Here is a 70,629-nt window from a genome sequence, read left to right on the forward strand (position 1 = left end):
CGGGCATATTCACATTACCAAGGGCGTGTGTGTGTTCAGCGGAGCTGGCCTATGGCTGGCCCTTGGCTTGAGGGCTGTCAGGCTCAGAGGTTTGGAGCCTTGTTCATGGAGCCCAGGCCCACTGTTTGTGGACAAGGACAGCAGACCCCAGAGCTCTGGCCGGCCTTGCTCACTGGTGGAAGCTCCTTTACCTTCACCTCCCTGCTCCATCAGGAGGTCCGGGGGTCCTGCTCTTTCAAACAATATTCCAGTTGTGTTCTACCTTGATCCACACAAAGTCCTCTTGGTTTCATTTTGCATTTCTGTGAGAGGGCATGCTTTACCCCTATCTATGGTATAGGAGAATATTTTGGCCTCATATCAGAAATATATGAAGTCCTCACGTGATTGGCACTTGGGTCCAAGGTTGTAAGTGGTTTATTAAAGATCTCTGGTTTTTAGAAATTGTGTTAATTGCCATTAGCATATTTGTGGCCCATCTTTCCTCTGGTTCCAGCTCTCACAGGAATTGAAATCATGGCCCTATGGTGTATTTCACTGAGTTGATACTCAGCAGTCACAGCCTGTGTACGGGTCTTTGATAGGGTTCGTGAATTTTGTGCTTGCCTCCCATTTTCATATGATGAGCACAAATTAGTAGATTTGTGCCTCATGTGTCAGTATTCAAGACCCGCCAGAATCCAGGCGTCTCTGTTGTGTGACCGTGTTCTAGAGAAACCTCTTTTCATTTGGTCTAGTCATTAGTTGGCTGAAATCAGTGGGGAGTAAACATATATTTGAATGTTATACACAAAAAAGTTGATGCATATTTCAAACATTCTAGATTTCCATAAGGTTCAAAATGTTTGTTATGTTTCATGGGATGCCCTGAAGTGAAGGAATATGATTCATTTGTTGGCGCCCCTCTTGAGACTGGGACTTAAGCGAAATCTCAGCACTGGAAGATCATGGGAAGCTCCCAAGGAGGAATGGAGGATGGTAGAGGAGGAGGAGGAGGAGGGAGGACCATGCTGCCTGCACAGTGCCCATTGTGACATTCACACAATGTGGATCATGTCTCTTAACCCTCACCTCAGCCACCCCCTTTTACCTCAGGGCACTGGGCAGCTACTCTCGTGTGTAATCACTGGGGTTTTCTGAACCTGACCTCAGGGTTGAGTGAGTCCTCACCCATGTCATCCATTATCTTTTTTTTTTGGACAGAGTCTCACTCTGTTGCCCGGGCTAGAGTGCCGTGGCCTCAGCCTAGCTCACAGCCTAGCTCAAGCCATCCTCCTGCCTCAGCCTCCCGAGTAGCTAGGACTACAGGCATGTGACACCATGCCTGGCTAATTTTTTCTATATATTTTTAGTTGTCCAATTAATTTCTTTCTATTTTTAGTAGAGACGGGGTCTTGCTCTTGCTCAGGCTGGTTTTGAGCTCGTGACTTTGAGCGATCCTCCTGCCTGGGCCTCCCAGAGTGCTAGGATTACAGGTGTAAGCCACCGCCCCAGGCCACCACCCCATTATCCTTTTAACTCTTGTGTTTTGGCTCCCACAGACCCATAGGCAAAGGACCCATGTCCTTTACCATTCCTTAAAAGGACAAATCAGAGACATAGTGACACTTGCCACTGCCACTTGTTATCTCCTCTTTGTGATGCTTCCCAAATATTATTTTTTCAGAACAAAATTACCCACCACAGAAACTGCTGTGGTTTATTTCCTCCCTGTGCTCTCTTAGGAGGTTACGTTGTCAGTCCAGGAACATCATCAGCAGACCAAAGCAGCAAATCTATTCCCCAAACCGTCACAGTTGTCATGAAGAGCTTCTCGTCTGGTCTCCACCTGCCCCACACCAGCCTCCATAGACCCTGCACGACCTTCCCATTCCTCTTCCAGCCTCCTGGCAGCACCCCACCCGCACAATTCTGCTCCTCTTTGAATGATGATACCTACCGCCTCTGTGGTGGTCTGTGCTTTGCGCAGATCTGTCCTATGGCCTATGGCCCTGGGCATAGCAACCAGAAAAATCTAAAATGTCATCCAAATCAGGCAGAGCCTCAAATTATCTCTATATTTTTAAAAATACAGAAGGTTCATTTTAAAATAAATACCGAAGGGAATTCTCTGGACACAAGGAAAACTGTCCCAAATGTAGAAATAGTATGGTAGGAAGAAGGAAAGAACACTCGAAAGAGTACATTTGTGGATAAATCTAGACGATATGCTGAGTGTAAAAAAACCAGTATTGCATTGGAGATTGTACAATATGTACAGGATTCGTACACATGAAAATAATAGCGCAAAGTTAGGAGAGAAGAACATGTAGCTAGAATGATGTCAAAAGACTGAATGCGCTAATTAAAATACAAATTCATCTGACTTTAAAAAACAAAAGAGAAAAACACGAAAAGGAAACACATCTTAAATGTAAGAATATAGAGACTTTGGAAAAATAAGAATGGTTTAAAGTGTATGCCAACACTAACCAAATGCCAGTGTGGGGGTACTACTATCATATACGACAAACTCTAAGATAAGAAGCATTGCCTGAAATAAAGATTGATATTTCACTAAAGATATAACACATCTAAGTATGTATGCCCCATCTCAAAATATATAAAGCGAAAATGGCAAGAACAAAAAGGAGAAGTAATTAAATTCGCAATCGTGGTGACAGAGTATAAAGCACAACTCCCAGAAACTGATGAAACTAAACCAACAAAAAAGAAATCAGTAAAGACGTGGAGGTTCTGAACAACACAGGATCAAATTGTACTTCTGACTTACATAGTCACTGAAAACACTAGGTGATTTATTTTCAAGTGCACATGCAACATGTTCAGAATTGATCAATTCTGTTGCAGAAAGCAATTCTCAACAAAATTCACAGGCATGGGTGTCATCCAGACTGTGTTCTAGAACGACAGTGAAATTGAGCCAAAAGTCAAAATATTAATTAGACAAGACAAAATATTAATTAGAAGCTTCCAGATCTACAAAGAAGCCTCCCAGTTCCTTGCAAATCCTTCTCGTCCCCAGACCTGGCTCTCTACCTGCAGTGACCCGGAGATCGAGGGGTTACAGTTGGAGGATGTGCTGCTAAGAGAGCGAACCCTTTGGAGGGATGCGTCTTCAAGAATGACAGCTCCAGGATGAAACCTTACACGTATCTTTTAGGCCCCACCACAGGCAATGCCAAGGCTTGGCCAGGGCAGCCTCATGGGGAAGCTGCCCTGCCCACTCGGCCAGTGTGGGGCTGTCTCTGCAGGGAGCTGCTGCCAGGGACTCAAGCACTCCTCCCTTGGGGGTGCAGGTGCCCACTGGGACCCTGCTCGGCTGGGACCTCCTCATGCATGAGGGCCACCGGGAAGCCCCTATACTCACTCTGACTTGATTCTCAGTCCTCTCCTACCCTGCATGCTTTTCCCTTGCCCTCCCCAGGGCAGGGGTCCTCTCTGGGTCATCTTTTCCCGTTTATTCATTCTCTTTTCTCCCCACACCCACTCCAATTCTCTGCCCCTTTTCTTCTTAGACCGCCATTCTTAGGTCTTTTAGAATATCTTCTACAGTTGGTGTTTTCGAACAATGGGTAGGATTGTTTTGTGTGTGTAATATTTATGGAATTGTGTTACTTATCTACTTAGAAGATTTACATTTTTTTCAGGCAACACTGTCTTTGAAAAGATCCATTCCTGTTTCTACGTGTCCCTCCAGGCTAGCTTCCAACTCTTGCACAGTGCTTTGGGGCCCCTCACCCATTTTACCCTCCCTTCCTTCCAGTCCCAAATTACTTCTGACGCCCTGCCATCAAATTTGCTGCAATTATCTTCTTCCTTCAAAGTCCCTCGTGGATGTCCTTGAGAAATTCTTTGGAGTGTACCCAGAAATGCACTTGCTGTACCTCAGGGTTTGCAAACTCTTGATTTGCCCTCCAGGATGGAGGCACCAAGTCTTCTTTTCTTCCAGTTGTGCAGGAGGTATAGCTCCTACATCCACATTCCTGTGGCAGTCTCACCATTATCTATCTTTCTAATTTTTTTTTTTTGATAGAGTCTCTCTCTGTTGCCCTGGCTAGAGTGTAGTGGCATCATCGTAGCTCACTGTAACCTCCAACTCCTGCCTCAAGTGATCCTCCTGCCTCAGCCTCCTGAGTACCTGGGACTACAGGTGCACATCACCGTGCCCAGATAATTTTTCTATATTTTGTAGAGACGGAGTCTCATGCTTGCTCAGCTGGTCTCGAACTTGTGAGCTCAAGCGATCCTCCCACCTCGGCTGCCCAGAGTGCTAGGATTATAGGTATGAGCCACCATGCCTGGCCTAACTTTCTAATTTTTAATAGGCTAATAGGGGAAAAGGAGTACCCATTTCACTGGTGATACTCATTTGCACTTCTTTGGTTAGTTATGGGTTTGAACATCTTTTGATGGGTTGCTCAAGCTCAAGACCAGCCTGAGCAAGAGTGAGACCCTGTCTCTATAAAAATAGAAAAATTAGTCAGGCCCGTAGTTCCAGCTCTCAGATTTCCCTTCTGAAAATTACAGCCTCCTAATATTAGCTTATTTATTTTTCAAGATTGCTCTCTCTCTCTCTCTGTTTTTCTGATATCTTTAAGCTTCTTGAGTTTTCTTTTTTCTTTTTTTTTTTTTTTTTTGAGACAGAGTCTCGCTTTGTTGCCCAGGCTAGAGTGAGTGCCGTGGCGTCAGCCTAGCTCACAGCAACCTCAATCTCCTGGGCTCAAGCAATCCTCCTGCCTCAGCCTCCCGAGTAGCTGGGACTACAGGCATGCACCACCATGCCCGGCTAATTTTTTCTATATATTTTTAGTTGGCCAATTAATTTCTTTCTATTTATAGTAGAGACTGGGTCTCGCTCTTGCTCAGGCTGGTTTCGAACTCCTGACCTTGAGCAATCCACCCGCCTTAGCCTCCCAGAGTGCTAGGATTCCAGGTGTGAGCCACCGCGCCTGGCCTTCTTGAGTTTTCTAAGAGACCGCTATTCGAAGTACGTTCTGTGGACTGGTGCCCATGTGTTCGTTACTAGCCCACTGTAAGATAAGTATGGAAATTGTGAGTAGGGACTGACAGGCTTTCATAGCAATTTGATATTATTGCAATACCCTGTCATGCGATTTTGTATTTTAAAAAGTATCAGTATGCAGTGGTTTGAAATTAAAAACAAAACCAAACAATATAACTGGTCCTTTTATAACGGAGATTTTGAGAAACACAGGATGTTCTCTGTTGGTTATCAGGTTCATCTCCACACTGATTTTCTGCCTAGATGTTAATTTTTGTTAGTGCTAGACATGACCAGTGTCTTCATCTATGCTATCATCTGTCTATTGACTTTTGTTAATAGTGTCCTTTGTTGATCAGAAATCCTTAATTTGGTAGTGTTTAATGTTGGGTATGGCATTTTATGCTAAAGACTTTTAGAGTATTCTTCAAGTCTTTTCATTTCTGCTTGTTTTTTGGCTTCTCGATCTACCAATTTTAGGCTTCAGAACTATCAGATAAAAAGTTGATCACTTATCTTTTGTCCCGCAGTTTTCTCATTAGGCATATAAATATTTTGATGACTGTATTTTTTGTCTTATTTTTTCCTTTTTCTGTTTTTGTTTCTATATTAGTTTTCTATATTATGTAACAAATAACCACAGACTTAGCAGCTTAAAACAATACCCACTCGTGATCTCAGTATCTCAGTTTTTGTGTGTCAGACTTCTCTGGGTCCTCTGCTCAGCATCTTGCTGCTGTAATCCTGGTGTCAGCCAAGACCACGGACTAAGACAGGCTTGGGGGGTCCGCCTCCAAGATCACATGAGAGTTTGTTTTCGGACACTCAATTCTATTCCACTGATCTCCGTATCTATCTTTATGTCAGTACCATACTGTTTGGAATACTGTAGCTTTATAGTAAATTTTGAGATTGGGAAGCATGAGTCCTCCAACTTTATTCTTTTTCAAGATAGTTTTGCATGGTCTGAGTTCCTTGCTTTTCCATGGGGAATAGGTCCATGAAGCTCCTCAATCTGCCATTCTAGAAGTGAATCTTCTCTATATACCCTCCTTTAAAGGACTCATTTGATTAGGTAAGGTCCACCCAGGAACATCTCTCTTTATATATTATCTTAAAGTTAACAGGTTAGGGACCTTAATTATGTCTATGTACCACCCGCCACCTTTGCCATATAACCTAACCTAATCACAGGACTGATATTCCATCATATTCCTATGTCCGACCCACAATCAAGGGGGTGGATTGCACAGGATCTATATCTCAGAGGGTATATCTTGGGGCCTTCTTAGAATTCTACCTACCATATCGAAGAATCGATTCAAAATGGGTTAAAGGCTTATGCATAGGACCTGAAACCATGAAATCCCTAGAAGAAAATGTAGGAGAAAAACTCCTTGACTTTGGTCTCAGCAATACATTTTTGGATATGACACCAACAGCACAGGAAACAAAAGCAAAAATTATCAAGTGGGATTCCCTCAAACAAAAGTTTCTGCATGGTAAAGTAAACAGTTGACAAAATGAAAGGGTAAACTACAGAACAGGAAAATATATTTGTAGCACATATATCCAATAAGGGACTAATGTTCCTAATATTAGGAACTCATACAACTCAATAGGAAAAAAAATCTGATTAAAAAATTAACATAGGACACGAATAAACATTTTTCTAAAAAAGACATACAAATGGCCAACAGGTATTATATATGAAAAGATGCTCAACACCACCAATCATCAGGGAAATGCAAATGAAAACCACAATAAGATACCACCTCATACCTGTTAGGATGGCTATTAATTTGTTGTCAAAAGACAACAAATCTTGGCAAGGATGTGGAGAAAATCCTTGTGTACTGTTGGTGGGAATGTAAATTGGTACAGTCATTATGGAAAACAGAATGGAGGTTCCTCAAAGGATTAAAAGTAGAACTATCATATGACCCAGCAATCCCACTTCTGGGTATATATCCAGAGGAAATTAAATCAGAATGTCAAAGAGATATCTGTACTCCTGTGTTCACTGTAGCACTAATCACAATAGCCAAGATATGGAATCAACCTAAGGCTTCATTGACAGATGAATGGACATAGAAAATGTGAGACACACACACGCCTACACACATACGTCATGTATGAGTAGAGAGATATTGAGTAGAGAGATATTGGAAATCCCAAATATATTAGGCCAAAATATCCCAAAATTATCCCAAAATATATTAGGAACTCACACATACAGCCCATGTGTGTGTGTGTGTTTGCTTATGAAGAACAAAGGATTATTTGAGTATTAGGGGCATAAGACTTGGATCTTTTACCTAATTAACAACCACTACCACATATTTCTCCAAAATCTAAATCCTAGAATTACTGTTTCAATTTGGTGAATGTGTGTGTGTATCAGTCAGCTATTGGCACAGATGTGCTGTGTAACAACCTGCCCCAACCTGGTGGAGAACCACAACAGGTCTTCACCACAAAGTGCATGGGTCTGCAGGCTGACTGCAGGTTGGCTGGCCTGGGGCTTGGATGTGTGGCTTTATTTCAGGGTGACAGAGCTGGCTTCACCACAGGGGAAGGTGGGACCCAGATCATGTGTTCCCAGACCCGTAAGTCTATATGAGAGCATGCTTAACCCTGACCAGTAACGTAAATAAGACAAATCAAATCAATCAAACGTAATTATTCTCCTATCCTACTAAGAAAGAATAACTAGGCAGAAGGTAAAGATGCAGAGAAGCAAAGATTGTCACAGTTCAATATCTCTCTACTCTAATTGTGGTCTGAGAACCAGCAGCATTTGTATCACCTGGGAGCTGGTTAGAGATGCAGACTCTCAGGCCTTGCACCCTCCCCTGCACTCCCCCCCCAATCAGCACCTGCATGTAAAAAAGATTCCCAGGTGGTTCACATGAACATTAGCATTCAGGAAGCATGGATGCAGTACACTGGTTTTCAAACTTGGCTGCCAATTGGAAGCCTTGGGGGAACTTTTTCTTTTTTGAGACAGAGTCTCACTCTGTTACTCCAGCTAGAGTGCTGTGTCATCAGCCTAGCTCACAGAAACCTCAAATTCCTGGGCTCAAGCGATTCTCCTGTCTCAGCCTTCCAAGTAGCTGGGATTACAGGCGCACACCACCGCACCTGGCTAATTTTTCTATTTTTAGTAGAGACAGGATCTCACTCTTGCTCAGGCTAGTTTCAAACTCCTGAGCTCAAGCGATCCTCCTGTCCAGGCCTCCCAGAGTGCTAGGATTACAGGCGTGAGCTGGTGGGCCCAGCTCCCTTGGGGGAACTTTAAAAATTGTTGCTTTTAAAGATTCTTTTCCAGAGATTCTGATTTTATCAATGAGGTGTGGGCTGGTGTCTTAAAACTCCCCAAGTGCTTTTAGTATGCAAGACAATTTGAAAATTATGAATACATAATTAAGGATGAGCAATTTGGCAATAAATAATAAATTTAAATGGGTATACAGCTTTGCATCGATTCCCCGTCTAGACTTTTGTTATGCAAAAAAATTTGTGCACTGTCACAAAGATATTGGAAAAGTATTGCTCACCACAGTACTGCCTGTAACAGCTGAAAATAAGAAATAACCAAATAATCCGTCAATGAGGAGAAAGTTCAAATACAACGAGAAGTATTCACGCTCTGCAGTGTTTTACAACCTGCCTGGCAGATTTATGCCCACATGTACATTGCCCTCCCTCGCGATCAAGGGTCCATCAATCTTCACAGTCTGGGATGAATGCCCACCTCTCTGCCCCTCTAGGAACTTGCTGGACACTGATTTGGGATTTTTACAGAAAAGCAGAATCTCTGAGAACTCAGTGGGATCGAGGTCCCCTCCTCCCTCTAAGGCCCAGGCCCAGGCCCAGGCCTGGCATCAGGGTGGGCCATGTGACCCTTGCACTGTCAGGGCAGGGAGGGGGTGCTGCAGGCCACACACGTGGAGCCCAGAGGCCGGGCATTCAGGAGGCCGGGGCTGTGGCACGGTGGGCAGGAGACCCCGGAGGCCCTCCGCTCGAGGGCATGGCAAGAGGCTGCCTGCTGTCTGTGGCCATCTGAGAACTGCATGAACCAAAAGGCCAGAGGAGGGCAGGTGAGAGGTGTCCTCACCGAGGCAGGGCACAGATGCTAGATTACATCACAAAGTGTGACCTCCCTGCATTGTGTGGACTCAGATGTTCAAGCTAGGCCCGGGATCAGGACCCACAGAGCCCCCTGAGCAGGGCACAGGCGTGAGCGCAGAGCGCGGAAGACCAAGAGAACCAGAGCCGGGTGGGGTGGGGGGCAGCGCCCATCTCCGCAAGGGGGAAGGGGAGCCGCGGCTGGGCCTGAGAAGCAGGTAACAACAGTGGGTGGTGACAGGCACGGGGTAGGTGCGGACACATCCAGGTCCGAGTGCAGGGCAGTTCTCCCCAGAAACACAGACCGCATTCAGGGTAAGAAGCAGGATGCTGGTGGCCGAGGCTCCTTTACTGGATCCGTGGGTGGGGTTCCTTGGAGAAGGAAAGGGCTAAAGGGCGACCCTAATGGCTCTGTCTTGAATCCAGCTGGTCTGATACTGAGAGAAGGAAGCAGCGTGTGGCGGTAAGACCCTTGGATCCACAGTGGCGGCAGCAGCGGCCACCCCACCCCACCCAACGCCACCCACAGCTCCAGCCCCGGGAGGACCAGGAGGGGACTCACCTGTGCTCCTGACTGAGGGACCATGAGCAGACCCTGGTGGCTCTCCCTGTTCCTCCTCACCCTTCCCATGGGCCTGGTGGCCAGCACAGACCCAGGGAAGAATGAGTTGACGATGGAGTTGAGGACATTTAAAACCATCAACACCACAAGCTCCAACGTGAAGCAGTGTCTGTGGTTTGCCATGCAAGAATACAACAAGGAGAGCGAGGACAAGTATATCTTCATGGTGACCAGAGTGCTGCGTGCCCAGCTGCGGGTAAAGGTGTTTTCTTCACATAGGAGGGTATTTGTGTAAAGGGCACAGAGTGAAGCCAGACTGAGAGAGTGGGCACGTGAGAAAAGTACTGATATACAAAAAATCCTAAATACGTGAGTGATTAAAAGTGTACCCACTCGCACACCACCATAACGACAGTGCACGTGTAGAGCACTTTCCATACATGCCTAGGCTGTTCTTCTAACTACTTTGCATGTATGTCCCATAACCTCAAAACTGCAAATCAAATGTTCATGTATTCACTAAGGTGAGGAGACATATCTGGCGTTGTGAATATTTTCCAATTTTGCTGTCACAGGCAATATTTTAATCCGTCCAAGTAGCGTGCGTGGAATGTGGGGTTGGACAGAGGCACAACATTTTAAAAATATTTTAGTCCCACGTTTATTTAGCAGAAGTGGAGACGTACCGATTTTCTGTTTATAAAAACGTGGCCTTCTTCACGGGGCCCTGAGTGGCCCAACTCTAGGAGGCATCTCTTTCTCGGATTCCGAGGGGCAAGGTGCTCTCTGGAGTTTGCAACGTGGTGGTCAGGGGCCTGCCTGCTCTGCTCAGTAAAAGGTGCCTGTTGTTGGGACTCAGCTGACCGTGAACACCAGCTTCAGTCGGTCTGGTGGTGGTGTGGCTTGAAATTACACCGTGAAAGGTGCAGGTTTGGGTCACAAAGGTACTCAGCCAATGGGTCATTGTTGGAGGGGTCATGGGAAAACATGAATTGAAATAAAAGCGAACCGTGAAGGAGCCCGGGAACAAGAGTGCGGGGGTTAGGGATGCCTGCTGCAGGGCTGGGACGCCATGGCTTGACCCCAGGGTCGGCTGCTTGCTAGCTACATAATAACTTAGTCTCTCTGCGCCCCAGTTTCCTTACTTGACAAAGAATAGGGGTGATAGCCTTACCCCAGGAGGCTGGGGTGCTGTTGACTGCAAAGGCCCGAGGCTGGCCCTCCGCAGGGCCTGCCAGGACGCTCACTGTACTCCCAGGAAGCTCTGATGAGGGTCAGGGTCACCTCCACGGTATTTTCAAGGTTCCCTAAGTACAAACCTAACTCCCAAACCCTGCTGGCACCTCTCGATGTTGTTGTCAAACCAGCGTCTCCCCTTCAAGACAGGCCAGAGTCTCCTCTGCTAACTCTTTGGAGCTCAGCTAAAATCTAACACAGCCTTATTGACGCGTGGAGAAAGCAAAGAGAGAACCTGGACCTGACTAGCAGACGTCCCCTCCTCTCCTACTGTAATCCGTTAAAGCCAGATGAAAGCAGATTTAAAGGGATGGCATGACTAGCCTTAATTGCATTCCATCACCAATGAATTCAGTAAATGCTGATTTCTTACTATAAACCGACAGCTGTTCTACTCATGAAAGACTCAACAGAGGACGAGGCAGATGAACTCGGGCCTGCAGGGACTGTGTCCTGAGCCGGCGGCAGGGGCCTTGGGTGGGGAAACCCCAAAGGGTGGGAGATTTTACAGGAGTCTGAGGGGTGTGTATGTGAAAGGGATTGGGCAGGGGGCCCAGTATGGCTGAGGGGCTGCCGCCTCATCAGGCCCAGGTGAACCTTAGCATCTCTAGCCCAGAGAAATGATGCTTCCGGGGACCCCTTTCTTCCCTGCATATCCTTCATAGAGCATACAGCATACCCCAATCGTTGGGATGGAAAATGGAATTAGGTCTTGCCTTCAAGGGGGCCCTAAACCAGAGAGGAGCCTGTTCCCCAAGTGTCTAGCTCCAGGTGGCTTCCGGAGTTGTCACTTGTGCAAAGGAATCCAGGCAGTGGGTATCCCAGGCTTTCCCCTAAAGATACACCTGGGAGGGGGGAAGGGAGAAAAGGAAAGAGCATGAGAGAGTGATTTTTGTGTTTGTCAATGCTTTTCTTTAAAAAAAAATAAGACCTTTTTGAATAAAATTGCACAATTACTACTTGACAGGTCACATATTGTCTGGAATACATTATTGATGTTGAAATTGTCCGCAGCAATTGCAAAAAGATCTCAAGCAATAATGAAAACTGTGCCATTCAAAGAAACTCTAAACTGGAAAAGGTAGGTGCCAAACCGACGGCCAGCGATGGCCTTGGCAGCTCTGAGCCCCAGACGGAACACGTTGGGATGCCTGGACCCTCGCTTTGAGGGTCCAATAACTTTATTGGATTGCCGGTGGTCGGCCCCAGATTGGTCACTTCTGTGGCCTTCAGAGCAGAGGACGAAGGGACACAGGACGTGGAGGAACCCTCGGGGTCTTTGCCCCATCCTCGACCTAGGGACAGGATGTTGTTGAGGCCACTCTTATCTCAAGGGCTCCATTGCCCCTGGCCTTCTGATGCAGGAACATTTGCCAACACCTTTTCACTGGAAATCTGTGCCCTTGGGCAGACCAGCCACCCTCTGTTGCTGGTTCACAGCTGCTCATCCCTGTACAGGCATAAAAGGACATTCATTCATTCATTCATTCACTCATCCACTCGAATAAACATACTGAGCACCAGGTACTGCATACGTTGTACCAGGCCTATTCTGGGTGCTGTCAGTTAAGCAATGACTAGGCCAGACAGTGTCCCTGGATGTCTTGGAGTTACCATTGATTCTTGCTGGGCTTATCCAGGGTTTCCACAAATGTCAGGGAAAACCCAAAGACTCCAACCGAAGGGCTGACTTGGCCCAGGGACTTTTGGCGTCAAGCTTATATTTCTTGGTCTCAGAGTTGGGAAAGAGCCCTGGACTGCTCATCCCACTGTGCTTAGTCCGAGACTGGTAGGGGCCCCAGGCATTCTGAAGGTTTGCCCAACAGGTGTCTCTTTGCCCCTTTCCTTACACTTGTGGTTCTCCAGTGTGAACAGGCACCAGAATCACCCGGGGGAGTTGATAACCCCAGGTGGATGGGTCTTACCTGCAGAGTTTCTGATTCAGTAGGTCAGGAAATGGAGTCCAAGAGTTTGCATTATTAACATGCTCCCAAGTAAAGCTGCACCTGCTGCTGGCATTGGTTCTCCCATGTTGAGAACTACAGCTTTCTATATAGCCACGGCACGGGAAATGCAAATGCAATTAATGACCTGCAGTCCCCTTATGGGTGGCGAAAACTACCTCCTATATGCTCGGATTAGACGAGCCCTACCATTTTCAGGTAATAGCAGGTAACCCATCAGGACAAACCTTTAAGCTGTGAGCTTGTCCTAATGCTATCTGATCTTTTATGTTTTTTATCTTTTATTGGTATTAGGAGTATGGCTATTTTAAATTTATATTGTATCCTGTTTTGAGGTTATCCTGTTTTGGGGGGAATTATAGGAAAGTTGTTATTTTTGCTTGTTTGAGGAAAATATTAAAGAAAATTAGACTTGTCCACAGGGAGCCCACTTGTGTCTAAGATTTCCATGACTCCTCTTGGTTTTTAAGGCATACTTTAAAAAAAATACATTTATCAGTAGTGAAAACTTTCTTTCTTTTCAAGCCTTTAGGATAATGCTGAAGAGTAATAGTACTGGATAGTTTTTCTTTTTTTTTTTTTTTGAGACAGAGTCTCGCTTTGTTGCTCAGGCTAGAGTGAGTGCCGTGGCGTCAGCCTAGCTCACAGTAACCTCAATCTCCTGGGCTCGAGCGATCCTTCTGCCTCAGCCTCCCAAGTAGCTGGGACTACAGGCATGCGCCACCATGCCCGGCTAATTTTTTATATATATATCAGTTGGCCAATTAATTTCTTTGTATTTATAGTAGAGACGGGGTCTCGCTCTTGCTCAGGCTGGTTTTGAACTCCTGACCTTGAGCAATCCGCCCGCCTCAGCCTCCCAAGAGCTAGGATTACAGGCGTGAGCCACCGCGCCCGGCTAGGATAGTTTTTCTTGTTCCTAGCTTTAATGGAAATGTCCCTACTATTTATATTTTATTATTAAATATTACATCAAGTGCTGATTTCTGAAATATCTTCAATTCTCTCTTTACTAAGAGTTATTTTTTAGATTAAGAATGTTTTCTTCAGCTGGGCATGGTGGCTCACACCTGTAATCCTAGCACTCTGGAAGACTGAGGTGGGAGGATCACTCAAGGTCAGGAGTTCGAAACTAGCCTGAGCAAGAGCGAGACCCCATCTCTACTAACAAATAGAAAGCAATTAATTGGCCAACTAAAATATATATAGAAAAACTTAACCAGGCATGGTGGTACATGCCTATAGTCTCAGCTATTTGGGATGCTGAGGCAGAAAGATTGCTTGAGCCCAGGAGTATGAGGTTGCTGTGAGCGAGGCTGATGCCACAGCACTCTAGCCTGGGCAACAGAGTCAGACTCTGTCTAAAAAAAAGTGTTTTCTTCTATCAAATATTCTTTTAATATCTACCAAGTATATTGAATATTTTTCTTCTTTAACCTATTAGTATAATTAATTAAAATAATAGATTCCCCAATATTGAGCCATTTTCACATTCTCACATCTGGAATAGGGTGTGCTTGTATTTGTGTGTTTGTGTGTGTGTGTGTGTGTTTGGCAGTTTTATAACTTTACTTGATTGCCAGTGGTTAGCTTTTATCCACATTGACTGCTTGTAGGTTTTTGAAAGTAGGGACAGGTGCATAGGTAACAAGGGTATTGAGTTAGTTTGGGGAACCCTCGTCCTCGGCATGTTTCCTAGGCAACTATACATGGATATGGCATGGGACCCTCCTTGTGTTTTGGCCTGAACAGCTTTGTTGAGGTACACATCTTTGTTTCCATTTCTTTCATGGCAAATTTCTGGATTTCTTTGAGTACCCAAGGGACACGCTTCTTGAAGGCCACTCCCTGCATGTACTTGTGAATGTGATGGTGTACTCTCTGGTACGCAGATGTGCGCTCTGTTGTTATCCTTATTATTCTTCTCAGGAGCCAGTCTGTGGGCCCAGGCCAGAAAGGAAGAGCATGAGGGTTCTGTTTGCACTTGTTATTTAGAACACAGTGGGGTTTGATAGGCCACTTTTTTGCTTTTATATGTATTACCTACTCTCAAACTCTTCCGATGCCCAGATTCACTTGGAGCATGTGGCAAATACACACACACACACACAGATGCATACACACACGTATGTATACACACATGCACACGTACACAAGTTCCATGGCCTTATCCCAAATCTACTGAATCAAAATTTCCCAGTTCAAACACCCACATGTTTTATATAACCGGGGAAATCTGGGAAGCACACCATTAGGGATAATAATTGTTTAATATAAAACTGTCTTTAATTTGCTAGTTTTTTGTTTAGGATGTCGACTGTCTATTTACTAGGTAAGTTTGGGTTATAATTCATTTCTCAGTTATATCTTGGTTTCAGGATTTTTCCAGTGGGGTAAATGAGAATGAGGTCTTTCCATTTTCTTCTGTGTTCTAGATCAGTGTAAAGACCACAGGAGATTTTGATTCCCGAAGTGTGATAAAATTTGCTTACAAACCCATCTTGATTCAGTCTTTTTCATTGCACGTGTCCAGTAGTTATCAGGAACTAAACTTCCTTGTCTCTGACTCCATCTACCTCTTAACTCCTGGAAGTGCCCAATGTCCCCAGTCCACTTAAGATGCCCTTTGCTCTTTGCTGTTTTTCTTGTGCTATTTTCTCTTTACCTATCCGTCCATCCAGTCACCCATTCATTTATCTATTACCCACATATAGAATATCTTATTTGTCATTTCTATGATATTTTGAAAGGGAGGGAAGGGCTCTTTGGAACAAAAGCTATGGAAGGACCTAGAACCTTCTAAGTTGCTCTTATCCTGACTTCCTTGTTACTAGAACAAAGGGTTTATTTAATCATTAAAATAACATGCATTAGTTTCTATCTAATATAGAATTGCTTCATTTACATTGTAGGAAGTGTTGAGGAGAATTGAACATAAAGTCAAGTTTACATCTAATCTCACACCAAAATATGATGACTGTTGACATTTGTTATCTACCCGTGACTGCTGGTGGCTGTGAATGACGCAGCCTCCAGCTCTGCAGCCTCCCGGGGTCATCCCCTGAAGTGGCGAGTCCTCCCCCTGTACAATCCTAAGCTGACACTTAGCAAGAAGACAATTTTTTTTTTCTTTTGGCACACTGCTGATTTTTGTTGTTGTCATCTTTTCCAGAAAGTAAGTTGCACCTTTTTTATGGAAGCGCTCCCCTGGAATGGCGAATTCAATTTGATAGAGAAAGAGTGTAAAGACGCCTGACGGTGTTCACACATCCCTCCAACCTCTGTGTCTGCCTCTCTGTGTGGAAAAACAGCAACAGCCGGAGAAGGGCTGCTCCCAACGTGCTTTCTGCGTGCGTGTCTCTCTGCTTGCCGTCTTGTGTTTTAGTTTCATGGTACTCGGGGACGGAAGACGGGCATGTCCAATTCCTCTCTCCTGGCATTAAGGGTGGCCACTCAGCTTTGGCCAGCTTGATGGTCCACACCCAGGGACAAGTTCATCACCGGGTACACAGAATAGAGGGAGGTCTGATTCCATTCCTCAGGGCAAATTAGAAGAGGAGTCCCTTTTCATGGGGTAACGGTCCCTCACAGAGGCCTGGACCCAGTGGGTTCCTTCTGGATGCCTCCTTTGGCCTGAGGCTCCTTCCTATCGGAGAGTCCTGGGTAGACGTGTCACCAGGGCTGGGTGCCCTTATGGCAGACCAGCAGCCCTTCTCTGAGGATTGGGAGGATTTATGTCTCTTCCCATGTGAATGTAAACAATAGTCACAAAGAGACAGGGGTGAGGGCAATAAATCCTGAAGGGCAAGCTGCACTGTTCACACATGTGCACGTGCGTGTCTGCGAGCCTGAGTGTGTGTGTGTGAGAGGGAGGGAGAGCCCCAGGCATTCTGCAGCTCTGCCCCTTTCCTAACACTGGTGGTGTGAAAGGGGTACAAAGGGGGCCTTGGGGGAAAGGAGGAGGCAACAGGGGCAATAGCAGGAGATAAAATTCCCTCAAAGAAAGGGATCATTAAAGATAGGTGTGTCTAACAGGGAATTGTTAACAGGGAATTAGGTTTTATAAACAGATAAAATACAGAGTCTTGGATTTTATAAGCTTATAAAATCCATAGGATGCTCATAAAAGACACATCTACCATAAACAAACTGCTATGTTGAAAATTCATTGGTGGATGAAGCTATACCAAACCCCTGCCCATTAGAGAAAGTGGGAGAGAAAATATTAATTAATATCGGGCTTAATGGAACTTAGGCAAAGAGTGTTGGGGGGTTGAAATAGAATTCTTTCTCTAGAAAACATATTCTAAGACACCAACAAAATATAAATAAAATGTCACTGAATGATACATAATCAAGATATTTTGGGAATGAGAAAAATCACAAATAGAGTAGAAGATGGAGAAAATCTCTTTTGGAAGTAGAAAAAAAATTAAGGCTATAGACGAGGTAGATAAAATAATGAAGCCGTTTTGTTTCCCAAGTACATACAAATGCAGGTTTGGTTCTAACACATGACACTAGAGGAAATCCACCAGGGAAGACAAAGTCTAAGGGCTGAGCGTGGCCACTCCCGGGTGAGGGGCAGCCAGGCGAGAAGGACTGGCAAGGGCCTGAGACAACACAGCTCAGTGCTGTCCTCAAAGGGAGCAGGTGTCCGCCTGTGCCAGACACCCGGCCAGTCAAGGGGGCGCGAGTCCAGAACTGGCCACTGGGTTCAACCCAAGCACAGCATTGCCGGCCTCGGTGAGGGCAGTTTTGGTGCTGTTTGGAACACTGACTACTAGAGAGGATTCCTGAGAGCCCCAGAAGAGAGGAACTGGAAACCATGAGCAAGCACACTTCTTTAGAAATATTTTGCTGTAAAGATGAGAAAGCAATGAAGCTTCTTATCTGGCGAATGCAAGCCCCCTTTAATTATCAGGCCCAGAGAGGCATTGGAATGTGACAGCATGTGACAGCAGTTACATCTCGTCCTCCCCTTGAGCTAAATAATTACCTCTTGAAGCCACTTGCTAAGTGAGGTCTAGACTAACAGACACCAAGTAGCCATAAAACGCCACACACTGGACATCGTAACTTATACCCTGTGGTTCAACAATGTATGGTCTAATCAATGTTATTTCTGTAAACAGGAGTGAGAACTCCTGTCAAACAACTTTGTGACAGCCCATTCCTTGTTCCCTTTTCAAAAACCCTGCTTGTAACAAAGGTCAAAGGCAACCCGGAAGTGCGTCCCAGGATGCTGTCTTCAACCTTGGCCCAGATAAACTCTCTGTACTAATTTTGCTTCAGTTTCTTTCTTTAGGTTGACAAAGGGAACCAGAGAAATTCTGGAGAACTTGGAAAGTAAAGGGCTAATGTAATTTTATTTATAAATACAAATTTCTGCCTAGAAAATGCAAGAAAGTCAACTGAAATAATTTACTGTCATAGCTAATGCACATATAAAAAATATATGGTAAAATACCATTTATAATACAATGGCAGCAACAAAGAGAATATAGCTAATATCAAGATTTAAAATGACCTCAAGGAGAGAAAAGAGAACTTTCACTGATGGAACAAAAGATCTGGCAAAATGGAGAGTCAGAGGATACTCCTGGTAGGAAAATTTAACATTAAATATGTCATAAGTACTAATCTCCCCAACGCTGAAGGGGCTCAGGGCTCACGGTGCTCCTCACAGCTGGTGTAGGAAGGGTGGGAGGAGCCTGCAGTCAAGAAGCTTCCAGAGCTGTAGGTTTCCTTGGCCCTCAGACCATGAGGGGCCATTCTGAGAATTGGCTGTTGACTCACCTGTTTTTGGTTGGCTTTCCTTAAATTCTGAATTTAAAGTTCTTTTGCAATTGCTATGGACAATCTCCATGTCTAAGATGGCCCGTAACCTGCCTCAAAGAAATAGCACAGATTCCAAAGGCAAGAAGCATTTTTGACTGTAGCTTCCAGAACAGACAAAAGACACCAGCCAAGGGCTGCTCAGGGCGGGGACTTCCCCTTGCCACTAACAGGAAACCTGCAAGCTCAGGGTTTTCTAGCTGGAAGCCCCTGGGTTGAGGCTGGGGTCTCTGCAAGGTGGTGCAAATTCAGCCCCTGTCTTGGGGCTGGGCACTCTGGGGACACGTGCAGCCGTGGAAAACCAGCTGGAACTCCTGTCCAGATTTTGGCCACCAGGAAGGGCGGGGGATGTGGAGTCTTTTTTCCTAATGGTGCTAAACACATATGTGCATAGATGTTTTGGAAAGGAGTTTAGAGTACCTTGAAATTTAAAAATATAGGCCAACAAAACCCTCTTCACCTCATCCTTGTAAACATCTACCTCAAAAACCCAACCAGGTCTGCAAGAACAGGAAATAGTGTGGGCACGCACGGTCTAATTTGCTCCTGATTCTGGCCCTTTCCCTAAGCAACATCCTCACTGAGGTGGGTCCCAAGGGGAATAAAATGTTTTCCCATCGGCTTGCTGCACGGCTGTGGTCCCGGAGAAGCTGCATCAGCCGCACGTGGGGGCTTGTAGAAGTGCTGCACCTCACACCCGTCCCAGACTCACTGATTCAGAATCTGCGTTTTCACAAGAACCCAGGTGGTTCGTGTGTGCATTAAAGCATGGGAAGCACTGCCCTAGATTCTCAAAAACTTGTGGGTATCAATTTATAACCCCCACCCCGACTCTATAAATGTACTTGCAGGACAATTGACATTTTTAGGATATAGAATACACTAAATTATTTAAATGCCACAAATTCTTTTTTTTTTTTTGTATCCCTTTCCTAATTTTACTCCTAAATAGCATTTGAGTGGCTTTTAGTTGTTGCTGTAAATGGAAATTTTTCCCAGTTGATGATAGTTTGTACTAGAGAATGTTGTGATTTTATTGTATTGTGATATACTGACACTTTTCTTCCTGGTGTAACGAAAGTGAAATATCGGTGGATTCCTTTGATGGTAACTTGAGGGGCTTAGAGGTTATGGGGAAGTAACATGGATACCCCAGGAACCAAAGAGGGACCGTGTGAGGACACTGTGCAGACGTCGTGAGCGTGGGTGTGTGTGGGGAGTGTCCGCAGCTGCGGGTGGGCAGAGCAATGGTGCCCGAAGCCGTCCACATCCTAATCCCTATGTGAGTGGCTGTGTTATGCAATCTGGCAAGGGAACATTCGGGTTGCAGATGGAACTAAGGTTGCTAATTGGCTGACCTTGAAAGAGGGAGATTATCTGGGTTATCCAGATGGGCCCCCAACTTCCTTAAAAGGTAGAAGAGAGAGGCAGGGGAGCGAGTCCAAGTGATTCAGTGAGAGAAGAACTCAGCTCCCTGCTGGCTGTAAAGCTGGAAGGAGACCACAAGTCAAGAAATGTGAGCAGCTTCTAGGAGCTGGCACAGGCTAGGAAGTGGGTTCTTTCCTTGAGCTGCCAGAAGGGATACAGCCCAGCCAACACGCTGATTTCAGCCCAAGCGAGACCCATTTCTAACTTCTGACTTTCAGAGCTGCGCCATACTAAACTCGTGTTGTAAGCTGCCACGTTGGTGGCATTTGTTCAGCAGCCACAGTAAGCTAATACCCTGGGCGTGGCGACCACCTTCCTTCAGCCCTTGGGGTTTAGGAATGGAAGATGCTCCCCTTTTTGCTGACCAGAGGTCCTTTAACCGCCCTGGTTGGTTTTCCTTGGCAAATAATCCTTCTGTTAACTCTTCTCAGATACCCTGTGGAATGTGTCCCTGATTTCCCGGCAGGACCCGGGATGCGACAGGCAGCCGAGGGTGGCACACTCACACAGCTTGCTATCTCCCAGCCCTGTGTCCTCTCTTGCACTTGGGGCCAATTGTATTACTTTTGTCACAAAACGAAAGGCAAATAGAAAACGCGCTTCCCCTTTCCGAATCAAAGGGTTGTAGAGTAGGTTTGAAGCCTCATCCATGCTATTTATTAGTGCATTTCCCTTTCTCACAAAATTAGTTGTTCTTTATCACAGACCAAAGAGAAGTAACAAAAATAAACTTTTTCCTAGTTCAGCAGCCTTGTGCTGGTGCCGGACCAACTCAGCACCATAGACTCCCACCAAATGGATGGGAACTTGCCCCTCAGGCCCTCCTGTGGCCTCTGCCCCCCGCCCCTGAGGATGGGCCAGTGCAGAGCCTCGGGGAGAGGAGAGGCAACTTCAGTGCCTGGACAGCCCCCTCTGTGGACCTGGTCACGCTGCCGGCGGTGGTGACAGCTGACGGTGCCTCTGCCCAGAGCTGTCTGGTCCTTTCCCCACGAGGCCTTCTGCCTTCTCTGCTCCTACACCATGGCCCAGTCATGCAGGGAGCATCCCCTCCCCGGGCTCAGCGGCCCCTGTGCAGGGACCTTCCTCACACACAGGCACACACTGCTGTCCCCACCCACCCTGAGTGGGCATGCTCCCCAGTGACCGGCAGCCCCCTGACTCCTTGGCTGTGTGGTCCGGGTTGCAGTCAGTCGTAGCTGTGGGGCCAGGCTCTGGTGGTAGTGGGGGAGGGGCTGGGGACTGCAGGGAGACCCCCTCCCTGCAATATTTCACCCATCTCTGCAGCCAGGCAGTGCACGGCTACTGGTCAGCAGTCCTAGCTAAGAGCTTGCTTTCTTCCCCGTGTTTGAGAACAGGGGAAATGAGTTTCAAAGCCTTGGCTGGGCCACGGCATCCTGACTGGCCAGTGGGAAGTCAGATCAGAAGTGGAGTCGGCTCTGCGGGAGCCCCGTGGACACCGGATGGCATTGGTGTCCCAGGCCATGGACCCCGAAAAAGGCAGAGGTCACAGCTCTGCCACTGCCTGGTTTTAAGGCCTTTGCCATGCAATGCAACCCTCAGTGGCTCACCCACAACAGGGAGGACAGCGCACGTGCCCACCTCGGAGGGGCTGTGGGGGACCTGGGGAGTGGGTGGGGTGGCAGTGCTTAGTGGCCTTCAAGCCCTCACAGCGGGGGGGTGGGGGGGTTCTGGCTCATCCTGTCTTGGCTGCGATGTATTTGGACACTTTTATGAGTCACTAATGCAGTCTGCCAGGGCTACAGGCACAGATGGGAGAGGCAGGGAGACAAGTGACCTTGCTTCTGCGACCTCCTCCCACTGGCCCACTGTACTCCGTGTCCCAGGAAACAGATGAAAAATGTTACTTCTATGGTCACTTTTGTCCCTGATCTTACAGAGTTTGATTGTTGCGACATCAAAGTAGGCCAGGGCCAAAGCAGAGACTGCAGGGCTCTTGCCTGGAGAGCGGAAGGTTCCAGATTGGAGGTGAGTGGGGGCTGGAGTTCCGGAGGCCCCCAGGTTTAGTCTCAGCACAGGAGGCGTGTACAGCACGCACCCTTCCCTCCACGTGGACAGGAATGAGAGTCTGGGGCCGCGCTGGGGAAGACAACAGGGAGGGTGAAGATGGTGCTTCCTTTCCTCCCCAGAGCCCTCATCCCTGTCCCCTCCCTCGGAGGCCCCTCCAGTGATGCTGCAGTGACAGGCCTGGGGGCCTCCCAGGCAGCAGCTCACCCCAAGGGGACCGGCTTGCTCTGCTTCTGGAACCCTTTCTGCGCCTCCCTGCCAGGAACCTCGGGCCCACGCCTGGGCCTTGCAGGGACCAGGGCACGCACCAAGGGTGCCGTGTGCCTTCCGAAGGTCCCTCCGCCTCCCCTGGCCAGTAGAAAAAGAGCAGGACATTGGGACTCTGCCTGCTGCAGATGATGAACTTGACCCTGTGGTGGAACTAGCTTTAACTTGCTGCATGGTATAGCAACTTCATCCATAAAACAAGGCCTGCTGCCAGACTGCAGGTCACAGGATCGATCACTCAAAAGTCCCGGAGTAGTGTGTATTTCAGAATAACTGGAAAAGTGGAATTTGAATTGGCCTCACATGAAAAATGGATAAATACTTGAGGCCATAGATACCCCAGTTATCTCGACTGTATGCTTGTATCGGAATTTCGCACCATGAATACGTACAACCACTATGTATCCATAAAAATTTTTTAAAATTCTAAAAATACAAAGAAATAAAAACAGATGTGTCTTGAACAGTGAGTGCAGCTAATGGCTCGTGGAACTGATTAGAATAAAGCAGATAAAAGACAAATACAATTCTTGGAAAATTTTATTGCCAAATGAGCTACCGGCTAGAACCGAGCGAGACTTTGAGCGCTTGCAAAATAAACTCAGACATCCACGGGCAGGAGCGTCCAGGCATCTATAGGCAGGAAGCAGGACAAGGCTCCTCTTCCCTCTTCAGATACAGCCAGTGGGGAACTGGAGAAGGAAGGGCCTCCGAGAGGGGCGTCCAAGGAAAACACCCCACTGAGGAGACTCAGCGTTTGTGCCTGGAAGACATGAAACTGTGATTCCAGAGAACAGATCCTGAGTTTTCTACTATAACAATGAATCTGATTCATTGATTATGATTAAAAATAACACTTTTTTTTTTTGAGACAGAGTCTCACTTTGTTGCCCAGGCTAGAGTGAGTGTCGTGGCGTCAGCCTGGCTCACAGCAACCTCAATCTCCGGGGCTCAGCGATCCTACTGCCTCAGCCTCCCGAGTAGCTGGGACTACAGGCATGCGCCACCATGCCCGGCTAATTTTTTATATATATATATTTTTAGTTGGTCAATTAATTTATTTCTGTTTTTGGTAGAGACGGAGTCTCGCTCAGGCTGGTTTCGAACTCCTGACCTTGAGCAATCCGCCCGCCTCGGCCTCCCAAAGTGCTAGGATTACAGGCGTGAGCCACCACGCCCGGCCTAAAAATAACACTTTTTAAAATAGGATTTTTGTCCATACTAGAGGCAAACAATTGTCAGAGACTATAATTAAATAAATGATGACTATAGTGGTAAGAAAAGTCCCAGGGCTAGGACCCCCACGCTTCCTTCTGACGGTGGAGTTGTGATGGAATAAGCGAAATGTCTGCAGGCTCTTTCCCGATTCAGCAACCCCTACTAGTCCCAGCTACTTGGGAGGCTGAGGCAGGAGGATCACTTGAGCCCAGGAGTTTGAGGTCTCACTGAGCTAGGCTGACGCCATTGCACTCTAGCCCGGGCAACACAGTGAGACTTGGTCTCAAAAAAAAAAAAAAAAAAAAAAAAAGAAACAAAACAAAACAAAAGAAATGATCTGTGTACAGACTAAAAGAAAACAGTGATCATAAAAATGTGAATGTATTCAATGTGCCCACCAGAAGACAGGTAATTTCATATTTGTTAAGTATCCAAGGTCCAGCAATATAATGTTTATAAAAGATAACTGTAAAACAAAGTGACCAAGAAAGACTATGTGTAAACAGACGAATGACAACGGATCTCCGGAACTAGAAAAGATACTTTAGACGTTTCAGGAAGTGCAATGAGGCCAGAAAATGAACAAAGTGGTATAAACTTTTAAGAATAAGTAGATAACCATTTTTTTTAAATATTAGTGCTTACCTGGAGAAGCCAAGAGACCCTGAGGAAAGGCTACTCAGTTGAGGGGACCCACGTGAGTGACTGCACAGGTAGCACCCCACTTTTCGTGCTCTGTGGACCCCCACCCCAACCGCTGTGTTTAAAACAAGCAGGCCTGGCCACACAGGAGGCCTCAGAATATATTTCTTGACGTACTAAGTAAAGCCACCATTTCATGTCATGATGTCATGTCATATTCATTTGGAAGATGTAATAATTCTGAGCCCGAATGCACCTCAAATTATACAGGTGCCTCCACCTAGAGAGAGCAAAAGTCATCAGAATGACAGGTGACAGGGACGCCTCCCCAGGGGTAGCGGGCATCTTTGCAGGCACCTCTCACAGGGAGTAAGAGCGCTCACAGGCCCAAATCAGGAAGGGCTGGAAAGGGGCGCTCAGGTAACACCTCCTCCCAGTGCACCTGTGGCGCCCACACCCAGCCCCAGGGGGAGGGTCGAGGTTCAAGGACTGCTTTCTCAGGAGACTCCAGCCCATATTTGGGAATTGACTGTGCATTAGAGAATTCACCTGGGCCGGGCAGCAGGAGGAAGGTGGTGGAGGAGGAAAGAATGGCAAAGCCTCAGAGGCACAGGAAGGGGGGCGGAGGGGGGAGCCACCAGTGCGTGCGTCTGTCCTTCCTTCCTTCCTCTGTCCTCCCCAGGCGAGCTCAGTTGCCTTGTCTCACCTCTTGCCTGGCCTCAAAACCACCCTTCTGTTCCTACTTTTTTTCCCCCCATTTGGCTTGTGTTTTTCTCCATGTTTCTCTTTTTCTTCTCCCTTCCCTCATTTCCCTTCCTGCATCTTTCTCACCTCTCTCCACTGGCCTTCATGTAGAAATGAGGTGCAGTCACGGGCCACATAGAGATGTTTGGTCAACGACAGACCACATGTACAACGGCGGTCCCATAAGCTTATAGCACTGTATTTTTACTGTACTTTTCTATGTTTAGATATGCTTAGATACACAAATACTCACCACTGTGTTACAGTGGCCTACAGTATTCAGCACAGTAGCATGCTGCACAGGTTTGTAGCCCAGGAGCAAATGCTACACCAGCCCAGGCGTGTAGCAGGCCACACCATCTAGGTTTGTGTAAGTGCACTCCGTGATGTTCCCATGCCGACGGAATCTCCTAATGACACATTTCTTAGAGTGTGTCCCTGCTGTTAAGCGATGCATGTCTGTATGTGTCAATTGTTAAGTTTATGCACAGAATCTTTACTTCCTGATTTCAAGAGTCTAATGAACTACGTACATGGCTTATGTATTGTCTCCGTTTCTGTCTCCCCCATCTCGCTGTCTCTCTCTCACGAACACACACAAATGAATAATTCTTTCACAGGCCTGGGGGAGATGCAGCGCGTTACATTTGCACCTTTGTTGACTATGTGATTTTTCTGGAATTTGTCCTAAGCAAGAAATTGGAGGTATGCCCAGAATGATCATTATACTGTTGACAACAATAGCAAATGATGCGAATGTCATGTGTTCAGAAGAGGGGCCAGGCTGAATCAGTGATGGGACATTATTCAGGTATCACAGGTGGAAAAGATCTTCTTTATATGATGGGGTTTGGGAGGGGGGACAACAGACCAATGAGCAAATATATAAGACCATTCCTGAGTGCTAATGACATATAAAATGGGGCAGTGGTCTGGGGGTTATTTGGCAGGTGGAAGTGGGGTGAGGACACTAAGACAGGTGTATCTTGCAGGTATCTGACACTCCACTTGCCCTAAATTCAACCCTTCACATTTCCTGCCCAAACCTGTCCACTCCCCATTCAGGTACATGCTGCCACCACCTGCTGCTTAAGCCACTTATCATATGAGGGTCGCCTCTGACTCCTTCTTCTCCAGTCTCTGTTAGCTCAACCAGCTCCACAGCTCCAGACCTGCCTGGTTTTCCGTTCTGCCTGTTGCTACCGCAGCTGAAGCTGCCCTCTACTCACAGCTGCATGGTAGGCATGTAGCAAAATTGGAAACCTCATCCACTTAAACATAGATTAATCGGTGACCCAGTAATTCCACTTCTAGGTGTATACCCAAGAGAAATAAAAATGTATGTCCACACAAAAGTTTGAACAGGAATGATTGTAGCAGTGTTATTCACAATAACCAAAAAGTAGAAACAACCCAAACACTCATTGATTGATGAATGGATAAATAAAATATGGCATATATACATGATGGACTATTATTTGGTAACAAGAAGAAATGAAGCAGCGATAGAGGGTATGACATGGAGCAACCTTTTAAACATGCTGAGTGAAAGAAACCAGGCAGAGAAGATCCTACATAGTCTGATTTGCACTTGCACGAAATGGCCAGAATAGGTCCTTCTATACAGAGAGAAAGTAGACTCTTGGCTACGTAGGGCAGGAACGGGGTGGGGACATTGGGAGGTGATGGCTGAGGAGTATGGGGTATTTTTCTTGGGCAATGAAAGTATCCTAAAGTTGATTGTGGCTTGGATATGGACCTCTGTGGCTGTCCTGAAAGCCATGGAAGTGTATGTTCAAGTGAGTGGATCATACGGCGTGTGAATTACTTTTCAGCAAATCTATTACAAACCCCCGTCCCATCAGCAGTGAGCCAGTCATGGCCTTAGATGATGCCGGTCCCAGCTGCTCTGCTGGGCCCTTTCTGAAGTCCTGATGATTTCCAGGGTCATGAGCAAAATAAAATGCTTCTTATAAGTCATAGTACTGGGACAGTCAGTACCTGGGGTGGCTGATGGCCCCTCGGTAGACGGAGGGCGTCTGGTGAGGGGCATGCCAATGGCAGGGAAGGGGGCCTTGTCGCCTTGCCAGGAGGACTGCGTGGGGGGGCAGCTCTCTCCTGTCCCTATTCCACTGGGGGGCCTACAGACAGGCCCCCGCCCCCAGCCCTGAGGGAGTCGGTGACTGTTCTGGTCCCTTTAGACTTGTGCATCCACATCCGTCACGGCATTCAACCAACACCGCCTCCTGCCTCTTGCTTTTGCCAGGAGGAGGCGCGGGGTCACACACACCTGTGTTCCTGTCCAGACCTGCGGAATTCACAGCGGGGGACGTGGGCGTCTCTCTGCTCTGTGTGTTGGGCAGCTTCCTCTGGACTCGGGCTCCGTTCCGGACCCGAGACGTCAGGTGGGTCAATGGGCAGTGGGAGCGAAGCCTCACCACAAGCCCATTGTTTCCAAACATTTGATGTGTGGCCAAGAGGGAGAACAGCTCCTTTTGGGCGTATTGCCTGCTCGAATTCTTGGCTCATTTTGAACCAAGGCAATTGAGGAAATTGTCTTTTTCGTTTGGATTTTAAAGAGCTTTTTTCATAAAAGGGAACTTAGCCCTTTGCCAAATATGTTTCAGACCTATTCTGCGTTCTCTTTCATCTTTTGACTTTGTGGGGTGTGTGTGTTATACAAAATGTGTGGCTGGATTTATTATTCTTTATTATTCTTTTCCTTGGCCTCCTGTGTTTTGTCCCTGCTTAGAAAGGGCTCCTGAGTTTGAGCGTGCAATTCAGTTTCAAACATCTGAACCTTTAACCAGGCGATTCTTGTGTCTGACTCTGTATGGAATTTTATCTCAGCTCTGACATGCTTTGTGCTGATCAATATTTCATCTTTCAAAGAGGAACATGAATTTCCAAGCCTCAGAGCTCCTCGCTGTCACCACGGCAGGCCCTAAATGCAGAATAGGATGGAGTTCTGCTCCACCGCAGAGATTGGCTTGGACAGACAGGTATGGGGACCTGAGGTCACACATAGGAGGGGAAACTCTGATGAGGAGGTAAGCAGAACCAAGAATGCTTACCTGGGACAGGTGTAAACACAGGGACTAGGGAATGGGGGGCCAATAGTGATCAGTGCTGGCTCTTCCACTCATTCATGTCCACTGTTCAACCCACAGAGGTAACTTAGGCCAGCTGATGCCTGTGACCCGGCGTGTTTGGTGGCAGCTCCTGTCAGCTGGTGGCCCCCCAGGTCCTGGTCCATTCACCACTCATGACCTCCCCTCCCCTAGGGCCCCTTGGTCCTTAAGTCTCTGAGCCTGGCTGTTTGCTGATTCCTCCTACCTCTGTGAGCAGGGGTCACATAACGAAGCCCCAACAGAAATGACCATGGAGAAGACTTCACTTCCAGCTGGGTCGGTCTAAAGTCTAAAGCACAGAACCTCAGAAAGTCAGCAGGTGTGGAACCAGGGCTGAGGGATTTCTGTGACTGGCGGCCGCTGGCACTCCTGTGGTCTTCTGAGGGCTGGTGGGATCCCATCTGAGGAGCCCCTCACGTGAGCAGCATCAGAGAGGCCAGGCTTACCTCACAAAGGGGCTGCTGTGACCACCTACCTGGGGAATAGAGCCGGAGGGGACAAGTGCCCAGAGTGAAGGCCCCAGCTGATGCCCTGACCAGGTGCAGGGTCATGAACTGAGCTTGCTGGGGACAGAGAGCAGGCAAGGGGGCCAGAACCAGTCAGCTCAAGTCCTCACCAAGGAGGACGAGACCACCTGTGGGCCAGGACGGTTGACTCAGGGTCCAGGAGCCAGGAGCGTGGACCAGAGGTGAGTCTGTGGCGTAGCTGTGTCCTGGGTGCCAGAGCGGCCTCCAGGTATGCCCTGGGGAAGTAACTCGGAGATCGCGCTCGGAGCAGGAGGCCTTACGCACCCGAGTTAACTGCTCGCGTCCCACCTTTATCAGATTAGTATAAAACGTGGAGTGAGAAGCAAGACAGTGAGATGGAACACGCTTAAGACGTGGGGCAAGCGGGGTGGGGGTGGAGAGAACACGCTGCCTGGTCCCAGGTCTGCGATGTTCGGGTTTCCTAGCTCTCCATGGCATCGGCTCCCTGCGGAAGGTGGGCGTGGGGTTTGGGCAGACCACAGCAGAGGTTTGAGCAAGGGGTCCCACAGCTGGAAGGTTCTTGTCAGTAACCCACACTAATTTATAAGACAGAGGTGTACCTGGGCCTGCGTCCACTCCAATTAATCTGCACAGCTGAGGATTTGATTTGCATTTCTGCGGGAGAGCATGCGTGGGGCCAGAATGGTGTCATCAGACAGTGGCCAAATTAAGACCTTATGAGTATTCTGGCTGCCTGCATTTCATTTCTATCTAGTGCCTAATGAAGATGAGGTGTCTCTTACTTTTGCCATCATGTTCTAGGTTCAACTTAGATACACTCTACACTCCACATAGCTTTCATCAACACAGCTTATGAATTCTGCCTACATCTCTCAAGCTATTTGCTTACTCACTCCCTATACTTAACACACCTTAACCTATTGTCTGCGTCTTACAAACTATATCCTGTACATCCTGAGCTAAAAGCAAACGTATATCCCAAGCTGTTGTTATGTGTGTATGTCTGCTAGCTCAGGCGGTTACAAGATGGGGGGTAAGGGCAGGGCATGGGTTAACCATGTATGTGCTTGACTTCTTTGTGAGTTTCGTTTTCCTCCTGTATGAAGGAGTTATCATCATCGTACGGTCCCCATGGGAGATGGTGATGATTAAATGAGATTAATCATGTGAGGTGCGTGTGAAGCTCTCTGAACCCTGTCATTTTAGGTGACCCTCTAATCATGTGATTGGTTTGTCTGGCAGGCAAACTCCATCCTGAGGCCACCCGGGAGCCTACAAGAGTCACCTCATTAGCAGAAACTCAGGGGCGGCTGACAGGGGCTTGATATAAATAACAAAAGATGCTCCTATCACACCTCCATCACTCAGGGAGTTCCAGGAGTTTTAGGAGCTCTGTGCCAGAAAGCTGGGATGGAGACCAAATGTATATTTCTTGTTCTATCAAGTTATTACAACAACGTTAACAGAAGTTCCTTCCTTTTAGCCCACAGCAGTGCCGAGAGCAGCTGGGGTGCAGGGTCTTGCATCTGCAGAGGCAGCAGGGACCAGCCCTGCTCACAACCAGCCCAGCCCTGGGAGAACAGAAGGCTCCTGGGCTGTGCCCCCTTGGCTGAGGCACCATGGTCAGACTCTGCCAGGCCCTGCTGCTCCTGGTGGCCACTGCAGCCCTTGTGTCCAGAAACATCCAAGTCTGGGGCTCCGTGATGGTGACGAGGCCATTCCAAGACATCTCTGAGACCTATGTCTACGTGCAGCAGGCGCTCTGGCATGCCATGAAAGAGTATAACAAGGCCAGCGATGACAATTACAACTTTAGGGTGGTGAAGATTCTGAAAGCCCAGGAGCAGGTCCGTGGAGCATTCTCTCCTTGCTTTCTCCCTCAGCCAGAACGGCACCGTCAGCCATGGATGGTGCACCTAGGAATGGCAACCGCAGCGGAGAGACGCTTTTAGCCAAAATATATTAATTAAATTAATTAATTAACTTAAAATATATTAATTTAATTTTTTGTAGGAAAATTAACCATATTTCATCCTTTATTATTCTGGGATGGAGATGAAACCTAAAATATCCATTAACGTCACTTAAAATTGTTTATAGTCACATCACAAAGTAGAGGTAAGACCCCTGAAGGCAGCTCAAAGGGGCCAAGTGTAGGGCCATTTGCACATCGTCAGCGTGAGTCCAGGGGGGCTCATGGTCATAGCACGAGTCAGTCATAGCACAGCAAGGGAGTGAAGAGCCTGCTGACCTAGAAAGGGATCCAGGCTCGGCAGACTCCTCGTTACAGGAGAATGCCAACTCCCAGGCATAAGCAAAAGGTGTACCAGAAAATCACGCTGTTTTCTAGTTCACGCCTTTTGCAACCACCACGGCAATAACTAATTCAGGCAAAGATCATCAGTGAATCCTCCGACTCTCTCACTGGGTGAGAGAGTGTTTGGGGCGAATCCCCGCAGGGATTGCTTATTAGTTACAAAGGGGAGAAATGCCCTTGTAATCGGGGAATCTGCAGAGCGCGGCCCTCGCCAAAGGCGCTTCCCGCACTGGGCAGACGGGCATGGTGCAGCCTCACGCGCCGTGCTGAGCATTCCTGCCAGAACACCTCCCGATGTGATCAGAGGAACATTTAGATGAATCTACATCATGGGGCATTCTATAAGACCACTTAAAATGTGAATGTCATGAGAAATGGGGGAAAAGCTGAAGAACAGGAAACTGTTCTTCCTTAAAGGAGACGTTAAGAGGCACGGCAACTAAATGCAGTGGGAGGTCCTGTCGTTAGGATGGCTGGGGGAATTTGGATCCAGGCTGTGTCTGAGGAGAGAGCGTGGCACCAGTGTTAAATTGACTGTGGTTAGCCAGGGCTGCTGAGGTGGGTCGCAGCAGAGTGCTCTGAAGGGCCAGGCATGAGACCAGTCTGGCTGGAGTTGGAGGAATGAGACGGTGGCAGAGGTGAGCAGGTGACACTGGGCTTGGTGCATGGAGGTGCTGACAGGACCTGCAGTGCAGGGCACGTCTTCCAGCTCCTCCTCCTCCAGCTCATCTCCCTGGCACCTTCCCTTTGACCTTTCCTGTCCATCTCCAGGCTGCCAGGCAACCTGCGCTAGCCTCCTGCTTCTTGTCTGGTCAGGAGAGACGGTTAGGTGGGAGGCTGGGGCATCTGGCTTCTCAGCTGTCTCGCCATGCTCTGTGGGACCCTGGCTGCCTCCGTTCTTTGTGTGGGCCTGGCTGTGTGTTTGTAGTTCTTGGGCAGAGGATACCTGTGGCCAGGTGTGTGCCACCCACGGTGGCTCATGAATATCGACTGTCCCTGTTGTCTCCTGCATGTGTAGTACAATGCTCAGTGAAGTTCCCACCCTCTCTGGAACGATTCTATTTTCTTGGATTTCTCTTTATCTATGCTTCCCTACCTACACAGATAGCATACTGTTTCTGATTTATAGGCAGGTGGTTTACTAATACAATAAACCAAATACCCAGATATCTGAAAAATTATATATACCATTATATATAATACCAAAATTATATACCATTTTGTACTGCTTGCTGTTTTTTTCCATGAATGTACATTTTATTTTGTAGTTCACTGTGAGGTCTTGACAGCAGGTAAGAAGCCAAAAGAATCAAGTAGAAACAGTTTTTTTTTTTTTTAAATTTAGCACATTATGGGAGGTACAAATGTTTAGTTTACATATATTGCCTTTACCACACCCGAGTCAGAGCTTCAATGTGTCCATCCCCCAGACGGTGCACACTGCACCCATCAGGTGTGTATATACCCATTCCCTGCTCCCCCCACCTGCCTGACACCTGATGAATGTTACTACTATATGTGCATATAAGTGTTGATCAGTTAATATCAGTTTGATGGTGAGTACATGTGGTGCTTATTTTTCCACTCTTGTGACACTTCACTTAGCAGAATGGGCTCCAGCTCCATCCAGGATAATACAGGAGGTGCTATATCACCATTGTTTTTTGTGGCTGAGTAGAACTCCATGGTATACATATACCACATTTGATTAATCCACTCATGGATTACATCCATTCTTACAGATTAGTAGATAATCTTTATGTGCTATTCATATTAATCTGAGATTGTTTTTATACATATTTCCAATATTTTGTACTTGCCTGTCTGTTGTTTGTAGTTTAATTTTGCTTTCAATGTTTTTAAGATTTTTGAAAAAAACTTAACATAATAACATTTATCTTTCTCTTCCCATTTGTTGTTTTATGTCTTGCTTAAGAAGGCCTTTTCCAACCTGAGTACAACAGTTATAATTATTCTAAGATATAAGTTTAGCTCGTTAGTGTAGCTTAGATTTATTTTTGCTTATGGTGAGGGTACAGGATCTAACTTTAGGTTTTAAAAATCGAGAGGCAATTTTCCGAACCCTCTTTATAAAAGGGGCCTCTGTATTTTGAAAAGTCAGTTCTCCATAGACTAAATATTCAAATATGATTTGATCTGTTGTAAAATTCGCTTGATTCTTTTCCCTTGATCTGTTTATCTGCTCCTGGCCAGTATAGTAGTGTTGCCATTGAGTAGGATAAGTCCTCTATGTTATTTTTTTTTTTTAAACTTTTCAAAAAATAAGGATGGACATTTGTTCTTTAAAACTTTTTTATTGTGAAATCAACATAAACGCCTAAGTGTCAAGCAGAATGAACCGCTATAGAAAGGAACACTTATGATACTATTCCCCCCAGAGTCTAGCAAAAACATCTCGGGCCTCCCAGGCACCTGCTTGCACTGTCCCCTGCCCAGGAAGTGTCCTTTACCATGAACACTGCCTAAGCCTGCATTCCTTAACACCAAAGCTTTACCTGCTCTTTGACCTTTACATAAATGGAGCCCTCTGTTATGCAGTGTTTTGCTTGACCTTTGTCTTTCAATATTATGTTTGTGAGCTTCATCTATGTTGCTGCATGTAGCAAAAGTATGTTCATTACTTTTTTTTTGAAAATCAAGTGTTTCATTTCTTTTTATTTAAAAATTTTATTGAATACATTCAAGGTATACAGCATGATGTTTTGCTATACACATAGATAGTGAAATGTTACTATAATCAAGCAGATTACCATTATCTATCATCACACATATCTACTTCTAGCAAAAATCTTGAATACAACATACTATGTTTAGCTATAGTCCTCATATTGTACATTAGAGCTCTAGACTTATTCATCCTTACATACCTGCTACTTTTTAATCTTTTTGATTTACATCTTCCTATCTCCTCCCCCACTAATCTCACTCCTTATGTTAAGTGAAATAAGCCAGACATGGAAAGAAAAATACTGTATGGTCTCACTTATATGTGAAAATATTTTTTAATTGACAATAAGGATTGTACATATTCGCCACATACATAGTGATGTTTTGATATATATATAATGTACAGCGACCAGATCAGGGAAATTAGCATATCCATCATCTCAAACATTTATCATTTCTTTGTGTTGGGAATATTCGATATCCTCCTTCTAGCTATCTCAAATTATATATTAATAATATATTATAGTTAACTATAGTAAAGTCACCAGCTGCATTAACCTTTAACAAAAGAGTCAACCTGTCCCTTTGAAGCTTTCGAGCCAGGTATTAATTTCTCCTATCCAAATCAGAGTTCTAGATGGCATCTTCTTCCTATAGAAGGCTTTTTCATCTACCTCGACAATCTGTTCTGTAGGGCAGTCACCTTTATCGATGATCTGAGCTAGATCTTCTGGGTAACTTGCTGCAGCTTCTACATCAGTGCTTGTTGCTTCACCTTGAACTTTTATGCTATAGAGGTGGCTTCTTTCGTTAAACCTCATGAACCAATCTGAGCTGGCTTCCAACTTTTCTTCTGCACCTTCCTCACCTGTCTCAGCCTTCAAAGAATTGAAGAGAGTTAGGGCTTTGCTCCGCATTAGGCTTTAGCTAACAGGAATGTTGTGGCTGCTTTGATCTTCTATACAGACCACCCAAATTTTCTCCCTATTAGCAATAGCCTGTTTCTTTTTGTTATCATTCATGGGTTCACTGGAGTAGCACTTTTAATTTCTTTCAAGAACATTTCCTTTGCGTTCACAACTTGACTATTTGGCACAAGAGGCTTGGCTTTTGGCCTATCTCTGGTTTTGACATGCCTTCCTCACTAAGCTTAATCATTTCTAACTTTTGTTTTAAAATGAGAGATGTGGGATTGTTCCTTTCACTTAAACACTTAGAGGCCATTGTAGAGTTATTAATTGGCCTCATTTCAATATTGTTGTGTCTAAGGGAACAGGGAGGACCCAGGAAAAAAAGACGGATGTAGGAATGCCTGGTCTATGGAGCAGTAAGAACACATGCAACATTTGTTAAGTTCACCATGTTTATGGGTACAGTTTGCGGTGCCCCAAAACAATATTATGATGATAATATCAACAATAATATGATGTTACAATAGTAACAACAATGATCACTGGTCATAGATTACCATAGTAAATATAATAACAATAATGGACAAGTTTGAAATATTGTAAGAATTATGAAAATGTGAAGAGAGACATGATGTGAGCACATGCTGTTGGAAAAATGACACCAAATAGACTTACTAATGCAGGGTTGTCATAAACCTCCAATTTATAAAATATACAATATCTGCAAAGCACAATAAAGTGGAGTGCAATAAAATGAGGTATGCCTGTATTTGTGTGTGTGTGTGTGTGTGTGTGTGTGTGTGCCTTTGAGGTTGAGTATACATCTAGTAGAAGTAGAATTGCGGGATCAAAGAACGTGTAGATCTCTGTCTCTGACCTCTAACCCCCAATTTAAAGGGCTCACGTGAGAAGGTCAAATCCACTAGGTTAATCTGCCTGTCTTAAACTAACTATGCCATGTAGCATAACCAGATCACAGGAGTGAAATTTGAATAGTCACAGTCCTAGGGATCCCATAGGGCAGGTACACCAGGGGGCAGAAATGTGGGCAGCATCTTAGAATTCTGCCTGCCACACTCATTTTGTTTCAGTGCCCAGGCAACTATTCTAGAATTTCTCAAAGGTTTATTATATATTTTCAATTTTCTCTGATTCTTCTGGGACGAGTTGTTGTGCTTAACTTGGTCCTTCTTTTAAACATGTTCTTTCCCCCAAGTCTTGTGTATCTTGTTTTCTTGTTGTTGATAGTTTAATAAAGTCTGCATTTGTTTCTGTGCATTTTCACTTCCCCATGAGGCCTTCCTTGAACAGAGGGACTGGCAGGGGGCCCTGTGCAGGCAGGATGCCCTGAGCGGCTACATAACATTCAACAAGGTGTGGATCACTGAAACCACCAAGAACGGGAGGTTTTAGAGAGAATCCATATACTCCAAGCAAGTCTCAGTTTTGGGGCATCTTTTTATTCCCTCAATATCTCTTGGCTAGGTGTGAAGATGCTGTAAGCTCAGATGATTATTTCTCAAGCTTCAATAAGCAAATCATTAGCTTTCCCAGGAAAACATTCCTTGGGCAATAGTTTTTCCGATTTATCTTGAAGACGGTTGCCATTACTTTAAAATTAAATATCATGATGAGAGAGACAGAGACAGAGTCAGAGATGTCAAGGTAAGAATCTCCCCATGTTACCCCAAAAATTCTGGCAAGGGAACTGTAGAAGGGGAGCAAAGAGACATTCTTTGCCCTAAGCAGTCAGTTGCATGTTTATTTACCAGAGATGACAATTGATTCTATGTATTATTTTATATATCTAATTTTTAAATTACTCATCGACAGGTGACAGATAGTTTGGAGTACTATATTGAAGCCCAGATTGCTCGAACAATGTGCAAGAAATCTTCAGGAGATGTTGAAAACTGCTTATTTCAAAAGAGTCTGCAAATGCAAAAGGTATGTACCTGAGACAAGTGGTGATAGTGGTAGTGGGGTGGTGGCTCTGGTTAGATTTGTGTACCAGAGAAGACTCCTAGGACCAATCCTGCTTTAATTTTCTATATTCTATTAGTTTTCCATATTCTGTTCATATTCAGTACTGAAGATGGCCAGGTTCCCCCATTCCACCAACACACACAGGTAAACATACACACTTAGTGGCTTAAAGCAAAATCAATTCTATTCTGCAGTCTGGGCTGGGTTCTGCTGGACAACTATTTTGTCCCCGATGGTGTCTGCTGGGGCAGCTCTGCTCCAGATAGCTGTCTTACTCACGTGTCTGGTGCCTCAGCTGGGATGGCTGAGACAACCGGGGGCTTGCCAGGCATCATTTCCATTCTGCCCAGGGACAGAATGCCCGTAGGGCCAACTCATAGGGTTCTCAGTCATCCTGATTTGTTTGGGACTGAAGGGTTTCCTGGAATGTGGGCTTTTGAGTGCTACACCAGGGAAATCTCAGGCAAACCCAGAAGAGTCAGTCATCCTACACTTGGACATCCTCACAACGTGGTGCTCTCAAGGGAGCCAAGCTTCTTAAATATCTTCTAAAAGGAGGGAGCAGAATGTTCCCCTGTTCTGGCAGGGAAGGAATCGATGGCAGCCATCCGATGCACCATCTACCGTGTTTGGTGCTGGCTCAGTACAAAGCATGGCATGACCTCTGCCCAGCCGAAGTCCTTGAAAGAGGGTTCCTCTCGGTGCCATGGCCCCACAAGGGTGTGGTTGCTTCGGAGCAGGGAATGTCCTGCTGAGTCCAGTAGTCCGGCTGCTGTATGGAAGTCCTGGGCAGCATTGGGATAGAGACCAAAGACTCCCAGCCCGATGGTCTCACAGGCTCCACGGAGCCTGGTATGTCCAGTGTACTGCTTCTTCATGTCAGAGATGGGGGTAACCCCATCCCGGCTGGGGTGTAGCCAGGCCTCATGCCCGGGGGGCCAGTTTATCACAGAAGGGCCTGCCTTAATAAAAAGTTCCCTTACTCTTCTGTTTGATTAACAGGGATACATTTTAGATTTAAATTTAATCTTCTTAAGTGTACATAAATATTTTCCAAAAGTACATTCTCATAAAAATGTAAATGATAAAAGTGATGGCATGCCCCTGGGGCCCCCAGATGAAGTCCCAGCCTCATCCCCTGGCCAGGAGCTACCACTGGGATCCTTTGAATATCCTCAAGATCATTTCACTATAAATTTATAAAAATCAATATAGCCTTTCTTCTTCTTTTTTTCTATTTTAAATAGCTGCTGATATACTGTGTGTTTTTTGATGCAACTTCCTTTTTTGGCTTTTCCCATTTGTCTTGGCAATCTTCTCATAGAAGTTACGTCCAATTTTTCTCTTTCATACATGATGCTGCATTGAAAGTCTTTATACATGTAGTTTTTACCACAGAGATTTTGCAACCATTATCATTTATTGCATTAATTTTAAATATCTATTTCTTTTCTAAAATTTATTTTTAACTAGATTAAAAAAAGACTTATTTATTAATTTTTTTTAGATTCCACATCTAAGTGAGATCATGTAGTATTTTTCTTTCTGTATCTGGCTTATTTCTCTAAAAATAATGTCTTTGAAGTTCATCCATATTGTAGCAAATGGTAGAATCTCTTTTTTAAAGGCTGAATAACATTCCATTGTGTATCTATACCGTAATTCCTTTATTCATTCATCCATTGATGGACATTTAGGTTGTTTCCATATCTCGGCTATTGTGAATCGTGTTGCAATGAACATGAGAGTGCAGATATCTTTACAAGGTGATAATTTTATTTCCAGAGCTATGGCTGAGTCCTATGGTAGTTCTAGTTTTAATTTCTTTAGGGACCTCCACAATGTTTTCCATAATGGCTGCACCAATTTACATTCCTACCAACACTGTACACGGGTACAGTCTTTTCTCCACACTCTCACTGACATTTGTTAGCTCTTGACTTTTTGATAATATCCATCCTTAATGGGTGTTATTAAATATATATTTTAAAAATTAAATGTTGCACACCCATTCGTTGTCTCTCTTAAAGATAGATGATCGATCTTCTAAAATTGGTGAGTTAACATTCCTACCTGTGTTTTAAAACTTTTATCTATGTATGTAGAGTTTTATGTGTTTTTCAAAATTTACATAAATTTTAGAACTTTCTTTTATTTTTTTCACTCAACAATATGTTTTGAGATGTATGCATGTTGGCATAATTTGCTATTATTTACTTATGCCAAATGATTTCTTGGGCCAGTTGATGTATATAGAAATTGTTTTAATTACTGTTCATTAAACTATTATATGACAATACATTTTATTTAACCACTCCTTATTTTGGACACTTTTGGCCGTTTTCAGTTTTTCACTTTTAGCGACAATGCTGCAGTGAAGTCTGCTGCCTGCCAACTGTACCAAGGGGCGGCGCTGGGGCTGGGGCTGCTGCCTACAGCATGTACAGCTTCAGCCTCAGCGGGGCAGCCATGCGTGATGATTCACGTTTGCTCTCCAAAGTGGTTAAACTAGCACAGCTGCCCTCAGTGGTGCGCGCAATTGTTCACCCACCCACAGCCTTGCCAGCACCTGGAGAGTGTCTTTAATTTTTCCATTCTGATATATGTGAAATGTTACTTCCTCATTTCACCTTGCATCTCCCTGACTTCTAGCAAAGTGAGATGTTTTAATATTCCTAGGTTTCCACTTCTAGGACTCGCTTTTTAATATCCTTTCTCCTGGAGCAATCAGACAGCCCCCTTCAGTACCTATGGCCTAGGGTGGAGGAACACAGCCAGCCCGCTGCAACCCCCTGCCCTCCCTCTCCTGTTGCTTCCTGCTTTCCTGCTTTTATCCTCCATTGGCCACCCCAACCTGGCATAGTCCATAGAGGTCATAGGGCCGCAGTGCCCACTGGAGCAGCCCATGGAGGTCAGTCTTTCAGGTGGAGACAGGAGCAGTGTGGACCTGGAAGGACAGATGGAAACAATCCATCTCAGGGCAGTGGTGGAGACGTGAGATGAGTGTGAGTCTATCAGTAGTTACTGGGGCTCCTCAGGTGGTGCTGGTTGGGTTGGTGGAGGTGATCAGATTTTGGATGTATGAAAGGTTTGCTGAGAATGTGCTGACGAATCGGCCATGGAGTGTGAGAGGAGGAAAACCGAGGATGACTGTAGGTGTGAGGAGCTTGGGGACAGTTTACGGGCGTGGCTTTCTCTTAGGATCCCATCCTCTATGTTTAATTTACATTTAATAAACTTTCACTGCCTTTCTTTCATTCGCTTCTTATCATGTGGAGATTTTCCTCTGTCTCTGTCCTTGCACGAGACCCTTCCCTGTTTGGTAGAATTGCTACAGGTGGGCACTTACCTGTTTTCTTGGATTCTCCATTGGGATTTAGAAAGGAAGAAAGGGTAAACATCTGGCCTCCTTGGAAATTAAATTTTAAATCTTATTATTTTAAATAGCTATTGGCCTGATTTTTTCAATGTAGATAATTTGGAAATTTTCAAAATCTTGAGTATCTTAAAATTATAAATATCCTATATAAAGCTTACTACTGTCAATATATTGTTATCTATCCTAGTTTTTTCCTATATTTTATATAACATTTGTATATTATATAAATATTTTATATTATATTTACATATCACATAATAATAAATATATTATATTTATATTTTTGTGTAGTTGGGAGCATACTGAACACTGTTTCATAATCTAGATTTTTATTTAATAATAAAATCCAAGCATCTCCAAAATGCTAAAATTATTTGAGACCATCATGTAATGAAACTATTTTGATTTCATTTTATGGTGCTGTCACATATTATTTAGCCAATCCCTGAGAATTGATTATGTAAGGTTTCCCCCCTAATTTTTAGCTATATGAACAGTGGCTTTTTTTTTTAATTTTAGCAAAATTTCAGTTTATTTCTGGTAGCATTAAACTGGACCAGACTAGTGTTACAATGAATAGTCTTATTTTTTTTTTTTAATTTTTTTTTTATTTTGGCATATTATGGGGGTACAGATTTTAAGGTTTCAATAAATGCCCATTTCCCCCCCTCCCCCCAAAAGTCTGAGTCTCCATCATGACCATCCCCCAGATGGTGCACATCTCACTCATTATGTATGTATATACCCACCCCCCTCCCCCTCCCCCCTCCCACCTGCCCAATACCCTATTACTGTAGTACCTATGTGTCCACTTAAATAGTCTTATTTTTATTTGCATGTATATCTGATCATTGTTTCCTTGTGTAAGCAAAGGTCTCAGAAATTGAATTACTCATCCGATATTTTTTCACCTTTTAACAATCTTAATATACATTGCTAAAATGTCCTCTACTGATCTGGATAATTGGGTTTTTCAGTTCCTCTGTTTGCTGATTCTTTTCTATCTACCTTGGCTTGTCCAGAAGTTAAATAACCAATTAGTCAACTCCTTGTTAAGCCCAATGCCCACTCTCTCGCTTCCCACCACTGCCAGGCACCAGGGCACCCCTAGATATCTCCTCCCACGTGGGTGCATCGAAGAGGCCCAGACTCAGTTCTTGAATGGCCCATCTGGGTTGCTGGCCATGTGTCCTGTTTTCTCCCTCAAACTATTCCTACACCTGTGCATGTTATACAATTTTACTTGATGCACTCAATCACATTTACATTGATGTCATGGAGGGATTCTAACTTTATATTTTTATTCTAACTGAACAAAAATTTTTAAGAGAGAGAGAGAGAAGGGAAACAATGTTCTCATTCTAAAGAGCCCAAAGCCATGAACCTAAAGCCCCACTTGTTCTGTAGGACTCTGAGATGGATCTATGTGTTTCCTCCCAGCTCTCCAGCTGCAAGCTTTTCTTCTTCATTGCTGGCAAAGTTTCGACCTGCTCGTCTCCCTGAGGCATGCAAGACCCTGTACTATTGTCATGTCGGGTTTTCTGGGCAGGACCCACTGGGCCCTCCATGCAGCACAGGGTCTACTTGGGTTACAGGGTGTGGGCATGGCTGGTTGGAGGCCAGAGCTGGAGACAGGGATTTCCCCAGGATAAGCAGTTCCTGGGCTCTGACCCTGGCTCTCTGTGGGTGAATGACGCCATGCCCATGATGGCTCAGGTCAAGCGGGGAGAGTTGAGGAAGATCCATGGTAGTGAGTGGGCCAACTCCTCTGCCACCGGGTTCCAGCTTGGCGGCTCCGTGGGCTGCAGGGCCATGGCTGACTCAGAGAGCATCTTAGCTCTCCTGAAGCCAAGAGCTGGGAGCTAGAAGTAAGAACTTCTATTTTTTTTCCTCTTATACAAGCTAATTATTATTTTTGTCTCTTTTAGACATATATTTGCATCTTTATGGTTAGATCCAAACCATGGAAATTTGAACTCACTCTCCTAAAGAAACAGTGCAGAGATTACTAGTTATCTCCTACCATACTCTGCTACACTCGCTTCCATGTTAAAGAAGAAGCAAAGACACTCGCAAGACATTCGAACAACACAGCTGACCATGGCCTCCTTTTTGTGGCCTTTTTGCTTTTGTGTGTTCTTCAAGGACTGAAGCTGAGGACGTGTGGTGTGTTTTGACAGTGCTGGGCAGACTCTTTTAGCTGGCAGCTTCACCCACTAGCAGGGACAATCTGCCAATAAATGGAAGCAGTGTCTACACCTCACCAAACTCGGAGTACAAATTACTTCTCACTTGCAGCTCCGTCTGGATCACTGACTAGAGGACCCAGCCCTCAATTGCTCCAAGCATGCATGGCACTTTATGTAAGGCTCTGAGGGTCTGGCTGCCTTATTCATCCATGGATTTCCATAGAGACTTCCCTTCCCTGCTCTCCTGGGAAGACACAACCCATTGGCTTAGAAACAGCTGGTTTTAAACCCCAGATACAGTGAGAGAGACAGTTGAGCCATTTGGAGATTTATGTTGATTTTGAATTGAGGCAGAAAAAAATACAAGAGTAATGGTGCATGGAGAGAAGGCTGCGTTTTTGTGTGTGTGTGGATGTGTACACGCACGTGTGAGTGTGTGTCCACTGTTGGATGTGTCAGCTATCTAACACTGCATGACAAACCACCTGGCTACTTAGCAGTTCAAGCAATTTACCTATGTATCTCATGATGCCCGTGAGTCAGGAATTTGGGGGTGGCTTGGTTGAGTGATTCTGGATGTCGCCTCCCACGAGGTGACCCAGACATTGACTGTGCTGCCGTTATCTGAAGGTTTCATTGACTGGAGAGTCCCCTGCGGAGGTGGCTCAGTCGGTGGCTGTTGCCAACAGGTCTCTGTTCTCCACCTGGGCCTCTCCGCGAGGCTGCTGTGGCTGGCTTCCTCCAGACTGTGTTTCCAGAGACCAAGACGGAAGCCACAATGTCCCTGGTGACCGAGCTTCAGATGTCACACACCACCGCCTGCCTCTTCCTTGTGTTGTTGGCCACCCAGATCAGGCCTGGCTCAGTGAGGGAGAGGACACGGAGGCCACCACAGTGTGCGTGTGTGTGTGTGGCGCAGGCGTGTGGAGGGTGGGCTGAGGTGGTGAAGGTGGATAACCTGTTCATAAAGAGTCACTTTTTGAAACCCGGATGTGGAGACGACAGCACTGGCGTGCAGGTGGGGGCCAGGAGACAATATGGTGTGATTGTCAGTAGTGATGCAGAGTCGGGTTCTAGCTTAGACACGAGAGCGAGAGATGGTGAAGCTCAGAGGCCACCTGAGTGCCAGCCCCCCTTGAAGGACTTTCTCTGGCAGGGAGGGGCAGGCCAGAGTGCTGGGCGTGGGGGTAATGCCCTGGGAGGAAGCCTCAGCCAACGGTGGAAGTCGGAGGATATAAACCCCGGCCTTCTGCCCGCTGGGAGGTAACACTGAGGGGTGCTCTGCCCAGTCCCTGGAGCATGCCCCGCGACCCTGAGCCTAGCTGCCCATGTCGCTAACCTGCTCGCTAACTTGGGCTGCCTCTGTCCCTTCCCGTTTCCACTTCCCTTTTGGGATCACCTCTGAATAAGCCATTTGTACCTGAATTTTTGTCTCAAGGTGGGCTCCTGGAGGAACCGACCCAATAGTGGAGCCTAGGTGCGCTGGGAGGGGCAGCCTGGGCCCTGGCGGCTTGCCTGGCTGGGGTCAGACAGCAGCCACCCCCACCTGCACGCCCTCACTCTTCCTGCCCGGCCTGTCCCGGCCCCCTCCTTTCCCGTGTGCTCACAGAGTTGTGGGGACACGTTGGAGCTCTTGTCACATTCTTTCCCCTGCCTCAGGGTGAGGTTTACTATGCTGCCACCTGCCACACCTGAGGCCTGCACCTCTCCTGCCCTCCAGCCTCTGAGCGAGGTGGTGCGCAGCCTGCGCTTCCGGCACGGGCGCCCTTTCCCTCCTTAGCAGGAGCTGGCCAGCCCTCCCTGGTCCCATGAGCAGCCATAGAGAAGGGCTTTTTGTGCTGAGCCCTGAGGCTGTAACTGAACACCTGGAGGGACCTGGAGTGTTCACACACCCCGGGCTGGTCACTTCCATTGTACCCATAATACCTGTTGTTTGGCTTGGGGCCAACCAAACCTAACTGCCCATGTCTAAGGTCAGCTGGGTTGGTATGGGCCATGCATTGATTCAGGTTTCACTCTTTAAAACTGCCTGGCTGCTGCAGACCCACCGATTCAGAGACAGGTCGAAGAATCAAGATTGAGACAGTTCTATTGATGCATGAAAGCTTTGAGTTTTTATTGACCTACTGTTGGCAGCATTTTTGTGTGAGCAGGGAGGGATCTGGAATGTATGGACATGGGCTTCGGTGAAACTTCCAGTGCCGGCTCCTTCTCTACCAAGGTACAAGGCCACACCGGGGAGGATGCAGCCGGGGCTGTGCCGATTCCCACCCTTCACCTGCTCCTACAAAGATCCTGCTCTTCAGATGACAACATGGGTGATGGAAGTGTTGGCTTTGCTATCATGAAATTATTTTTTTCTTGGCTTTTCAAAAATTTTGGAAAAGGAAAAGGAGAGGCCAGGGTCAAAAACTCACCTTATAAAAGCAAGGAATGTTCCTGCTATGAATGTGCCCCCTCCAAAATCCAGGTGTTTTCAATGTGATGGAATTAAGAGGTGAGGTCTTTAAGAAATGATTAGGCCATGAGGGCTTGTCCCTCCTGGGCAAAATGAAGGCCATTATGAAAGGGGCTTTATGCAACATTCCCACACAGCTTGCCTTCCACCTTCTGCTACGTGAGGATACAGCAAGAAGGCCCTCTCCAAATACCGGCACCTTGATCTTGGACTTCTCAGGCTTTAGAGCTGTGAGAAATAACTTCCTGTTCTTTATAAATCACCCCATCTGTGATATTCTGTTACAGCAGCACAAACTCAGTTCCTTTCCGGCCCAACAAGGACCAGGGAGAAGTCACTCTCCAACCCTGAGGGTGTCCTAGAACAAGAGGGAATCTGAGTCTTTGGACCTGCAGTGGAGATTTGGAACAGGTGGGAGTCCTGCAGAGACCAGGCTCATGTCCAGGAGCACTGGAAGCTGGGATGTGGTCCCACTGCGTGTCCTGACATCCTCCTCCTCCCCAGGCCCACCCCACCCCACCCTTCCTCTGCCTGAAGGAGAGAGGCTCGGGGAGTCTGCAAAGACTGCCCTCCACGCTCCTCGTCCTTGTTACTTCATGTGCACTTTTATATTCAATGTGCCCAGGGGTGTGTCCCAGTGTTGACCCCCTAGGAAAGATGAGGACAGTGTCCGTATGTGCCCCTAGCAGATGGGAAATGGCCATAGTGCAGAATAAGGGAGTGTGTGTAGTTGAGCATTTTGGAACACATTTATATATAGTATTTTCTTCTATTGCCTCATTTAATTTCATTTGCAACCATCCATGTAAGTGGTCCAGAGACAGAGGGTGGGAAGTTAGGGGCTAGGAGGGTGCAGAGCTCGATGAGAACTCATGTTGCTGGAGAACAAGGGAGCTCATGACACTGCACTACAATCTGTGCCCCTTCTTTCTGGGTTGGGGACCAGGGATGCCCCTGACCAGGTGTTCCCAGCATGTCTGTAGCCTCAGCCTCTGGTACGGGATTTGCACAGGGGCCTACGATGGGACCATATGCAGCATCCAAGGACCCAATTCCCTGATTCCTCCCTACACAGACTCCTGAAGGGGAGAAGTGTAGCGACCTCTAGGATCAGGCACAGCTCACAGGCAAGATAGGAGAGGTCTTCCACAGGAGCGGGGCCCTCGACGCCAGGCCCGTCCCCTCACTGGGCCTCTGCATCGGGCCATGTCATACTTAACTCAGAACCCTGGAGATACAGTGGGATCAACACAAGCCCCCCAAGTTCTGGAGACCCCTTCTGGGCTCTGGAGAACTGGCAATGCCCCACACGAGCACTCTGAGTCAGGCAGGCGTCAGGGCACCCTGCCAGGGCTGAGAGGGACGGCTCTGCTCCCACAGGTCCTGACCCAGGACTCCCTGGTGGGCTGAACCCCATGGGACCCTGTCCCGAGAGCCGCCTCGGATATGGTGCTCGAGTGGAATGAGCGGGGTGACTCTCTGGACAACACGTGTTGGAACCACGGTGGATAAAGGGCCCCTCTGAGCTTCTTCCCGCTGACTGAGTCCTGGGCAAGGAAAGGCCGAGGGTGGAGCACACAGGAGAGGGGATGGGGGGTCGTAAACAAAAACCTATTCGTGTCTGGGCAGGGCAGGGCAGGGCCTTGAGGGCTCCAGAGTCCAGACAGGGACAAAGAGCAGCAGCTGTCCCCACCTCAGCACTGGGGGCCTGCAGGGAGACCCCGGTGCCTGGCTCTCCCCTGGCTTTGCCTGGAATCACCGTCTGGGGCTCACCCTCCCGGCTGTCTCTGTGCAGGACACGTTCCAAGGGGACGGGCCAAACACAGCACGTGTCTTGACCAGACTCCCCTTAAGCTGAGCCCACACGGACTGATGAGCGCGGGTGGTTTATCTGGAGATGAACCAGGAGACACAAGTGAGAAAGGGGGAAGAAATCAACTTTCCTGTTATCCACATGTCTGTTCTCAGTGGGTCACACTGCGGGCCACTGGGTTCATCGTGCAGGTGAAGCTTAGGGAACCTGAGGTGCTGTCCTCTGAGTCGGGTGCCCTGGGGCTGGGAGACTGGGACACTCACCTGCCCCCCTCCTGAGGATGGAGTGTGACCCTCAGGCCTGGCCTCCCCCACACCTGGGGGGTGCACCTGCCCTGCTGAAGGAGCTCCAGGTACGCAGCGGAAACCCCGAGCCGAGCTGGGGCAGGCTCAGGCGCTTGTGTCGGGAGCTGCGGGCATGCTGGGGCTCGGGACACCTGCAGCAGCTACACCCAGCGGGCTCTGAGGTCGGGGTTGGCAACTATGGTCCGAGGGCCAAATGCAGCCTGCCGCCTGCTAGTGTGAAAAGGTCTTATTGACACGTGACCACTTAGTTGTTTACACATCAGCTGTGGCTGTGTGCAACATGCAAAGGGAATGTTGGGTAGTTGGGAAAGAGACCATAGGGCTCACAGAGGCCAAAATAGTCTTTAGATCTTTACAGAGAATGCACACTAAACGCTGGTCTGGGAGATTGGGGCCGAGCGTCCATAGCTACTTGGACTCCAGTGCGTCTCAAACTGATCATGCACAGATGCTGTGCAGATTAGTGAAAATGCCACATGTGCTGCAAAGGAGCCTGTACAGCCCTGTCCTGCTCCATCACGCACATCTGGTGCTCTGGGGGACCACAGTCATTGTACCTGTGGACCTGGGGGCCAGAGTGCATTGGCTCTGAGACAGCATCTCAGGTACACCTTCACGTGCCACCTGGAGCCAGCCCAGGAGGCCCAAGAAGGAAGGAGGACCCCATTCCCTCGCCAAGCCCGTGAGGCTGCCCTGCTGAGAATAACTCCACCAACTGCCCAGCACCCCTCAGGCACACAACGATTTTTTAAATGCAAAGTTTTAAGATCTATTCTACATGATGAACTTGGACAGCAATTAATTTCTCTTAGAAGTTCTGACAGAAATTGCAAAAGAATACCTGGCCATGAACCCCTGACACTTGGAAAATAAGAAGAACAAACAAGCATGGAGCTGCTCTGCCCCTGAAAAGCCACCTTGTGGGAACTGGTGGTGTCCCTGGAAGGAGAGAGCAGCACGTGGCCAGGTGTGGGGCCGTGGCCCCTTCAGGGGGCTCCCTCTCAGCAGGTCTTGTTCCGGAGCGTGAACTGTGTTTTCCAGGGCTGGGTGCTGACGGTGAAGAAGCAGGTCAACGTCTGAGGAAACAAGCACAGACGGGTTCGTGGGCGCAGAAGCCTCAGGAAGCTGTGGCTCATGCTCCCAACCTTGCCTATTACTGGGGCCAGCAATGGAGGGATAAAGCTCTGGACCCCAGGTGTGGCCCCCAGCCTAAGCCCGGAGCTGTTCCAGACCTTCAGTATGATCTAGGGCTCCTTCCTGACCCAGCGCCTATGTCAGCCCCCTTCCCCACCCAGTGGCCTCCAGGGGAACCTCAGGCTGTCTGGTATGACCCATGCCTCTAAGAGCAGCACAGGACACTCCATTCTGGTAAGGGGGAACTACTAAACCCCAGGTGTGTGGTTCCCAGAGTTGGACTTGCCCATGTCCACGTCCCAGAAACGGGCTACCGCTCAGCAGGGCCCAGGCAGGGCCTGGGAGGGAGGGCAGGGGAGCCCCTCCTCACCTCTACTCCCTTCAGGCTCTGGGTCAGTGCAAGGGGAACCCAAGAACTGCCCATGCAGGCTGAGGTGATGCCCAAGCCCTACCAGGCTTGTCCAGAAGGCTGGGGAGAGGAGACAATGAGGACCAGAGAGAGAACATCTGCCTGGGCCCAGGACAGCGGGATCCCAGGGACGCAGCAGAAGCCCCGAGCCGAGCTGGGGCAGGCACAGGCGCTTGTGTCGGGGGCTGCGGGCATGCTGGGGCTCAGGACACCTGCCACAGCTACACCCAGCGGGCTCTGAGGTCGGGGTTGGCAACTATGGTCCAGGGGCCAAATGCAGCCTGCCGCCAGCTAGTGTGAAAAGGTCTTATTGACACGTGACCACTTAGTTGTTTACACATCAGCTGTGGCTGTGTGCAACATGCAAAGGCAGTGTTGGGTAGTTGGGAAAGTCTGAAGGCCTTCTGAAGGCCCCATGACCTAGGTGCAGGCAGCTGCAGGGCATGAAGAGGCAGAGTCAGGAGTCTCAGACTGGCCAGGGACTGCGAGGGGACGGCTGAGCTGCTGCCCAGCAGGGCTTCCCACTAAGGGACAGGCAGGGGAGCCTGGAAGAGCCTGCTGGCCCTCCCTCCCTATGTCCTTAGGGAAAGCGTTGCCAACTGCTGCCCCGTCCCCATCCAGTCCCCGCGCAGCCTCCACAGCTGCACGAATGGGGGAAGCTTGCGTCCCATCTTACCTTGTTCAGCTCTGGGCTTTCTAGAAAGCGGCAGTTGTCAATGTCTTCCTCTAGTTTTCCACACATGGTTCGGCCCAACTGTAGGTTCATGGAGAACGTTGTATCCCCATACTTCTGTTGGACAAAACAGATTAAAGTGAACACAATTCCTTGAAGCCCTTAAGTAACTGCTAGTGGAGACACCATCGGTGTAGGGACAGGGACTAACACTGGGCTCCATCTGGAGGCTCGCCACGGGCCTGGCATCAGCTCACTGGAGGTGAAACCACAGGGACCTTCTCCAGATTGGGGAGTTAAGAGCAAAGAGCAGGAGGTCATGGTGGATCCCTGGGGGGACACACCAAGTCAGCCCCATTACCGCATCCCCCAGCTGCCGCCCACGCCCCCACTCTGCCACCCTGAGACCCGGCTCCCCTCTCAGGGGCTCCTGCTCCCACAGCTGCCTTCCCAGAGGACAGACGCCAGGTGCCTGGGCGGCCGCTGGTTCTCTAAGAGCTTTCAGGATGGTCTCAGCCCCCAGAGAGGGAGCCTCATCTTCAGCATGTGGTCAGACCTCTCCCTGGGCCTCCAGCAAGCACAGCGCCACCCAGTGCTCCGCTGCACAGCACGCAGCATGGGAGCCAGGGCTGCAAGACACAGTCTGAATTTCTCTCTGCTCTCCTTCCTGCTCCATCCCATCCCATCCCACCCCATCCCATCCCATCCCACCCTATCCCATCCCACCCCATCCCACCCCACCCCATCCCACCCCATCCCACCTCATCCCATCCCATCCCATCCCACCCCATCCCACCCCATCCCACCCCACCCCACCCCACCCTATCCCACCCCACCCCACCCCACCTCATCCCATCCCATCCCATCCCATCCCATCCCACCCCTGCCTCCCGTCCACCCATCCCCCAATCCCCAAGCTGACTGGGACTGCCAGGCCAGGAGCCCACATGGGAGGCTCCAGCCCAGAGAGCCCGGGGCAGCAGACCCTGCCAGGGCGCTGCAGGGTTTCCTCAGAGGCTGAAGCTCTGTGCGGGGTGGGGCCCTGCGTCCTTCTTGCAGGACCTTGGTGCCCAGGCAGGAAGAGCAATGTCCCCCCTCTCCATCCAAACCGGAAGTGCTCCCTTAGGAAAGCATGTCCTGTGTGGCCTACAGCCCGGTGGCCTGTGTGTTTCTCACTGCGCTCTGGGGGGCGTCCACCCAGCGGGGACCATCCAGGACTCAGAGCAGTGGTCTGAGGAGGAGTGTGAACCTCGTTCCCGCCACCAAGTGCAGACACGCCCCGGAGCCCAGAGCAGGTGGAATCAGAGGAGAGGGACGGGCCAGACAGCGGGCTCAGGACGACGGCAGCTCCTCGTTGCCCCTGAACCCTTGGTCTCTCTCTCTCTCTTTCTGTTTTTCTAATTTTTTATTTTCATTTTATGTCCTTCAAATATTTGTCAATCTATATGGTCATTTCTGTTTTCCTTATTTGAAACCTTCATGTTCTTAGACCTTATCTTGAAGTCATTCTTCAGTTAAGTGATGTCACAGAAATCATGGAGATAATTGACTCATTTTACAAAAAAAATTCTAATTCACATTTTTCATAAACACTGAAACCTAATTGATTATGTTGCATTTTATCCAAGCACGGACTACAAATGGTGAACCAAGAGTCCTGGTTAAGACCTGCCTCTGCCCCACCACCCCTCCCCCGCACTCTGCTAGCAGGGCAGGGAATGTGGTCACCCACCTGCTCCTTCCTGGAGTCCAGGATGTCCACCAGTCGGTAGGCGTGCTGGTACTGGCTCTGCTGGTTGAATGTGTGCAAGGCAAACTCCACTGTGGCGAAGAAGTATTCTCTTTCGGATTCTAGGACATTCCAATTCTCCGGCACTTTGAAAGGCCAGGCCTGGGTCACCAGGGGCTGCAAGCCTGAGAGAAGCAGCAGCACCCAGGGCAGAGCCCTCGCCCATCTCAGACACGACATGGTGCAGATGGCCGGACACCCCCTGACTCTCCCCTTCTCAGCCCGGCTCTCCCAGGAGCTACCAGGCTCAGATCCTGCCCTTACGCTCATCTGCTGAGGCACAAGCTCCTCCCGCTGGTCCTCACCTCTGCCATCACAGCCTGTCCCTCCCACACGTGGCCTCGCCTCCTCCAGGCAAAGCTGCTAAAACCCTCTCCTGTGCAGGGGGAAGAAGAACCAACAGAGGCGTGGCAGGTGGGGAGGCCCAGCAGTGGGAGAGAGGGGTCCCCAGACACGAGCCTCTCAGGGGGCAAGAGGAGGGATTTATGTGGAGGCCGTAGTCACCAACCCTAAAAAAAGAGCACAAACTACAACAGGTGCCAGGGGAAGGTGGAGGCCTGGCCCAGGGGTGACAGCTGCTCCTGGGTATCAATGACCTGTTGCATTTCTGGGCCTGCTCCACTGGTAGCTCTTTTCCTCATGGAGTAATTGAGGCTTTCTGGTTTGTTTGTAGGAATGCATATACACAGGGCCAAATCTCGGTGGTTTCTGTTGCAGAGAATGTTTCCAACACCCCCTTTTTTTCTGGTAATATTGCAGGACTGGTTCTATTTGGATTCATAAACTTTTAACCTCTTGATGACTCCCTCTGGTCAATCATCCCAAGGCCGAATGAGATGCTCTGCTGTCAGATCAGCTATGCCCACAGTCTGGGAGGGTCGAATTCGGTGTTGTAGACTCAGCACTGGCCGGATGAACCCAGCAAGCAATGAATCCTTGTTTAGTGACCTCAAAGGATGCATTGAGGTTAATCACCGTGTCTATCTGATAAGGTCTATCTGGGGCTTCTGTCTGTGGAAGTGTCCTCAAAAAACCATCCAACAGCCAGCTGTATTGGGTGAGATTTTTCAGCTCATGAAGGGCCAGCAGAGTTGTGACACCATTTGGCATGAGTTGGTCAATGAAATCTTGACTAACACATTAATTCCTGTGCCTGGCAGCATGCAACTCATTATTCCTTCAGGGAACTTTAAGATCGGTAAAAACAGACAACCACAATTTTTTGAGAGCAAGGTACACTCTGCCCCGCCCCCTGTCCCCAGGAACCCACAACGGGGATGCAGCATGCTGTGTTTGGGACAGCCACTGAGGCAGAGAGTGGAGGACGCATAAGGGTAAGTTAAAGCCCCACGAAGCTCTCCTACTGGGTTTGAGTTGCAAATTTTCCTCGATTAAGTGTTTTGTCAGTTGCTATCAACTTTGCCTACTTCCCAGAGCTCTGATAAACTTGGTTTTGCCTATATTGGCTGGGTGCTTCCGACTCCACAATTTTCACTCAAGTCTCTCGTTCATGTCACTTCATTTTTCACAACTTACCAGTGACTTTTTCCCCCAGGAAATTTCTCGCTCCAACATGGTTGGATATAAAAACCTTGCATTTGAAAGGTAACTAGGCTAAAGAAATGTAAGAATCACTAATAATCCTCAATGACAGGAGAACCTTAATGTCTCTTGTTTTCAAAAAGGCCAAAGGCACATGTATAAACTGTGCCAGTGTCAGTTTTCATCGTTGCTGTTCTTGTCATCCATTTTACTTTCCCGTGTCAGTTTTTCGTGGTGCCACGAGAATGTTTCATACCCACTTAACTCATGCCGCGGTGAGGAAGCCTCTAGAGCCAGCTTCTTCATCAGAATCATACACAAGACTTTGCCAAGTGAAAAGGGAAGGTGTGAATTTTGCCTGGTAGATCCCTCAAACTGTGGGTTATTTTTGATAGAGACACTTTCTCAAGTAACGATCTGGTGGGTTTCACAGAGAATCCTGCACATGGCTGTGTGGTTGAGCTGCTTGTTCTCCACTGGTAAATAAATAAGAGGAGGATGGATGAGCAGGGTCTTCAGCTTGAAGACCATTCACATTTCAACTACACAACAGGGCTAGATTTCTCCCGAGATAACTGATGATCAGGTCCCACCTGTTTCAGGTATTTTATATCAACTTCTTCCTGGAGTCTAGACAGAGGATCAGGGCGCAGGTGGCACGTGGCTCCCAGACAGACAGCACCTGCTCACCCCCTGGCTGCTTGCTTCTGTGTGTGGTGGGTGGGACCTCCTGTGAGGAGGGCAGTCTGGGCCCACCCTGGTGTTGTATTTGGAGGCAGGACACACTTCTTCTGTACCCGTGACCTGGCCAGTAGCTGTGCTGGGTGGGAAGGTGATGCAGTGATGTTCTTCCTGGGCCCTACCCTGTTGTGGTCTGGGGACAGGGTGTGGGACACAGGTGGAGCAGGTCTTGTCTCTGCCTGGGGACCCAACTCTCTGTGCTGCTGTCTGGCAGCTGCTCCAGGTTTTTACCTCTGTGGCACCATCGTGGCATCACCTCTCGTGACCCCGGATGCCTCTCTGTGAGCATCTCCAAGGAGATCATGGTAGTTTCCAGCAGGGAGAACCCAGTGTGCACCACGCCCTGGGAGTTCATTCCTGGGAATGTTTGCCAGCACTTCTTAGCTTCCGGGTGGTTCCAAGGAAAAGAAGGTTGTGATCCTGATGGCTCTTATGGAATCTGGGGTTCGCTTGCTGACTGGACTCGCCGGGAAAAGACGCCCAGAGTTTTGCCCGTTATCGCCGTGCAGGGCCAAGCGCTGGTCTTTGGGGAGGCTGTGCTGGCCTTCCCAGCATTCCACGGGGGCAGCTCAGGCAGCCAGGCCGTTCCCAGAGGGCCTGTGCACAGGGTGCCAGCATCAAGGCTGCTCAGCCCTCGGGCTGCGCTTCCCAGGGGGCTGCAGAACACGACGCTGAAGGAGGAACAAGCTTTGACTCTCACAGAGAAAAACCACACAGGCTCCAATAGTAGTCCACTCACACTTTGACTTTCAGGCATCCCTCACTCTTACAAAAACAAAGGTACCACCCAGGCAACGGGGTCCAGCCCTCCCGGTTGGCTTTCTGTCTCCTTCATTTACTTTCTCCAGGCACTAAGCTTGCCCGAGAGTCTCTGCCAAACTCCAGGCCGTTTGCCTTAAGTGTGGCGCTGCAGTTCTTGCAGCTGACTTACTGCTTTCGTTGTTGCCTATCTCACTTGTCCTGTGATATATCTCATGTTCACTCTTATCTCAACAAAACATTATTTTTCAAAGATGAGTTTTTTTTCTCCAGGAAGGTGATTTAAAAATAGCCACCTAATACCACCTATGTGCTGAGAAAATGTCTCATCCTAGAACTCCTCTGTAGAACAGTCTGCACCTGACCAAACGGGTCCAGGGGCAGAGGAGTGTCCCTGCCCCCATCTCACTGGTGTACTCCCCCAGGGCAGTATTCTAAAATTTGGTCCAGAGTGTTGTTTCCAGTGTTCAGGGAAATGTGTGCGTGGGATGGGCCTGCAGAAACCATAGTGCTGGCTCGGATGGAACCTGGGTTGACAAGGCTCAGAAAAGCAATCGGGGCTGTCCTGGGCATGGCCAGGCTGGCACATCAGGACTTGGGTCTCTGTCTTTCCTGCCCCCTCTTCACAGTACTCATTGTCCATTCGAGGTCAAATGGTTGATAAAATTAGCCATTTTGGATCATTTTTTTCTCTTAGCACACAAAGAGTCTGGCTGTTGAAGTACTAGACAAGAAAAGAACAAACTGATACTTCAGTACTTTCCCTGAACAATGGAGACCCTCTCTCTGGCTGTATGAAGGATAGGGAGGAGGGTCAAGCTGTCCCCAGGGCTTATCTCAGTGTGTGGGGGGGGCCAGGCTCGTGAAGGACATCAGGCACCCGAGGATACTCAGGAGAAAACCCCCAACATCGTGCATTTCTAAGAAACAGCTTTCATAACTTGCTGAAGAAGACAGCTTTGGAGATCAGTGCCATCCACTTCTGCATGCAATTAATCTAATTAAACCCTATTTACATCAGTCGGTTCCAGTTTTCAATGCTTATTTAAATGACTAAGTTACATACATGTATATAGTTTTATAGTTTTATACCTATATACATACATTACATGTAATGCTTGGGGACAACTTGTTACACAGAAATAGATAACTGGGGTATATCTACCTGTCTATAATATATTTCTCTATAAGAAATTATTCAAAACGAAGTGGCTTAACCCATTCTTAATTGACCATCCATTTCTGTGGGTCAGCACTTCCAGCGGGGCTTAGCTAGGTAGATGTGGCTCAGGGTCTCTTAAGAAGCTGGCATCCAGATGTCAGCTGGGGCTGCAGCCACCTCAAGCCTTGACTGGGGCTTGGGTGACCCATTCAAGGTGGCCCCCTCACAGGGGTGTGGCTGGACACCTCAGTTTCCCATGAGTTGTTTCAGGAACACGTGTGAGCCCTTCTGTAAGTCTGCTCAATCACCAGCTGCCAAATCCCAAAGCAAGTGACCCAAGAGAGGACAAGAGCTGCGGAAGCAGGAAGCTGCATGGCCTTTACGAGCTGGCCCTGCAGTTGGACACTGTCACTTCCACTTTACTTATGAGCCAGGAGCCAGTTACTAAATCCCGCTAACTCAAAGGGGGCAGGAACCAGGCTCCATCTATTGAGAGGGAGAATATCAAAGACTTTGTGGATGTATTTTGAAGCACTGCAGACAAACAGAAAATGTATTCTGGTGTTAAAACGAATATTTTACAATATGTTTTAAATGCTGGTTAAAGTCAACTAGTGAAGAGATCCTCATGAGAACTGAGAGAGAAAGGGGTAAAATGGAGAAAGAACAAAACTGGGGAGTCCAAAACAACGTTGGTGATTGAGAAAGAAATGCAGGAAAGTGGCAGGATGAGCCGTGCGCCCCTGAGAACCCCCCTGGGGCTGCTCTCAGGGAGTCCCCGCCTCAGTCTTCCCCCGGGATCCCAGCCCCGAGGCCCTGGCAAACAAAACTGAAACCAAAACCCCCAAAGGATCAATGAAACAAAATTTTGGTTATCTATAAAGAGAAACAAAATCTATAGACCACTAACTAGATTACCCAGGAATAGAAGAGAAAGGATCCAAGTAAGCTCAGTCAGAAATGAAAAAGGAGACCTTGCAGCGGATACCACAGGACCATAAAATATCATCCAAGATTGCTACGGAAACCTCTATGCACACAAATTAGAAAATCTAGAGGAAATAGATACATTTTGGGAAACACACACCTCCCAAGCTTGAATCAGAAAGAAATAGATATCTTGAACAGACCAGTAATGAGTAACGAGATGGAAATAGTAATAAAAAAACTCCGTGACTTTCTTAACTGCTACATTTAGTTTTACACACTGAACAATATCAGAAAGTAAAAAATAGGTTAATAATTAGCCCACCGTTTCTGTTCTTCTTAAAAAGAGTAAAGTCTTTTAAATGAAATGCATAAAGATTCCTGCCAACTCAAAATACAGTCCAGCTAGTGAAACGTGGAAACATCAGTTTCTAAATCACTTTGCTCCATTAGTTAATTATTTGGAAACTAAATGTTTCAGAAATACTAAACTTCATACCCACAGTTTCTAAGGAGCAGTTAAAAGCATTATAATAAACAGCTAGGCATGTTAAGATGAAAATGAACATTTTGGGGACAGAATTGTATGTGGAAGAATGTCATTGGTCTTTATTATCTACAAGTGGATTATTTGATTTATATTTCAAAACAAGTGTTAAACACACATTGGTTTATCTTCACTGAGATTATGGTCTGTGATCCCACTGGTATCCACTTAAATAAAGGCCAACTCATCAGAGAGCTGTATGAACTACAATTGTTTTTATCATCACTTTCTGAAATTTCTTTTTCTTCTTCAGGTTTTGTCTTCTCATTAAAGTTCCAGTGGTTTATTCTCTTAACATGACAAAACTGAAAATGTTCTGCTTTGTTTTGCGGCTTTCTCAATTTAATTTATAATGGTCCATATTAGACACATTTGGTGAGAGGAATCCAGGAAGACATTTGGGGAATATCTTCCTGGATTTCTTGGAATGATTTTTTGCAAAATCAATTTCGGAAGCAGCAAATACAGTCTGCCCTGTTCTAAAAAGTAATGGGTTGTCTCTAAGGGATTGATAGGAGAAATATTTAGATGTGCCTTGTTAATAGCTGGTTACTTTGATTTACTTCATGGAAATAAAGTGAATAAAAGGCAACATAATTCAAGAAGTTTTATAGTACTTAATAAAAACAGTTTGAGTGGTTGAAGACATTTGCATGAAATTGTACCCGGTGCAATACTTGATATAAATCTCCTCTAAAATTGTTGTATTGCATTTTTCCTTTTTTTTTTTCAGAACTCCTTTAGAAATGTCCTGAAGTCTCAGTTTTTGCTCATTTCAATCTTGGGAGGTTTTTCATAATATTAATGTAAAGATGTTTGCATTACTGTTCATAAATTACAATTATAAATAAATCAGTACAGTTTGCTCAAAACTTTGCTCTTAAAAAAGAAAATCTCCCAACAACAATAACAACAACAAAAAGCCCAGGATTAGATGGATTCACAGCTGAATTCCAGCAGACCAACAAAGAAAAACTGGCATCAATTCTACTGAAACTATTCCATAACATGGAGAAGGTGGGACTCCTCCCTAACTCATTCCATGAAACCAGTATCCCCATGATACCAAAACCAGGAAATGACACACAGAGAACAACAGAACTACAGACCAATATTCCTCATGAACATAGATGCCAAAATGCTCAACAAAATACTAGCAAATCAAATCTAACAGTACATTAAAAGGAAAATTCACCATGATCAAGTGAGTTTTTCACTAGGGATGCAAGGATGTTTAAACATATGCATGCCAATAAATGCGACTCACCACATTAAACAGAATTTAAAACAAAAACCATATGACCATCTAAATAGATGCCATATGTGATAAACCCACAGCCAACATCATACTGAATGGCTCACCCCAGTTAGAATGACCACTTTCTTTTCTTTTTTTACCACATTTTTTTTTCTTTCAATAGATATGAGGGACAAGTGTTTTTTGTTGTAGGGATGAACTGTATAATGCTGAATTCAGGGCTCTCAGTGCACCTGTCTCCAGAATAGTGTACATTGTACCTGATGGGTAATCTTTTATCTCTCAACCCCCTTCCACCCTCCCCCATTCTTAGTTTCCAATGTCTATTACACCACTTTAGGACCATATATACTCATCTTTAGCTCCCACTTAAAAGTGAGAAGAACATATGGTATTGCTTGTCCATTTCTGAGATGCTTCCCTTAGGATAGTGGTCTCTAGTTCCATCCAAACTGCTGGAAAAGACATTTTATTCCTTTTTATGGCTGAGTAGTATTCCATGGTGTGTGTGTACACACACACACACACACACACACACACATACACACACACACACACACACCCCACATTTTCTTTATCCACCCATTAGATGATATCCACTTAGGTTGATTCCATATCTTTGCAACTGTGAATTGTGCTGCAATAAACATTTGGGTGCAGGTGAATTTTTGAGATAATGATTTTCTTTGGATAGAAACCCATTAAGGGGATTGTTGGATTGTGTATATTTCTGTTTTATCAGTTGTAATGTCTCCTTTTTCATTTTGCATTGTGTTCATTTGGATCTTATGTCTTCTTTGCTTGGTTATTCTAGGTAGTGATTCGTCAATTTTGTTTATCTTTTCAAATAACCAACCTTTCCTTTTGGGGATCCTTTGTATTTATTTATTTTTGGTCTATAGTTCATTTAGGTTTGCTTTGATCTTTGTTATTTATTTTTTATTTATTTATTTTGCTAACTTTGGGTTGGGTTTGTTCTTGCTTTTCTAATTCCTTGAGATGTGATGTTAGGTTGTTGACTTTTGGTCTTTTTACTTTTTTGATGTAGGCATTTAATGCCTTACACTTCCCTCTTAGCTCTGCTTTTTCTGTACTCTACAGGTTTGGGTATGGTATTTTCATTTTTGTTCATTTCAAAACACGTTTTAATTTCCTTTTATATTTCTTCATTGACCCAGTGACCATTGAGGAGCACAGTTGTTTAGTTTCCATGGATGGGTATGCCTGATTTTAGGTCCCAGAGTAGCTTATGCTGGTACTGGTGTTTATGTGTCCTGGGAGACCAGTTCTTGGCCTTCTGGTGGCTTGCTCAGAAGCTAGTTATTAGAGGAAAGGGACAGGTGTGTGGGTGGGTGCTCAGGCCCTGAACAGCTGGTGTGATGCGGGAGGTGGTAATAGCAGTGGTGGATCACCCACTATGACCCACATGGTCCACGTTGGTGTTGTTGGTAGCTGCAATGGATTTGGCAGAGTAGTCCTCAGTCCCACAGCTGCCTGTAACAGGGCAGTGTGTATTGTCCTAAGTGTGCATGGGAGAGCTTGGACTTCTCTGTTTCTTTCCAGCTGGGTGGTGGCTGCAGCGGTGTCACCCCTAACTTGGCTCAAGGTAGCGCACTGCCTAGCTTTAAACTCCAAAACTGGCACCTTGGGCCTGTGACCAGAGAAAGTGAGGTCCCTTCCAGGCGAACAGCATGGACACAATCCTGGAAGGAGTGCCATTTACACACATCTTTGTCTCACAGCAGCCCATAGCCAGGGCAGTGGGAATTGTCCTAGGTGTATGTAGGAGAGCTTGGGCTCCTCTTTCCCTTCTCAGCTGGGTGGCACCAGCAGCTGCATTATCCCAAACTCAGCCATGGACAGGGTGGGGTACTGTCCAGGTTGACACTCTCAAAATGGTACCTTGAGCCTGTGACTACAGAGGGTGGGGCCCTTCTCAGGCAGGCTGCACTAGCAGGAAACTGTGGGGAGTGCAGTTCACTCGAGACTTGGTCTCACAGCACCTGGCTGCAGGATGGTGGCTACCAGCCCAGATGTGTGCTGGAAAGCCTGGTTCCCTGCCCTGCCCCAGCCAGGTGGGGGCTGCAGGTGTGTCAGCCTGAACTCAGCCTAAGGGTGGGTGCAGCCAGATGTCAAACTCTCAAAATAGCATCCTGGCCCTGCAACCTGAAAAGCTGCCCCCCCACCCCCAGGCAAGCAGCATGGGCAAGAAACTGTGGAAAATGCCGTCCACTCGTGTCTTGGTCTCAATTGCAGCCCACAGAAGAGGAGGTGGGGAGCTTCCCACTGTTCATAGGAGTACCTGGGCTCCTCTCGTCCTCCTCGGAGCTGTGCTGTGGCTGCAGTTGGACCCACCTGTATCTAGGCTCTCAGAATAGTGCCCAGCTCAAGCTACTCTAAGCTCAGATGCCTTTGGGATTCCATGTGAGTTCCCTTTTTGGAGTGACATCTCTGTGCAATCTCCGACAGCTCCCTATGTTGGGCCTGAGACCTGTGTGGGTCGGGGCATTTTCTGGCAGCCAAGATCTAGGAGACTGGAGTCATGGGGCTTTCCCTCTTATTGATTCCCCACATGCAGCAGTTTCTCCTGGCTGTCAGCCAGTCCCTGGCTAGCCAAGTTGCCCTTAATCCTCTCCTTACCCATTTTTGGTGCTTCTGGTCACTGCCCTGGGGAATCCTTTCATTCTCTCCTAGATAATCTGTTCAAAATGTGAGAATCTGTTTACTATTCTGTTTCTTCTATGGAGAGGAAGGAGGCACATATTGCCTGTCCCTATTTGACCATCTTGATCCTAACTCTTCCAGAATTTTATTGAATGCTTTTTGTCCATCTATTGAAATGGTCATTTGGCTTTTGTCCTTGATTTTGTTAACATGATATACTATATTTACTGATTTGTGTATGTTGAATCATCTTTGCATCCCCGAAATCAATCCCACTTGATCATGGTGAATGATCTTTGTAAAGTGTTGTTGAATTTGATATGTTAGTATTTTGCTGAGAATTTTTGCATCTGTGTTCATTGTGGTATTGGTGTGTAGTTTTCTTTTCTTTTCTTCTGTGTCCTTTCCTGGTTTTGGTAACAGGGTAATGTTAACAGCATAGAATAATTTTGAAAGCATCCCTTCCTCTTCTATTGTTTGAAAGAATTTTAAAGGAATTGGCATTCTTTGTTTTTTAACTGTTTGGTAGAATTTATTAGCAAAGCTATTGGTTCCTGGGCTCTTCTTTATTATTACTTCAATTTCATTACCCATTGGTTTGTTCATGTTTCCTATTTCTTCATGGTAGAATCTCGGTAGGTTGTATGTGTCTAGTAACTTATCTATTTCTTCTAGATTGTCCATTTTGATGCCATGTAGTTGTTCATAATATTCTCTTATGATCCTTTGTATTTCTGTGGCAACAGTTGTAATGTCTCTCTCCTTCTTGACCTCTGATTTTATTTGAATATTTTCTCTTTTTAATTTGTCTAGCTAAAGGTTTGCTAATTTTTAAAATCTTTTCCCCCAAAACCAAGCCTTTGCTTCATTCGTTGGTATTGTTTTTTAATCACTATTTCATTTGTTTCTTAACTGATCTTTGTCATTTCTTCCTTCTGCTAATTTGGGTTTAGTTTATTCTTGTTTTGCTAGTTCCTTGAGGTGTAATATTGGGTTGTTTATTTGAGATCTTTTCACTTTTTTGATATAGACATTTAATGCTATGAAACATTCTTAAAACTGATTTTGCTGTGTCCCATAAGTTTTGATATGTTGTTTCCATTTTCATTTGTCACACGAAATTTTTTAATATTGTTTTTAACAGCTTCATTGACCCAGTTGATCATTCAGGAGCATGTTGTTTAATTTCTATGTATTTGTATAGTTTTTAATATTCTTTCTGTTATTGATTTATAGTTTTGTGTTATTGTGATAAAAAAGACACTTAATAAGGTTTCAATTTTTAAAAATTTGTTAAAACTTGTTTTGTGACCTAATATATGGTCTATTATGGAGAATTCTCCATGTGCTCTTGAGAAGAAAGCACACTCTGCAGATGTTGGATGGAATGTTTTGTAAATGTCTGTTAGGTCCATTTGGTCCAGAGTACCGTTAGCTCCAGCATTTCTTTGCTGATTTTCTGGCTGGATGATCTCTCCATTGCTGAAAGTGAAGTGTTGAAGTTTCTTATTATGGTCGTATTGTAGTCAATCTCTTCCTTTAGATCTACTAATATTTGCCTTCTACATTTGGGTATCTGGTGTTGAGTGTATACATCTATATTCACTATTGATTCTTCCCATTGCTGTGTTTTTTGCCATTATATAATAGCCTTTTTTTTTTTTTTACCAGCCTTATCATAAAGTCTATTGTATCTGATGTAAGTATAGCTACTCCTACTATTTTTGATTTCACTTAACATGAAATATCTTTTCCCATTCTTTCCCTTTCTCTGTAGGCATGTCTTTTTAGGTGAAATGAGTTTCTTATAGGCAGTATACAGTTGGGTCTGGCTTTTCTTTTTTAATCCATTTAGCCAGTCTGTGTCTTTATATTGGATAATTTAATTTAATTACATTCAGGGTTATAATTGATAAGTAAAGGATCAAGCCTGCCATTTTGTTATTTGTTCTCTGGTTGTTTTGTAGAAACTTTCTTCCTTTTTTTCTATCTTATTGTATTTCTTTGTGGATAAATAATTTTCTCTAGTACTATGCTTTGATTCCGTGCTATTTAACTTTAGTGTATCTATTATATGTTTTTGCTTTGTGGTTACCATGAGGCTTATAAATTCATCTTATAGTTATAACAGGTTATTATAAACTGATACTAACTTTACTTTGATTACAAAGCAAAGAAAATAAATAAAAACAAAATCTACACCTTAACATATCCCCTACATTTTGATGTTTTAATTTTTGTCTTTTGTTGCCTATCTCTTAGCCAATAGTTTTATTTTTTTCTTACATCCTCAATATTCATCTTAGAATGAGCCAATTGTTTCAGTCTTATTGTCTTTAATAGTTTTGTCTTTTAATCTTTGTACTAAATATATGAGTGGTTTGTATACCACATATCACAGTTATCACATTAGAGTACTCTGAATTTTTCTGTATACTTCTTATTTTTACCAGTGAGTTTTATGTCTTTATATGTAATTTTCTTGTTACACATTAGTGGGTTGTTTTTTTTTTATTTCAGAGTTAAGAATCCCTTTAGCATTTTTTGTAAGACATATCTGGTGTTGATGAATTTCTTTAGCTTTTGCTTGTCTGGGAAAGTCTTTATCTCACCATGTTTGAAGGGAATCTTTGCTGGAGACAATATTTTCAATTGACAGTTTTTCTTTTCCTTCAGCATTTTGAATATATCATCCTTCCCTCCCTGGCCTGTAATGTTTCTCCTGCGAAACACAGTGAAACCCATACTGGGGCACTGTTGAAGGTGAACACATAGAGAAGCCTGACTTGGAAATGTCATGATTCTGAGGATTAAAAAGAAAAATAGACTCAACATGAGTATGAGGAAGACCACACAGTACACGGTGCAGGGGGTAGGGATGCTCCAGGTGGGTGAGGAGTGAGCGTCGGGGTGGGGGGGACCCGGGGGGGGCAGCCTGGAGAGTGGAGGGAGGGAGTGAGAACCTGTCCTCAGTGCCCTGAGCTGGGCCCGTATCCTGGGCCCCTGCCCGCCCTCTCCCCAGAGCCCCTCTCTGCAGGAATTCCCTGTGCTCCTGCCCTCCATCTGCGGTTCCTCCCGCACAGACACGGGTGCATGTGGTCATCTCAGCGTGAGCATGACCCTCGGATTCTGCACGTAGCTGTCAGCCTCGGTGGCAGCTCTGAGCCTCCTTTACTCCTTCCACAAGGCTGTGGGCCAGGCCCAGACACGGGGGAGAAGTGACTAATGTGCAAGCTCCAAATGTCCCCTCAGCAGAGATTAGGAAAGGAGCCGTCAGTGCGGAAGAATTCCTGACCCAAGCGAGCAACTGTGCAGTTAGCTCAGCACTTTGACTGCATGACGACAATGCGTCCCCCAAACAACAAGCCTTTGTGAGAGGGTGGGCGAAGCATTACCCATTTGAAGTGGACAACTGAGGCACAGAGGGCTCGGGCAGGAGAAGGTGCAGGATTGGCTGGTGGCAGAGCAGGGATGGTGCTCAGGTCTCCAAGGCCAGGACCCCCCTCCCCCAGCTCATGGCAATAGTCTGCACTGGGACCTTCTCAGCCATCGTCCTTGCACGGTCAGAGGTCAGCAGAGGCTGCACCTGTGTCCAGCTGTGCCCAGGAGAAAAGGACCTGGTGTGGATGCATGGTGTTGTTTGAGTCCAACCCCTCCTCTGTCCCTGCCTCCTCCTAGCAGTGTGGGTGTCCTAGGACTATCTCCCAGCTTTGCCGATACAAGTGTCTGACCCCGTGGCTGACTCCAATGACATAAGCCACTTGTCTTTCTCCAGTTCCTGTCCCCAGGCGGCGGTGCCAGTGGAGCAGATCCAGAAATGTGACAGGCCACTGACACCCAAGCTCAGCTGTCACCCCTGGGCCAGACCCTCGGCCCTCAGCAGGTAACCCTCAGGCTGGGTTGTGGAGCCCATACCTGGAGCCCTGCAGCTGGGACTTCTGTGCACACATAGCACGTGCTCTTGGCAACTCATCCTTAGTCCCTGTCCTTTCTTGTCTCTGTCCCTGCCCCCCACCCCAACTGGTGTGTCCAGGGACCACCTTCCCCTGACACCTGTTGTAGTTTGTGCTCTTCTCAGGGTTGGTGACTATGGCCTCCACATAAATCCCCCCTCTTGACCCCTGAGTGGCTCGTGTCCGGGGACCCCTCCCTCCCACTGCTGGTCCTCCCCAGCCCCCCACCCATTGGCTCTTCTTCCCCCTGCACAGGAGAGGATTTTAGCAGCTTTGCCTGGAGGAGGCGAGGCCACGTGTGGGAGGGACAGGCTGTGATGGCAGAGATGAGGACCAGAGGGAGGAGCTTGTGCCTCAGCAGATGAGCATAAGGGCAGGACCTGAGCCTGGTAGCTCCTGGGAGAGCCGGGCTGGGAAGGGGAAAGTCAGGGGGTGTCCAGACACTAGCACCATGTCGTATCTGCCACAGGCGAGGGCTCAGCCTTGGGTGCTGCTGCTGCTTCTCTCAGGCTTGCAGACCCTTGTGATCCAGGACTCAAATTGCCGGCTGCATGAGAATTGGATGGATCAAGAAGACATTGCAGTTTACCTTCCTCGCACCGTGGAGTTCGCCTTGCACACGTTCAACAAGCAAAGCAGGGACCTGTTTGCCTACAGGCTTTTGAGCACCCTGAACTCCAGGAAGGACAAGGTTTGTGACCACACCCTCTCCTCTCCCGTATGTGACACTAAGGGAGGGACAGGGATGGGCATTTTATCAAGGACTCTTGGTTCACAATTTGCACGCTATAATTGGGCAAAATACAAAGTAATTCTATGAGTTTCTGATTTTGAAAACATTTAACTTAGAAATTTAAAAAAGATTCAAAATCAACTCACATGCGAGATATACTTTTCAATCTTCATGATTATTATGACTTTGATTAACTAAAGAATGACTTCAAAATAGGGACTACTGCGGACATAAAGGAACACAGTAAGGAAAAGAGCCAGGAAGAATATATCCACTGAGAGAGACTGAAAAAATATTTCAACAACACAAGTTAAAAAAAAAATTAGAAAGAGACTAAGAGAGGGAGAGAAAGAGAGAGCAAAAGGAAAAGAGAGAGAGACCAAGGGTTCAGGGGCAACGAGGAGCTGCCGTCGTCCTGAGCCCGCTGTCTGGCCGGTCCCTCTCCTCTGATTCCACCTGCTCTGGGCTCCGGGGCGTGTCTGCACTTGGTGGCGGGAACGAGGTTCACACTCCTCCTCAGACCACTGCTCTGAGTCCTGGATGGTCCCCGCTGGGTGGACGCCCCCCAGAGCGCAGTGAGGAACACACAGGCCACCGGGCTGCAGGCCACACAGGACATGCTCTCCTAAGGGAGCACTTCCGGTTTGGACGGAGAGGGAGGACATTGCTCTTCCTGCCTGGGCACCAAGGTCCTGCAAGAAGGACGCAGGGCCCCACCCCGCACAGAGCTTCAGCCTCTGAGGAAACCCTGCAGCGCCCTGGCAGGGTCTGCTGCCCCGGGCTCTCTGGGCTGGAGCCTCCCACGTGGGCTCCTGGCCTGGCAGTCCCAGTCAGCTTGGGGGTTGGGGATGGGTGGACGGGAGGCAGGGGTGGGATGGGATGGGATGGGATGGGATGGGATGGGGTGGGATGGGGTGGGATGGGATGGGGTGGGATGGGGTGGGATGGGGTGGGATGGGATGGGATGGGATGGGGTGGGATGGGGTGGGATGGGGTGGGATGGGATGGGGTGGGATGGGGTGGGATGGGGTGGGGTGGGATGGGGTGGGATGGGGTGGGGTGGGTGGGGTGGGGTGGGGTGGGATGGGGTGGGATGGGGTGGGGTGGGGTGGGGTGGGGTGGGATGGGGTGGGGTGGGGTGGGGTGGGGTGGGGTGGGATGGGGTGGGATGGGGTGGGATGGGGTGGGGTGGGGTGGGATGGGGTGGGGTGGGGTGGGGTGGGATGGGGTGGGGTGGGGTGGGATGGGATGGGGTGGGGTGGGATGGGGTGGGATGGGGTGGGGTGGGATGGGATGGGGTGGGATGGGATGGGATGGGGTGGGATGGGGTGGGGTGGGGTGGGGTGGGGTGGGGTGGGGTGGGGTGGGATGGGGTGGGATGGGGTGGGGTGGGGTGGGGTGGGATGGGGTGGGATGGGGTGGGATGGGGTGGGGTGGGGTGGGGTGGGGTGGGGTGGGATGGGGTGGGGTGGGGTGGGGTGGGATGGGGTGGGGTGGGGTGGGATGGGATGGGGTGAGGTGGGGTGGGGTGGGATGGGGTGGGGTGGGATGGGATGGGGTGGGATGGGATGGGATGGGATGGGGTGGGGTGGGATGGGGTGGGATGGGGTGGGGTGGGGTGGGGTGGGGTGGGGTGGGATGGGGTGGGATGGGGTGGGGTGGGATGGGGTGGGGTGGGATGGGGTGGGGTGGGATGGGGTGGGATGGGATGGGATGGAGCAGGAAGGAGAGCAGAGAGAAATTCAGACTTTGTGTCTTGCAGCCCTGGCTCCCATGCTGCGTGCTGTGCAGCGGAGCACTGGGTGGCGCTGTGCTTGCTGGAGGCCCAGGGAGAGGTCTGACCACATGCTGTAGATGAGGCTCCCTCTCTGGGGGCTGAGACCATCCTGAAAGCTCTTGGAGAACCAGCGGCCGCCCAGGCACCTGGCGTCTGTCCTCTGGGAAGGCAGCTGTGGGAGCAGGAGCCCCCTGAGAGGGGAGCCGGGTCTCAGGGTGGCAGAGTGGGGGCGTGGGCGGCAGCTGGGGGATGCGGTAACGGGGCTGACTCGGTGTGTCCCCCCAGGGATCCACCACGACCTCCTGCTCTTTGCTCTTAACTCCCCAATCTGGAGAAGGTCCCTGCGGTTTTACCTCCAGTGAGCTGATGCCAGGCCCGTGGTGAGCCTCCAGATGGAGCCCAGTGTTAGTCCCTGTCCCTACACCGATGGCGTCCTCATTGCCAGCTATTTAGGGGCATCAAGAAGGGAGTGTCCACTTTAACCTCTTTATGTACCGCAGGACAGTTCCAAGATAGTGTTCTCCATGAACCTGCTGTTGGGCCGAACCATTTGTGGGAAATTTGAGGAAGACATTGACAACTGCCCCTTTCAGCAAAGCTCAAGGCTGAACAACGTAAGAGGACACCGGCTTGCCCCATTCATGCAGAGGTGGAGGCTGCTTGGGGGCAGGGTGGGGGGTCAGGAGCAGCTGACAAAGCTTTCCTGGGAAGCAGAGGGGGAGCCCCGGCAGGCTCTGCAAGGCTACTCTGCTGTGCTTTAGTGTGCAGCAGCTCAGGCGTCCACTAGCTGTCCCCGGCCAGTCTGAGTTTCCCAACTGTGTCCCCTCACACCACTGCAGGTGCATGCACCTAGTCACACGGCTTTCAGACTACTCTTGTCCCTCTGCCATCCCAGTGTCCTGGGCCTGTGTAAATGATGTTTTCTTTCTGGTCTTCATACCCACCCGCTTCCCTGCCTGCAGGACAAAGAGCCAGGCAGGGCCCAGCACTGCCTTTGCCTGCATGGGAAGCTCTCAGGGATCCCCACTCTCACTTGGAGCCTGAAGAGGGGCCCCACTGTCCCCCCCTTTCCCTGGCATGGTCTTGCTGAGCTGCAGTCCTGCTGTAGGGGACGAGGCCGAGGTGAAGCCTAGTTCTGGGGATGGCCCACCTAGGATCAGTGGTACTTTTATCAAAGGGTCAACTAATGGGTTAATAATGGGTTAAATCAGAGAGTACGTCCTGGTGGGTCAGAGTGTCTTATGGTGCTCTTGTGGCTATGACACCCAGAGGGACAGCCTGTGAATTCCCCAGGAGGCCACTGTCTGAAATGGGGGACCCGACATAGGTGGCCTTGGGTAAAGAGGGAGCCCCAGATCTGGAAGCAGTTAAGCAATGTCCCAGGGGTAAGTTTGGGTGGCTGTACCTGAGGAACAGAGCCACTTCTTTCAATTGCTATCTCCAGAATGAGCAAGGTTGAGATGAGCTCGGAGCACGAGCCAAGAGCTTCCCAAGGCTGCTGCACTCACGGACCTGCCTGTGCTTGTTCCCCCAGACCCTCAGCTGCTTCTTCACCATCAGCTCCCAGCCCTGGCTAACACGGTTCGAGCTCCTGAACAAGACCTGCTCTGTGGGGCTCCCCTGAGTGGGACGCAGCCACATGCCTGGCCACGTGCTGCCCTCTCCTTCCGCGGACTCCGGCAGTGTCAGTGGCGGGTGGAGCAGCCCCACGCTTGTTTGTCCTCCTGCTGTGCATGTGTGTTGGGTTTCATGACTGGGCTTGTGGAGCCTATCAATGGAGAATCCACATTTCTCCAGGTACATAGTGTAGAATAAGCCATTAAACATCAGCATTTTAACAGGCTTTGTGTGCCATGCTCTGGAGAGAGGGGCTGGGCAGTGGATGGAGCCACTCTCAGTGGGACAGCCTGGTGGGACTGTGGGTGGTGGGGTCGTTCCCTCATCTTGGGCCTCCTGATGTGGTTCCAAGTGGCACAGTTAAGCTGTGTCTGAGAAGCTGCCTCTGGCTCATGTGGGGTCCAGAGGTGCAGTGGCTGTGTCCTCTCAGGGCTTCGATGAGCACAATGCAGCCCTGACCAGGACTCAGGGCTGCACCGAGCATAGACGGAATTTTCACTAATCGCCAGGGGAATCATCTGCTATTAAGGTTGAGACACACTGGAGTACTGGCAGCTATTGACACTCTGTCCCAATCTCCCAGACCAGTGTTCGGCACACGTTCTCTGTAAAGACTAAAGACTAACTATTTGGGCCTCTGTGAGCCCTATGGTCTCTTTCCCAACTACCCAACATTCCCTTTGCATGTTGCACACAGCCACAGCTGATGTGTAAACAACTAAGTGGTCACGTGTCAATAAGACCTTTTCACACTAGCAGGCGGCAGGCTGCATTTGGCCCTCGGACCATAGTTGCCAACCCCGACCTCAGAGCCCGCTGGGTGTAGCTGTGGCAGGTGTCCCGAGCCCCAGCATGCCCGCAGCTCCCGACACAAGCGCCTGTGCCTGCCCCAGCTCGGCTCGGGGCTTCCGCTGCGTCCCTGGAGCTCCTTCAGCAGGGCAGGTGCACCCCCCAGGTGTGGGGGAGGCCAGGCCTGAGAGTCACACTCCATCCTCAGGAGGGGGGCAGGTGAGTGTCCCAGTCTCCCAGCCCCAGGGCACCCGACTCAGAGGACAGCACCTCAGGTTCCCTAAGCTTCACCTGCACGATGAACCCAGTGGCCCGCAGTGTGACCCACTGAGAACAGACATGTGGATAACAGGAAAGTTGATTTCTTCCCCCTTTCTCATTTGTGTCTCCTGGTTCATCTCCAGATAAACCACCCGCGCTCATCAGTCCGTGTGGGCTCAGCTTAAGGGGAGTCTGGTCAAGACACGTGCTGTGTTTGGCCCGTCCCCTTGGAACGTGTCCTGCACAGAGACAGCCGGGAGGGTGAGCCCCAGACGGTGATTCCAGGCAAAGCCAGGGGAGAGCCAGGCCCCGGGGTCTCCCTGCAGGCCCCCAGTGCTGAGGTGGGGACAGCTGCTGCTCTTTGTCCCTGTCTGGACTCTGGAGCCCTCAAGGCCCTGCCCTGCCCTGCCCAGACACGAATAGGTTTTTGTTTTCGACCCCCCATCCCCTCTCCTGTGTGCTCCACCCTCGGCCTTTCCTTGCCCAGGACTCAGTCAGCGGGAAGAAGCTCAGAGGGCCCTCTATCCACTGTGGTTCCAACACGTGTTGTCCAGAGAGTCACTCCGCTCATTCCACTCGAGCACCATACCCGAGGCGGCTCTCGGGACAGGGTCCCATGGGGTTCAGCCCACCGGGGAGTCCTGGGTCAGGACTCTGTGGGAGCAGAGCCGTGCCTCCCGGAGTGAGGGAGAGTTACCCACTGCAAGGCACCGGGCCTGGCAGGGTGCCCTGACGCCTGCCTGACTCAGAGTGCTCGTGTGGGGCTTTGTCAGTTCTCCGCACCCCAGAAGGGGTCTCCATGGAGTCCAGGATTCGTCTTGCCCCCGGATGTTTCTCCAGGGTCCAGAGTAGCATGTGGCATGGGTCGGGTGCTTGAGGTTGGTTTACGCACAGGGCTAGCATTAAGGTGTCTGCTCTTTTGGGAGGACCTCTCCTCCCATAAACCAACCATCTAGTCCTGCTCCTGGAGGTGGCCTCCTGGTCAGCTCTCTCTTCTCTGGATCAGGGAATTGTGGCCCTGGATGCTGCATGTGGTCAGGAGGTGGGCCCCTGGGCAAAACCTGGGCCAGAGGCTGGGGCGGGAGACTTGCTGGGAACGCCTGGTCAGTAGCATCCATGGGTCCCCACCCCAGGGAAAAAGCAAGGCACAGATTGTATTACAGTGTCAC

General features: G+C 47.8%; 2 protein-coding genes, 2 long non-coding RNA genes and 2 pseudogenes across 5 annotated transcripts; 3 read left to right on the top strand and 3 right to left on the bottom strand.

Moving 5' to 3' along the window:
- Window positions 1-9,196: 9,196 nt before the first annotated feature.
- Window positions 9,197-16,241, top strand: CST8 (cystatin 8). Of its 2 annotated transcripts, none has more exons than XM_012739193.2 (4): window positions 9,197-9,451; window positions 9,563-9,954; window positions 11,902-12,015; window positions 16,071-16,241. In XM_012739193.2, the coding sequence occupies exons 2-4, from the start codon at window positions 9,721-9,723 to the stop codon at window positions 16,152-16,154; spliced, it is 432 nt and encodes a 143-aa protein (XP_012594647.2). In that variant the 5' UTR covers window positions 9,197-9,451; window positions 9,563-9,720; the 3' UTR covers window positions 16,155-16,241. The 2 variants fall into 2 exon arrangements, with proteins under 2 accessions (XP_012594647.2, XP_012594648.2); XM_012739194.3 differs by having other exon boundaries at window positions 9,197-9,354.
- A 6,741-nt stretch (window positions 16,242-22,982) lies between these two features.
- Window positions 22,983-28,588, bottom strand: LOC105857090 (uncharacterized). Its single transcript, XR_012912547.1, has 2 exons — window positions 28,397-28,588; window positions 22,983-23,219 (listed from the first exon to the last, which is right to left on the bottom strand). It is a non-coding gene; the product is annotated as an uncharacterized LOC105857090 (long non-coding RNA).
- Window positions 28,589-28,674: 86 nt separating this feature from the next.
- On the top strand, window positions 28,675-42,228 carry LOC105857089 (uncharacterized). The gene is made up of 4 exons (XR_001147481.3): window positions 28,675-28,879; window positions 30,163-30,526; window positions 36,429-36,542; window positions 41,889-42,228. It is a non-coding gene; the product is annotated as an uncharacterized LOC105857089 (long non-coding RNA).
- Window positions 42,229-47,711: 5,483 nt separating this feature from the next.
- On the bottom strand, window positions 47,712-50,910 carry LOC105857074 (putative cystatin-9-like protein CST9LP1; annotated as a pseudogene).
- A 457-nt stretch (window positions 50,911-51,367) lies between these two features.
- On the bottom strand, window positions 51,368-51,893 carry LOC105857073 (GTP:AMP phosphotransferase AK3, mitochondrial pseudogene; annotated as a pseudogene).
- Window positions 51,894-64,734: 12,841 nt separating this feature from the next.
- On the top strand, window positions 64,735-68,417 carry LOC105857118 (putative cystatin-9-like protein CST9LP1). Its single transcript, XM_012739221.3, has 3 exons — window positions 64,735-64,974; window positions 67,294-67,407; window positions 68,328-68,417. The coding sequence occupies exons 1-3, from the start codon at window positions 64,735-64,737 to the stop codon at window positions 68,415-68,417; spliced, it is 444 nt and encodes a 147-aa protein (XP_012594675.2).
- The last annotated feature ends 2,212 nt before the right edge of the window (window positions 68,418-70,629 follow it).

Source organism: Microcebus murinus, chromosome 16 (assembly GCF_040939455.1).
Source record: "Microcebus murinus isolate Inina chromosome 16, M.murinus_Inina_mat1.0, whole genome shotgun sequence".
In the NCBI taxonomy this organism is placed as follows: Eukaryota; Metazoa; Chordata; class Mammalia; order Primates; family Cheirogaleidae; genus Microcebus; species Microcebus murinus.

Coding starts and splice junctions, on each gene's coding strand:
- CST8 (XM_012739193.2), top strand. CDS start 9,721: ATGAGCAGACCCTGGTGGCTCTCCCTGTTCCTCCTCACCCTTCCCATG. Junction 9,955..11,901: donor TGCTGCGTGCCCAGCTGCGG/GTAAAGGTGTTT, acceptor ACTACTTGACAG/GTCACATATTGTCTGGAATA. Junction 12,016..16,070: donor GAAACTCTAAACTGGAAAAG/GTAGGTGCCAAA, acceptor CATCTTTTCCAG/AAAGTAAGTTGCACCTTTTT.
- LOC105857118 (XM_012739221.3), top strand. CDS start 64,735: ATGTCGTATCTGCCACAGGCGAGGGCTCAGCCTTGGGTGCTGCTGCTG. Junction 64,975..67,293: donor TGAACTCCAGGAAGGACAAG/GTTTGTGACCAC, acceptor TATGTACCGCAG/GACAGTTCCAAGATAGTGTT. Junction 67,408..68,327: donor AAAGCTCAAGGCTGAACAAC/GTAAGAGGACAC, acceptor TTGTTCCCCCAG/ACCCTCAGCTGCTTCTTCAC.